Here is a 71,632-nt window from a genome sequence, read left to right as displayed (position 1 = left end):
AGGCAGGCCCAGCCACCACCATGGGAGAGGAGAAGAAGGCCGCCGCCAAGGACGGCGACAAGAAGAAGGAGAAGGACGCCGGGGCGGCCGCGCCGGCGGGGCCGCAGCCCATCGTGCTCAAGGTCGACTTGCATTGCGCCGGGTGCGCGGACAAGGTCCGCAAGGCCATCAAGCGCGCCCCAGGTGCGTCGGCGGCGCGAGATCGTCGCGGGTTGCCGTTGTCCTCCTCTTGCGGGCGTTGGGTTTTGTTTCTGACCGTTGCGGGCGGCGCGTGCGTGCAGGGGTGGAGTCCGTGACGGCGGACATGGCGGCGGGCAAGGTGGTGGTCACCGGTCCCGCGGACGCGACGGAGCTCAAGGAGCGCATCGAGGCCAGGGCCAAGAAGCCCGTGCAGATCGTCTCCGCCGGCACCGGCCCGCCCAAGAAGGACAAGGAGAAGAAGGCGGACGGCGGCGGCGAGAAGAAGCCGGACAAGGAGAAGGCTGCCGGCGGCGGAGACAAGAAGGGCGACAAGGAGAAGGGCGGCGGCGGCGAGAAGAAGGCCGACAAAGACAAGGGTGGCGACAAGCCAAAGGAGGAGAAGAAGGCCAAGGAACCCAAGGAGGTCAGTTACTTGCCGATGATTCCAATCCCGTGCCGCTGCTGCATGCTTGCTCTCGTCAGCCTTCGAGGTCCGCAACTCAAATTCCTCTGCTCTTTTCTCCCCAGGAGACGGTGACGCTCAAGATCCGGCTCCACTGCGACGGCTGCATCGACCGCATCAAGCGCCGCATCTACAAGATCAAAGGTGCGGTTTTTTCCCCTCGGATTCCCCGCACGAACCGTCAGAAAATGCCGGCCGTCCAGATCGATCGAACATTTGAATTGACTGTTTCCATCCGTTGGTTCCAGGTGTGAAGGACGTGGCGATCGACGCCGGCAAGGACCTGGTGAAGGTGACCGGCACCATGGACGCCGCCGCGCTGCCGGGCTACCTCCGGGACAAGCTCAGCCGGGCCGTGGACGTCGTCGCGCCGGGCAAGAAGGACGGCGGCGGCGGCGACAAGAAGGACAAGGGCGACAAGAAGGACGGCGGCGAGGAGAAGAAGGACAAGTCCGCCGCCTCCGCGGCGGTGGCGCCGATGCCCATGGCCGAGGCCGGCATGTACCAGATGCCGCCGCACTACGGGTACGCGCCGTACCCCCCGGCACCCGGCGGCTACTACGGCGGCGCCCCGGCACCCCACCCCGCCGGCGGCTTCTACCACCCCAGCGCCGGCGGCCAGTACCCGCCCCCGCCCACGCCCGCCTACCCGTACGGCGCCTCCCACCTCCACGCGCCCCAGATGTTCAGCGACGAGAACCCGAACGCCTGCTCCGTCATGTGAGCGGTGAACCCCGCCGGCCGTCGGCGACGCGCCGCGTCGAACTCCGCTGTGTCATACCAGAAGCAAAGCTATGGCTTGGGTCTTTTAGCAGCTTAGTTAATCATCAGCGGTTAGCTAGTAGTTTAATCGTCGCCCCCCAGTGAGAGTTCCCGTACTACCAGCAGTGTTCTAGCAGCAGGCCTGTAAATGACAGCAGCAGCGACGTACTCTCGCCATGGTGTGTAATGCAGCGTCATGTATAATCCACCCGCCGCCGATGGAAATTTTGCCCTTCTGCCACCGCTAATCGCCGTTACCGCGTCGCTGGTGGAGTGGTGGTGGTGCTCGCGTAACGGCTGAGCGCGATGGTGCCGCGTCGCCGTCGCCGGTGAGGTCATCGACGCCGCCGGCGACGGGTGGGGTCTTTTCGCACCCAGGGAGGGAGGGTTCCAGATGCCCCCGCCTTGGCGCTGCGTCGGCGCGGGGAGCGTCAGATTAACGGTTCCTCTAATCCAGACGGTTAAGTCCAAAGGTTGGGCGACTTGCGTTGATGGGTTTTCTGCCTGTGCACGGTAGTATGCTAGTGTGTTCGTTGTCTTGTGGTTTCGGCACATGTTTGGATACAAAGTATTTTTAAAGTATTAGTAGAATATCATGGTTTTAGAAAATACCATAGTTTTGATAAATAAGGGGGTGTTTGGATGTTCTCAATTTTACAGTTTTGAAAACTACGTTATTCTCAAAACCATAGTTTTTTTGGAGTTTTAGAAACTCCACCTCCGACCTCTTTTTTTTTCAACCGAGAAACAACGCGCGATGTGCCCCCTCCGTTTTCTCTCTCGCGCGCCAGAACTCAGGCCTTCGCGCCGTATTTTTTATTTCGCCCACTCCCCCACCGCTCGTGAGAACTGAGAAACAAGTCGTTCGTGACCTAGGTTCGATCTGTTCATGTTCCATGGAGTCCTGGGATCCCGATGCTCCCATGAATAAAACAGCTCTCGATGCTTCCATGGCTGCTAAGGGCGGCAAAAAAGAAAGAGGTATCTCCCGTATCCCCTTTCTGCCCGGTGCTTTAGTTGCCCACTAATCTTGGTTTATGTCAAAACTGAAAAAAAAAACTGCAATACCCAAACAGATCACGGTTTATGTCAAAACCACTAAAAACTCTGGTTTCAAAATACCACAGTATTATCTGCATCTAGTTTTTAAAACCATGGTTTCTCAATACCACAGTTTTGGAAAACTTTGACACCCAAACAGGGCCTAAAGCATATCGCCTACCGTAGTTTAATCAATGCTAATGGAGTGATGGTTTGTCTTTTTCCTTGACGGATAATTCCACCGCAGCGTTCTCTCTTGTTCTCGACGGAGTTCTCTAGGGGGTTTTAGCTCCGGCGACGGCCGTGGTTTTTCTTCGATCCGACGTGGATGAGCGGCGGGCCTCGAATATTCTGGGTGGCGTTTCTTTATTAGTGTGTGTGGGTCATGGTGTTTTTCTAATTTTCTGTGTGCCGATGCGACTATGCGAGTATGCGAAGCCAACTTGTCCTTCGGTCCGAGACTTCCAAAACGGAGCACTCGCTCGCTCGGTGGTGGTTGATTGTCGGAGACGGCTATGCTGGGCGCGCGGCGAGCGTGCGTGTCAGCTGGTCTACCTCTAGCGCGGACGCTTTGGCAACGCATAGTTTACTAATTAAATACTCCGCCTGCGTGTGCATATTTGAACATAAAAAAGATGTCCATATATAATAATATCTATTCTATTATGTCACTCTCTTATCGTCCTAGGTGATCGATAAGGATGTTAATGTGTCCGGAAACTTGAATTGATTCTTCTTCCTGCTCAAACGGTTCTCTTTTCACACCTTGTTCCATCCCCACTCACTCCCTAGAGTATTATTGTTCATCCTTGCAAGGGTGAGTGTGTTTATATAAATGTCTTTTACAGGGGTGGATCATCTGCATGCAGCTATCGCCGGATCCTGATAAATTTACTGAAATTAATGAACAATTACTGTTTAGCACTATTCATTCATGTGGCCGATTCTTAGCGTTTAATGCTTCCGATCCCGATGACTTTTTCGTCTGGCTTCGCCCCTGCTCTTACTGTGAAGTTGTAAGGGCACCCGCAGAGTTGCTCTCGTAGAACGTGCCACCTCAGCTTGTACTCCCTCCTTCCTCGTTTATAAGGCACGGTGGAATATGGCACGGTCTTCCAAACAATACTTTGACCATTTATTTGTCATATATTATATCACTTATGATTATAAATTTATAATCATTGTAAACTATATTTGATGACGAATCCAATCATATAAAATTTACATTATAAAAATTAAAAATTAATAGTTAAATTATTAGTCAAAGATATAAATGTTTGAATTTTGATATGCGTGTGCGCCTTGTAAACGAGGAAGGAGGGAATAGCACAGAGGACGATGCATCTAATGGTTTAATCTTTAGCACAGACAACAGTGGAGCCCGCAAGTTAAATTATCACCACCGCCCGCAGTATCTGACCACTCACCAGCGACCATCCATCGTCCGCCTCGCCTCGCCTGGTCCACATCCAAATGTTGGGCCCACTCTGCTTTGGGACATGAGGTAGCGGCTCTCGCCAGGGGTAGCGACACTCCGTTCTCTCTCCTCAATTCTCTTTCCTATGTGGAGGTTTTGTAGAGACCATAACGGCACCATTGCGGCTGTCCTAAAACAAAAGTGCACATATAATAAACGTGAACGATAAGGAGACGTAGGTCTCCTGATGTCCTATTAAGAGTATGACACGACTCAACCTAGACCTCATGCATTCTAGCTAGTGTCGCGTTAAGAGTATGCCGCAATTAGACCTAAGGTTGGCTTATAGTGAAACCGCTTCCTTTGACGTGCTTGGCTTACCGTTGGAAATCATACACCGCATCGTCTGCATTGCTAGTGGCACAGGAGTCAGGAGATAAATACATAGCTAGTGTATCTATTCGGCCACCATCGGAAGGATGTCAAGAGCAAGGACGATCATATTGCCTGCATTAATTCTATTATTGGTGATCACGTATCGTCCTGTCAGCTTATTTCACCGTACCGTAATGGGTGTAACTTCTTTTTTTTTCAAAAGTTCTATTAAAATACAGTTATAAGGAACAAATTTATCGGAAGATATTTCCTTGACTATGAGCAACATATCACGTATCAAATCCGCCGCCGTTGTTGGGTGCTTCTTTTTTCCTTGCATATGCTATTACTAAGCGGATGATTGGCTCCAATGGAGTGCGGATGAGGAGCCTGTCGATCTTTACCTCTTGCATTGTTGCTATCATCAACCCAGCCAAACCTACGATCACCACGGATCTCATCACGGAGAGGCGTCCAAAACTCCCAGCCCCATGATTGCGTCGTCTCATGCATCACCTTGCGATTGCGAGCAAACCCCGCCGCCGTCTCATCTGAAGCAAGCCAATTCAACAACCATGCATGACAACGCTCGCGCTCTCTCGTCCCGGGCGGCCGGCCCCTCTTGGACGACGCCAAGGAATAATCCATTCCGGGCGGGCTGACGGGGACGCGGCGCGGCTGGCGCGTCCTACGTACCTGTCGCCGCCCGGCCCGGCCGCCGGCCAGCTGGCTTCCGGCGGGTACGTAGCTGATTATTCAACTGGCTTTTGCTCTTGTTCCGGAGCGTGGCGCGGCATCACATCGCATCGGCCTGACGCCCCGGCGGCTGATGCCTGGCAGCAATGAACTAATCGATCGGCTAATCATCATCCACCGCGCGACTGCGCCCCGTGATGATCACGCACGGCACGGCCCGCAATAATCAACAAATCAAAGGATCATCAAGCAAATCAACGTGCCATGCCGTGCCCGGGGGCGAGACGAGAATGAGACGGCACCGCATGACGCAGCACTGTGGCAGTGGCAGCTTATTAGTATTCAAACGTGTTGGGTTAGGTCGACTAGCTACATACCCCGGCGGGCCTGTCAGGCTGCTGCGCACGAATGGGCGCTTCCGCGTGTCCTGATACCTCCCACGGCTGATGAACTGTCAGGGGAAGCCAGGACGAGCATTTTGTTGCGTTTTATTTTCTTTTCTTTCTTTTAGATTTGGACGGCCAACTGGCCGGGGCGCCGAGGGGAGCGCGAGGAGCGTAGCGGGGGCGGGACAGACTCCTTGGATGATGAGTGCGCGAGGGTGGGGGCTGCCAGCCAGACTGCGCGCGCGGCGGCCGCGAGAGACAAGCGCAAGGCGCTGGGCGCAAGTTCCAACCGCGAACCACCCGTTTTGGCTGCGGGGCGCGTGACGCGGGTGACGTCGCCGCCGCGCTCTGCGCTGCGCCCGCACGGCGGCGCGGCGTGCCGGAGCAGCGAGGCGAGGGAGGGACGCTCCGCGCTCGCCTTCGCCAGCCTCGAGCTCCGCGCACTGTGAGATCGCACCTTGCCTCACCTCGTGAACGCACCTGCGTCGCTGCTGCCTGCTGCGACCCTGCGAATTCGCAAGTGCTCCGCGGCGTCGATGCGGAAACTCTTGCCAAAAGGAGGCGAAAGGCGACCATCCTTTTGCGCGAAAACACTGCTCTCGCCTCCGTTTTCTTTTCGAGATCCTCTTTTAAATCCTGCCGGCCGGCCGGCCGGCCGGCTTTTCTTCACTCCTCAGTCCTCACCTTCACCGACTGACCTGCGGCACCGCTGCCCAAAAGCCAAATGCATCAATGCATCAGCATGGCACGGGACCGCTGCCACTGACCGGCCGGGGGGAGGAGGGAAGGGAGGGAATCTGCCGGCCCGGACACGGAGGAAGCAGACGGCGCCGCTTCCATCCCGCGCCGATCATTGCTGGCTGCTCATCATGCGGAACGCGACGCCGTCGTACAGCGCACAGTGCGTGCCGTGCATGCCGCGGCGCCACCACACGGCGGCACGGCCACGGCCCACGGCACCTCCTTTTTCCTCACATGCCCGTCCTGGCTCGCCCCCGGCGCCGCTTTAGTTGTTGCCACTTCGAGGAAAGCCCCCGGCCAGGTGAGACGGGCCAGGGGCATGGGGACAACCGGATCGGCCTTTCCCATTTCCCATCTTTGCTTGCTGCTACTCTGGCCGCCGGTCAGGGAAGGACGACTGACTGCGAGTGAATGTGCTCCTCCTCCCTTCCCCTCCGTGCGTGTGTAGGTGTGTAGCTGATGAGAGAATCTGGGTGGGATGTGAGGAGAAGAGGAGGGCAATGCATGCATGTGCCGGGCCTGAGCTGCCATGCCGGCGGCCCTCTCCTTTCCTCTCCTCCTGTCCTGAGACTGGCAGGGGTTCCTTTTCGCTCGGCACTGTGCAGGTGCAGGGGTTCGGTCACGGCTTTCAATTCGGGCCATATGCGCCTGTCGCGGCGGTGGTCAGGGGCGCTCGCCACCGGAATGATGACGATGGATGGCAGCGGCGGGCGGCCGTCCTTCGGTCAGCCAGGCAGTGATTCTGCTACGCACGCGGCACCACTGCGCTGCCACCACTGGATCTCAATAAACCAAATCCAACGCTCTCAATAAACCAGGTGCGCGCATCAGAAAAACATGCGCAGCAGCTTTCTTGTGGGAGATCTCTTGTGAGATGGTCTACGCCGTGTTTAGTTGCAAAAATTTTAGGATATAAAACACTATAGTATTTTTGTTTGTATTTGATAATTATTGTCTCGTCATAGATTAATTAGGCTCATTAGATTCGTCTCGTGATTTACAAGCAAACTATGCAATTAATTTTTTATTTCGTGTAGATTTAATACTTTATGCATGCGTTGAAAAATTCGATGTGACGGAAAATTTTGTAAAATTTTGGAATTTTGGATGCAGCTAAACAGGGCCCTAGATGATGGCCATCACCATCAGTGGGTGTGTGGAGCGAGCCGCAGGAACGGAGCAGCCGAGCAGCGATGGATGTTGGAACTGTTGGGCAAGATCGAGGGCAGGCGCTGCTGCCGCTCTGGTGCCGGAAGACATCCAACCAGTCCGGTACTTTTACCTGCTCTGCTCCCACCCGGCTGCACGGCCCCGCACTGTGCGTGCTTGCCGTCGTCAGAATATATAGGACGACCCCGTCCGACCCACTGCTAATGTTGACGGGAGTTTACCCGTGCTCTTTTTGGCGATCCGGCACTGTTGGCGCCCCCACGCGCGTTGTTGCTCTCGAAGGAACTACTAGTAGCATGCGACTTTTCCCTTTTGTAGCGTACCACACAGCGCATACATGTAGTAGGTCGCGCAGCAATGGGTGGAGGCTCCTTTTGGGGATCAGTAGCTAACGAAGGCCCGTGCCCGTGCCGTGCATGCGTTTTCTCTAGTGTGTACGTGCGTACGAGCAGCTTCACGCGTCGAAAAAGGGGCAAAGGTACATCTATGCGTGCACCCATCGAGTAGCACGTACGTACTGTGTGGCAAGTTGGCAACTTACCGGACGGCTCTGCACCTAGCTACGCTATCACATTCACACCGACGAGACGTACGGCGCGGCGTCGACGATCACGAATGGATGATGATATGTGATGGTACCCTAGCGCATGGCTTTAATAAAGAGCCAGCCTTTGTGACAGCAGCTACGGGGCTCCCGGGCACGCTCTCGCGGAGAAAGCGACGAGAGGCCAGGGGCCGAGCGCAACGGCGGCGCGCGCAAGGACCCTCCCGAGAAGCCAACAAGGGCAAACGGGGCGGGCATTGTACCCGTACGTGGATGAACCGACGAGAGCCGCGGTTGCGGCGTCGCGCTCCGATCCGCCGGCCCGGCGGGCCTCTGCTTCTTGTGCAGTGCAGGTCAGGTCAGGTGCGCTGCGCTGGGGGGCGAGGGCGACGCGGGTGCCGCCGTCGGCGTCAGGCGGCTTAACTAGCGACACCAGGAGATGCTCTGCTCGACTGCTCCTGCTCTCGGGAGCATCGGCCAGCGGCGATTTTCATTTGGTTGCTTGCTTGCTGGTGCTTTTGCAGCCTGCACCGGATCATCATCCCTGACGACGACTACGACTACGACTTCGAGCATGCTTCTTCAGAGATGTAGTACGCAGTAGTAGGTCGGTGTTGCCTGAGGCCCCGACGAATGTTCACAGTCGGCAGGCATTTTCCACCCAAGAGGCAAACGCACAATGAGCCCACGTTTTTTCTTTCTTCCAACGCGAGCTTGCAGCGCGCCTGGTGCACGGCGTCAGGGGCCTTCACGGTTTCTTGTATGCATGCCGGTGCCCGCTGCGCTGCAATGTAACATCCCAGTTTTCATCACGATTAAGGGGGAGTATTGAAAAATATAATGTAAATTTCTAGAGGGTTCTATAAAAATAAGGATAAACCATGGCATAATTTTGTTCACCATGACAAGGTTCTAAAATGTTCCACAAGACTCATAAGAAGACATGAAGTTTGGATATTTTTTTGTCATGGTAAAATTTAGAATTTTCTAGAAATAGATATTTGTAGGGAACTTATATTTGTAGCGAACTTCCTAGAGTGTGACATGTGTCACTCATCCAAGGGGGTATGAGTGCCTATATAAGGAGGGTGCCACCCCTTGCCATGCCATACTACTCCACCCCATCCCACACACATCCAAGGGCATGGTAGAAGTGAGCATAGGTAGAGTGTGCTAGGTGTGTGTTCCTTTGTTGCTCCAATAAGGTAAGCGTCTTTATAAGTGCTAGTCTTCCAGTTAAGCTTAATACTTAGTGTATAAGTTGTGATCCATCAAAGGTTGGCTCTGCCATCCGGAAGCCAGCTTCATCTATTGGTAGGCTCTGCCTCCCGGAAGCAAAAGACGGCTCTGCCGTCAAAAGGACTCGGTACACTAAGTAACTAGAAGCTGACCGACTCTGAATTGAGTTGGTGTAGATCCTCAACTTAGTAGGGCCACCTCAATTTCCAACAATCACTAAAATAAAACTTATGTTGCAATTAAACTAGTAACGTAAAATAATACTAACATTATACGAGGTATTACATAACTACTAGGTAAACTATTTTATACTCTTGCCTTGTGTTAGTACATTCGTTCCCTCCAATAACTAGCATACGCATGATTGCACCTACGACAAAATTCATCTCGTCTCTTTCCATAAAAGCCTCTCGAGTCACCGTACCATGCCATAATTCCCAGACAATCATGACAGCGCCTACCTCCTTTACCATAACTTCATCATTCCCTGAAAGCCACAGAGTACCCACACCATTGACCTTGAAAAGACCCGTCATGGCAGCACCCACCTCGCTAAAAATCGGGGTCGCCACGCACAGTGCGGGCCGAGATTTTTTCCGCCGAACCACCTCACCCGCTCGGTCTCGCTCGCGCACGCGCGACACGCCGGCCCCACGACGGGACCGCGCACTGCCGCCGGCACCACGCCGTGCCGCCCACCCCCACGTCCCCACCTCGCCCACACCGCTGCAGCGCCCTCGCCGGCTTTACCGCCTCGGTGCTAGCGCCTTCAGTGCTGCCACTATTCGCGTTGACAACGAACTGCTACAGCCCACGCCGTCGCCGTCCCTGCGCGACGCCGCTGCTGCTCTCCTCGCCTATAAAAGGAGCAAGGCCGTGACGAGCCCCGTCACCGACCCAAGCACACCGAGCCGCTTCGCTCCGCTAGCTGAACCACTCCTCCCAAGCCCAGCTCACTCACGAGACAAAGCTCCAACAATTGGCCCTCTTCCTCGAGCTGTTCCGCGCCAAGGTGAGATGGCAGGCAGCTCCCCCGACCATTAACTCCACAACAAAAGCCCAAAACACCCACAAGGCCGTGAGCACTTAATCCAAATCATTCTACCAATCAACACTGTAAACTCAATATCTCCTTCATATCAACTCCTTTTCCCGTAACTCTTTTTTTCTAAACTCTCCTCAAATCATATACTATATATTCCTCCTATTTTCATCTCCATTTGAGCTTATTTTATTGCTTGCTTGTGTTTGTTTGCCGGTTGTGCCATTTTCGCCCGTAGATCACGGAGTGACCGAAGAGGAGCCTGCCAAGGAGCTAGAAGACCCGTACCACGAGCAGGAAGCCGCCGCCGCCGACGCGTACGCAAGCGAAGACAAGTTTCATCGACCCCTACGTGAGCGGTTGCATCCATGTGAGGGCGTTTAGCTGTAGCCTGTGTCTAGGATCGATTACTCATACCAGTACTTGAGTGATTGAGTGTACTTATGCATGCATCTGAGTAGTCATGCATATCCAGAGCTGAGAATAGGATACGAAGGTGAAACGAACATGGCACCATTTATGCCATTTCGAGTGATTTTGGTGATCGAATGACAACACAACACTTAGACTAATATGATTGTTAAGATGATCATTCTCAGGCTTTTAGGTTCAAGTGATGACAAAAAGAAAGAGAAGATAGGCGTAGCAAGGCTCGAAGAGCAGCCCCTACGGGGGTTCCGCTACCCGGTTAGCGGACGGGGGTCGAGGGGGAGCCGCCCCTCGCAGGTCTCAGGGCAGCGCCCTGAAAGCTCTTCGGTTAGTAGCACCGGAAGAACCGACGCCAGGAGCATCGGTGCATCCGACGCTTGTCGGAAGAACCGACGCTATGATGTTTGGTGTAGAAGGGAATCGAAGCCAAGTCAGCCTATAGACACCGGTTGAACCGACGATCCAAGAAAGGGCATCGGTGCATTGGGCGTACTGTGTACCAGAGATGATGTCAAGTGCCCAGGAGAAGTTTCTTCAGCACCGGTTCAACCGACGGTGCATCGGAGTATTGCGTCGGTGCAATGACGTCAGCGCCCTGGAGAAGATTCTTAAGCACCGGATGAACCGGTAATGCATCGGTACAAAGCATCGGTTCAACCGGTGATCACTGCGTCAGCTGTCAGGAGTTCAACGGCTACTTCGGGTTATGAGTGACCGGAAGAACCGACGCTACCTCAGCCAGAGGCATCGGTTCTTCCGGTGATACGCAGATTTTCTGCTGACCGTTGGAGCAACGGCTACAAGACTTGGTGGCCTATTTATACGCCTCACCCCGGCCATTTGAAGTTTGCTGGAGTTGCTGGACATCTCACACACACCCAAGAACATCTCCAACCACCATAGAGCTTCATTGTACATCATATAGGCTTAAGCACACTTGTGAGAATGCTTAGTGCTTGTAATAGGGATTAGTTCTTGCGAGAGCTCCCTTGAGAGAAGTCTTGCTGCGGCAAGCAATCCTTGTGATCCGTCGTGTGACCCTTCGGCTTGGTGTGGAGTGGCAACGACACTTTGTGCGGGGGAAGAGGAGGCCCCCTCCTTGGTGGAGAAGTTCCGTAGTGGATTTCGGCCGGGTGACCGAGAGAGATGGTGGCGGTGCACGAGACTCAGTGTCTTGTGGGCACTTGCCTTTGCTTGCCGGCATCGCCTTGGTGGCGTAGTGCAAGACGGTGATCGGAAGAGCCTCGGTGTCCCGTGGACGTAGGCGTTTGTGCCGAACCACGTTACATGACCGTGTCTACTCGGGAGTTTGCATCCCTCTTGCACTTACCTCTTTACTTACCATATTACGTTTCCGCATTTACTCTTTCTTGTGTGCCTTTACTTTCCTAGTTAGTTTGATTAGGATTGGCTATAGGTTGCAAGTTTTTAGGGGTAAGTAGAGAGTTGCATAGATAAACCTTAGTCATAACTAGCATGTATAGGACGTGTTAGGTTTATCTTATGCAAGTAGTTTGAGCCCTAGGTTAAAAAGCGATTAGCGACCCTATTCACCCCCTCCCCCTCTAGGGTCGGACACCCCGGTGATCCTTACAGAAGGGATCTGGCTGAGACTAGAACAGCTGGGTATGCTGGAGCCGGCGCTACCGTGGTGGTAGAATGGCAGGTGAGTGCTACCGTGGTGGTAGGCTCGAGTTGACATGTTGAGGGATGGTTGCTGCCCTGGTGAACCATAAGGACCGAGTTGTTTTGACATCTCACCTAGCTTACTTTCAGTACGACCACATGAGTTTGTATGGGCAAACCTTAGCCTAACCGAGTTGTTTTGACATCTCACCTAGCTTACTTTCAGTACGACCACATGAGTTTGTATGGGCAAACCTTAGCCTAATCCCACTGGCTAACCTGGTAGTCGTCCGAGGTGGATATGTTTTGGGGTGAGACCTGGATTGGTCCAGACCCAAGGGTTTGGGGGCGACTAGTCGGGGTTGAGCCACGGCTGGGTGTCGGCTATGACTGAGCCGTCTCTGGACGGTGAAGTGCGTGTGGGTAAAGCGTACAACCTCTGCTGAGTGTATAATCCATTCGAATGGTCCGTGTCCACGGTATGGACAGGCTACGGTGTGGTCCTGACAACTAGTGAGCTACCTACTGGGGGTTGTGTCGGGAAGAGTTGCATACCATTAGTTGCATTGCTAATGCATTGTGCTCAATGTGCGTCGTGCATGTCATTCCCCTCCCGTAGGGCGAGGTGGAGCTTGCTGAGTACTTTTGTACTCACCCCTGTTGTTTTTTCTCCAGAGGATCATGACTTTGTGCCAGAAGACTACGAGTATGTCGTGTCCGCACCCAAGCTGATCGAGTGGAGCCGTGATGGATGAAGAGCTAGTCCTGCATGTCGCTATGCTAGTTGTTATCATATGGTTGTTCTGTGTAGCTATGTGTTGTCACTTTACTCCTCATGTATGTGTTAAATAAAGCTCTGTATGACTTTGGACTTCACTTGATATAACATGTATTATGCCGAAGATCTTATTCGGTAATTAATACATGATTTAGCCTTGATCTTCGGATCGGGGTGCTTCATACAAGGAAGAAGGGACCCCGTTGCATCGCCACCATGCCATCTGGTGGACCAGATCACCGGAGCACTTGGCCTGGGCGTGCGCGTGACGATGTCACCCAGTTAAATCCACTGCTTGTTGGCCTATCTTTTCTGCTAAGGCGAGCTAAAAGTGCCTTTTGTTACTGGGGACGTGGGCGTGCGGTTTGCAGGAGAGGAGAACGACCTCTCTATGCCTTTTATCAGCCTCACCGGAATGCCAGGTGGTCTTGGATTTCAGGGGCCTCGAAGCTTCATCAAGTTTTGAAGCAGGCAAGCAGCTAAAATAGTAGTTCCTTTTTTCATGGGGGGAAGGACAAAAGGTGGCGAGCCTACAGATGTTAAGTCCTAAAAAGAAAAAAGAAAAAGAAAAGGAAAAGAAATGTTGGCACTGTCAGTTTCTTCGTGCTGCATACCAAAAGTACCGGTCTGTTACTTCTGAGAAGCTTCTTTCTTTGTTTGTTTTCCCTGCATATAGCTTGAGCGACAAACTTGGCCTTGATCAACAAATTGCTTCCCAAGCCAAAACTCTATCCTGTCACTGCACCACCGATAGCGTCAACAGGGGCGCATCACCTTCAGTCTTGTTTAATCAAGCAGTATTACCCGCATATATTTTCTCTGTCCGTTTTGGTTTCGCCCCAAGAAGTCAGTTTGACTTTTCACGGATGAGTGTGCATTGCATTTGCACCGAACGGACCCGCAGAAAGAGATGTGGTTACTGGTTAGTTAGGGCCGTGGTTTTACTTTTACACCCAGAGCCCGAAACATCTTCTTTCTTCTATCCAAATGGAACTGCAAGTGTGCCCATGTATGTATACTGTATACAGAGGGGAGGCAGGCAGCAACGGAGCTTCACTCCACTAGCAGCGCGAGGCAACGGCGAGCAGGCACTCGTTGCATCCTGGGACTCCCAGGCATCAAACGAAAACTAACTGCCCGCCGTTGATCCACTGACGTCGATCGGCCGAGCTAGCGAAGGATCAGAGAACCTGGGTCGTCGGTTGCGGCGTCGCGCTCCGGCGATGGCACTGCCGCGCCAGCACCCCACCCCCACGCGGCTAGCTAGCCCGGCCGTGTTCGCGGCGGGTGCGGCGTCGGCGTCCACCCACCGGGCGAACCGGAACGGCCGCGGCGGATGGATGCATGCGAGGCCCCTGCTAGCGACCGGAGATGCTCTGCAGTCTGCCGTGCCCTCGGGAGCACCAGCCAGCCGCGAAAGTCACATATCCGATCCGTCCGTCTGATTGCTGTGCTGGTAGTGGTAGGTTCTCAGCTCGGTGTTGCCGAGTTGTAGCTAGCCCGAGCGATGCGGCGAAACACGCGGAGGTGCAGGCGGCCAGGTAGCCCGGAGCGTGCGTGGGCATGGATGGTGTCACGCACGCAAATCCACTTGGTACTAGTATTTAGTTGCCAATCTTTCTGTCTTTTTTGTTTTTGCTAACAAGTCGAGCTAAAAGCGCCTTTTGGTAGTGGGGGCTGGGGACGGATTTGATCATCAGAAGTGATGTTCCGATGAGAGGAGAACGACGTCCGCGTTCCTGTTCTGGACTGCCCCAGATCAACCTGGAACCGGGCCCGAAGACGACGGCACTTTCTAAACTCGCTTGATTTGATCGCGCGCGCGCACGCACCGACGGCCACGTTCCGTTTGCACGTAGTAAGGCTGCCCGCAGTGAGTTCTCTAAGCCGTTCTCTATGCCATATAGAGAGTGAAGATAGAGAAGAAAACGCCGCAGTGGCGTTCTCTATGTCGTACTCAAAGCTAGCGCACGGCTCGGCACGCGCCATTCCCAGCGCATGTAGCGCTCGCGCGCTACGGGTGGGCCCGGCATCGATGCCGCGCCCCCCAACCGCTCGGAAGCCGCCTCCGCCGCCGGGAGGGAGGAGCTCGCCCGCCGCCCGCCATGTCCCCGCTCGCCCTGCTCGCCGGCCGCGGTCCCATGCGCTCGCCGCCACCATCGAGAGGCCCCTGCTCGATTCCCCGTGCGGGCCGCCGCCGTCCGCACCGCTCCGCCGTGCCGCGGGCGGGCCACCCCGCTGCGCCGCCGCGAGGCCCGGAGCTGGGGACGGGGCCCCTGCTTGCGGCTGGAGGGAAGAGGGCGCTGGGGAGGGGGCGGCGTGCCTGCGGGAGGGAGCAGGGGAGGGACATCCGTAGGGGAGGGGAGGGAGAGAGAACGGGGAGGGAGAGAGAGGGTGCCGAGCTCGAGCTCTCGCCGACCATGCGCGCTCCTGCAGGCGCACTGCGCGCCCGGCCGGCGCGGCCTCCGCCCGACCGAGCAGGAGAGGAGGGGTGCCGGGGCCGCCGCGGCCTCCTCCCGGCCCTCGCTCGCAAGCTCCGCCGCGGCAGCGCCCATGGCCGGCGTGGGGAGGGAGCAGGGGGAGGGAGGAGGGGCGCGCCCATGGAGGGGTGGAGGAGCGCCGCGCGGGGAGATTGGGGAAAGAGAGACGGGGAGTGGGGGAGGGAAGGGGACAGAGAGGATTGGGGAGCTCCGCCGCCGCCTCCGCCGTGGATCCGCTACTGTGGCTGGCGCGCATGGACCGGGGCAGGGGGAGGAGGCCACCGCCGCGCGCATGCCAGGGAGGGGGAGGAGGCCGGAGGCTGGAAGGAGGCGCGAGGAGGGAGGACGGGTCCCTAGCTCCGCCGCACCGCCGGAGGAGATGGTGGCCGGCGGCGGAGGTCGGGGGAGGAGGGGCGCGGTGGCGGAGGGAGAGAGGAGGGAGGGAGGGACAGAGAGAGGGCGGGGGAGAGGGGACCCGTGCTCGCGCTCGAGGAGCAGAGCAGAGGAGGGCTGCCCCCGCCGCTGCTGCCTCGCCGCGCGCCGCGGTCCGGGCGCCCCGCCATGGCCGCCGGGGAGGGCGGACTAATCGAGCCGCGGCGGAGGGGAGCTCGGCCACGGCCTCTGCCGCGCGCGGATCCGCGCCACGGGCCGGTGGCGGAGGCCGCCCCGCCGCGCCTCGCCATGGCCCGCTCCCGCGTCGAGGTAGGGAGGGGGGAGGGCACGCGCACGCCATGGCCGCGCCGCCGCTCCGCCCGCCCGCCGCGGCCTCTGCTCCGGTCGAGCTCGGCGCGCCTCCTTGGGAGGAGGGAGGACGACCGCCGGGAGCCAGGACGCGCGGCAGGGGGGCCGCGGCGAGGCCTCGCGCGGAGGGAAGAGGGAGGTGGAGCTCCATGGGCGGACGGAGCTCGCGCGCGGGGGTGGGGCCCCTGCCCCGGCGGAGAGAGAGAAGGGAGGGAGGGCGGGGGTAAAAAAGAATTCTGACACGGGGTCCCACGAGTGGGTAGTTGGGATAGAGTAGAGATATAGAGAGTGAACGAGCACAGCGAAACTGAATATAGAGAGGAGAATCTCGATGACTAGGCAGGAATATTTTTTTTAGAAAGTGAATTTAGAGAGTGACGAGTGCGGAGAGCCTAATGCAGATCGAGAGATCAGGGCACTCTCGAGTTGAGGGCAATGCAGCGCATTCATCCATTGGCGAAAGACCTGAGGGGCTCCGAGTTCCGACAAAAGTTGGCACTGTCCACGAGCGCGTACGCCGGGGGGAGTCTATGCGTCGCATTCAGCGATTTGAAAACGAGTCATCGCAGAAGCAGCCTGCCGCGCGCCAGGCTGGCGGGCGCGGGCGCGACGCGCGGGCGCTGGAGCAGTGAATGAACCGGAGGCCGGCCCATTAAGCTTACGCGCAAACATTTCAGGGAACGACGGGCTGGAACGTTTCATTTTTTTCCTTTGATTTATTCTTGTTCAAACAGACTTTCATTTCATGGGTTTTAATTTTCTAAACGTTAATTTGTTTGAAAATATTTGAAGAAAGTGTTACGGAACATTTCAAAAGTTTTCCGTAACATTTGTTCAGAGACAATTTAAAAAAAATGTTCTCGAACATTTCAAAAGTGTTATGGAACAATTCAAAAAAAGTATTCCGGAACATTTCAAAAGTGTTTTCTAATAATAAAAAAAGTGTTCAAGAACAATTTAAAAATGTGTTCCCTAACATTTCAAAAGTTTTTCTTCAAAAGTGCTTCGGAACATTTAAAAAAATTTCTGGGAACATCTCAAAAGTGTTCCGGAACATTTCAAAAGTTTTTTGGTAACATCTCAAAAGTGTTCCGGAACAATTCAAAAAAGTGTTTCGGAACATTTCAAAAAAGTGTTCCGGAACAATTCAAAAGTGTTTCGGAAAGTGTTTCAGAATATTTTCAAAAGTGTTCAGAAACATTTTAAAGGTTTCTGGGAACATCTCAAAAAGTGTTCTGGAACATTTTCAAAAGTGTTCTGGAACAATTCAAAAAAAGTGTTCCGGAACATTTCAAATGTCTACTGGAACAATTCAAAAAAGTGTTCAGGAATAATTTAAAAAAGTGTTCCCTAAAATTTCAAAAGTGTTTCGGAATATTTTCAAAAAAGTGTTCCGGAGCAATTCAAAAAAGTGTTTCGGAACATTTCAAAAGTGTTTTCTAATAATAAAAAAAGTGTTCAAGAACAATTTAAAAAAGTGTTTCGGAATATTTTCAAAAATATTTCGGAACATTTAAAAAAATTTCTGGGAACATCTCAAAAGTGTTCCAGAACATTTCAAAAATTTTCCGGGAACATCTCAAAAATGTTCTGGAACATTTTTCAAAAGTGTTCCGGAACAATTCAAAAAAGTGTTCCGGAATATTTCAAAAAAGTGTTCTGGAACAATTCAAAAGTGTTTCGGAAAAGTGTTTCAGAATATTTTCAAAAGTGTTCAGGAACATTTCAAAAGGTTTTCCGGGAACATCTCAAAAGTGTCCTTGAACATTTTTCAAAAGTGTTCCAGAACATTTTCAAAAGTGTTCCGGAACATTTCAAAAGTGTCCTGGAACAATTCAAAAAAGTGTTCAGGAACAATTTTAAAAAGTGTTCCCTAACATTTCAATATTTTAGTAATATATGTTAACAAACCAAGTAATCTAATAGTAGCAAATAAGATTAGTATCCAACATGAGAGAGCAAGAGATTAGAAAAAGGTTGTCCGCTCTCAACAGGAATAGAAACAGAAGGTTTCGGTTACGAATGCGCAAAATTAGTTAGCAGAATAGAAGAATGACGAAACACAAAAGAGAGATCAAAGGGAACGAACCATCCACTGCACAGAAATGGAGTCGCTAACAGCATCAAGTGCGCCCCCCCTCGTGAATCGCAAATCCGAATCAGAAAAGGAAAAGAAGAGACGCTGGTATAAAATGGACTGGAAACTTAATGGGCCTACCGAGGGAAATGCGGACAGTGTACGAAAAGCCCAGCGCACGAACTGAAGATCCCCTTCTGCGATAGCTCTGTTTCCAGCAGCGCGCGCGATAAATAACCTACGCGGTACGCCGCGCGAGCGCCCACGCGTCCGTCGATTCCTACTCGCTTCGTACCAAAGCAACGCAAACACTGTGGAAGCCGATTATTTTGTGCCTTCTTGTCAAATCCATTTTGTACTATAGGGTCCCTTTGGTTTTTTCTAGAATATCCTCAAAAACACTTTAACCGCAAATTAGATGTACTATTAAATAAAAGCGGTTTACAAAACCAACTTCAAAATCACTGCGTTAGGAATCCTGAAGAATCTAATGAGGTCTTTGATTATGCGATTATAGGATGGTTACTATAGCAACACTGTAGTCAATCGTTAATTATTTACCGTCATTAGATTCATCACGAGAAGTTACACCATCCGTGAAAAAATTTTGAAAATAGATTTCAATTAGTGATTCATGCATATAAGATTTCCTGCTAGAAAAACCCTAAAACAGGGAAACCAAACATGACCATAGTCGATAACTTGCTTGGGAGATAGTACGTAAAAACCTTCCCTCTGAATCTGATCGACAGTCCTCCTGCCTCAGCATCGTCGATAACGCCAATACTCATAATCTGATACAGTACGTCAGGTTCAAATCGGTCAAGGAAATCTAATCCGGATACTTTTTCTTTGGGGCGTGTTTAGGCCGCCAAAATTTTTATGTTGGCTACTGTAGCAATTTCGTTTTTAATTAGTAATTAGTGTCCAATTATGTACTAATTAGGCTCAAAAGATTCATCTCATCATTTCCAGCTAACTGTACAATTAATTATTTTTTAAACTATATTTAATGCTTCATACATGTGTCCAAAAATTTGATGTGACGAGTAATTTTGAAAATTTTTGAGAACTAAACATGGCCATGTTTTCTATCCAGTTTCTTCCCGAGGAACAGGAGCCAAGAGCAGCTGCGCGTCAGAGCCCCAGGGTCCGATCTATCGCGATCCATTTATTAAGCCTTTCCTGACTTTTTTTCGCCGGTCGTCCATGTACCCTGCGATGCACGGCACCGAACCAACTTCCCGAGTCACCAAAGAAAGGGATGTGGTGTGGCCATGTGGTTTTTGACCCGAAAAACAAAAGATTTTTTTCTTCTCCTTTTGCCTCCAATAGAAACTCCCAAGTGCTCAAACGGAGAAGCAGGAAGCAGCCAAGTCTACGACAAATAAGAAAGAGCAGCAGAGATGCGCTACCTTGCGATCCGAACGGCGCCTGATGTTCCCTTTATTTTTTGGGCTCTTTTGGCCTCGCTAAGTTGTGTAAAGCTTAGCAGCCTGTGAGCGCTCCATGCATGTTATACTAAAATTCTCTCTACTTAATAAAGATACGTAGCTCTCCTGCGTATTAAAAAAAAAGGAAACGGCGCCTGGTGCAAACAAGCTGACGTTGAGGAAGAAACGAAGAACCCGTCGTCCGGCGGCTGGCCAACGCCGGTAGTGTGGCGCCGTGCATCCTACCCGCCGCGGAGTGCGAAGAGGAGAGGCGCGCGCGGACCCAAACAACGATCCCCGGCTCGCCGGCTCTGTGGGCTCGTCCATCGTTGTCGTTTGGCCTGGCCCGCCGCGCGTCGTGTTCCGGGGGATTCCGACGTGCCCGAGGCGGGCCGAGGAGGCGGGGACGTCACCGCGATCTCTCGGAACGCCGCACCGGGTGCGAATTCTGGGAGCGGGTGGTGGATGCACCGGCTGGTGTTGGCTCGCCCGTTCGCCGGAGAGCCGGACAAGGAATGGCCCGTCGTGCCGGGCTGCTGGCCGCGTAGGCGTAGCTCTGCCGGCTGCCGCCGGTCGGCTCGGACTGGTCCGGCGGCTGCTTCGACGAACGGTGACAGATCATGGGCGGGTGACGTCTGACGCGAAGGGTTGATGCCGACATGCCGTGGCCTGGGGACTTGGGGGGATCCGGGCATCTGGCAATGAATGATGCCATTGAGCATGGGCCATGCCGAGCTGGCCGAGCCGCGGATCAGCGGATGCGATAGGTCTCGCAGGAAAATTTCGACGCCTTCCTCGCGGGGCCGCCGGCGACCGTGCATGCGCCGCACGTGGCGGGGGGCGCAGGGGCATCCGTGGAGCACGTTGTGTCCGAGAAGAGTTCGCCGAAGAAAGAGATCGCGGACGCTGGAATGATTTTTTCTCGAGGGAAGGAATGAAATTTCTGGATGAACGGGGAGCTACTACGGTCACGACCGGCCCATCTAGCTTCACGTCTCTCATGATCGGCCTATTGGGCGCTGATGGGAGTAGCGTGGGTGACTAGGGTCTTTTAATTTCTGTCGCAGAAACACCAACTTCGGGCCTGTTTAGGAAGTGGGATCTTAAGCTACTAATAACCACCCTTCCATGATGGGTTTAAAATAGAATAAGATAGACCATCCAACTATCGAAAATGAGCAAATTTGACTTTTTAGATGGTTTTGAAGATGTTTTTCCATTTCATAAAAATTAAAAATATTTAAATTTAAACTAAAAAATTTATAAGTAATTCATTTTAAATCAAAATGCGAAATGGGTATCAAAATTTTTCTAAAAATGTAACCTACCTAGTTGCACTGTACTTGTCATTTATTTGAATCCATTTTTTAAATGTTCATAGTATTTGGTTGCGTGTAGTTAAGGCTATTATTTTTGAATAAATAAGATTAAAAAAGAGCAATAGATAGATTACATTTTAGAAAAAATTTGATACTAGTTTCATATTTCTCTATTTTAAAATGAATTGGTTTTGATTTTATAGATCTTATTAGAATTTTTAATTTTTCTTAAAAATACAAAACCACCTTCAACACCACCCTAAGGGCCAAATTTGTCCAGTTTCGATAATTGAATGATCTATCTTATCCGGTTTTATAGTTTAAAGTTAAAAATCAGACTTTTGCGATAGTTCAAAGGTGTAAACCGGACTTTTCTCTTTAAAATAAGCTTGAGATCTATTTGGATAATAAGTAAATATGCACAATAAACACATAGAAAAGGAGGTGGGTGTGAATATCTGGTGAACCCCACCAGCAAATAAGCACAATAAGCATACTTTAGAGGTGTTTATGGGCTTATTGGGTGCTTAAAATAAGCTCCTTCAACTCAATAAACCTTGGTATTTGAAGGCCAAAAGGTTTATTAGGAGGAGTTTATAATAAGTACCCACGAACCAAACAAAATCTTCATGAGAGGCACTAATTAGCGTCTAGTAGGCTATCGCAACACCTTTCCCCGCCTCCCTATGACATACGCATGGACACAGGATCCACAAGATACAACAGCTCGCATGCTGCAATCTAAATTTAAAACACTGTAATTTATAACCAAGAGTTCAAATTAAATACTAATTGCATCACGACATCTTCTACCACCATGTCTTCGAAATAAGGTTACTTTCTTAAATATATTTGAATGGTTATTATAGCTGGAAGAATTTTTTTATACTGAGTTAGAACTTTCATTGGAAAGGTAGAACAGCCGTTCCAACTTCAGAATTAGAAATGTTGTCCTAGAACAATGTTCTAATAAAAATGTTATAAAAAAGAAATACAAATGTTCCATTAGAAAAATAGAGATTATTTCGTAATGGAAAAATGTTCCTAAAAATTGTTATGGAACAAAATAGAATTGTTTGAAAAGACACATCATCCAAACATATTCAAGTGTGGTCTAGTTTCAATGATGTCATCGTAGAAAATATAATGATATAAAGGGAACCTGATTTGAATGTAATCAGTTAGCAAACCATAGTTTTTTTTGTATATAATTTTGAAAGAAGTTCGGTTTTGCTACATGCGACACAGCCCTGCATGTGCGTCAGCCTCGGGCCGCGCATCAGGCTTGCACTGGGCCTTCTACGACAGATCAATAGCAAGTCACGCGCGCAAGCGCGTTTTTTTATTTTTGTATTTTTCAAAAAAAATTTACAGAAATATATTTTTGGTTTCAAGTTTTACAGTTCTGTACCCCTACCGCCCGGCAGGGAGGCGGTAGAGGCCTATATGTAAATAAAAATAAATTTATTTTGCGCAGAGGTCCTTGGAGGGAGCCTGCCGCCCCCCTGTCGGGCGGCAGGCCCCTGCCGCCCCACCAGCTGGCGGCAGGGGGCCTGCCGCCCTGCAGGGGGGGCGGCAGGCTCCCTCTTTAAATATAAAACTCCGTCCCTTCCCTCTACGCCCTCATTTTGTGCCCACGAGATCCAGAGAGGGGAGAGGGAGAAAGGAAGGGTGAGAGAGGTAAAAAAACCGTGATCCCCGTGCTGAGCAGTGGCAACCTGTGATCTCGTACTCGCAGCTAGATACACTATGGTTCCTATTTTGAGCTATTCGAGCGTGTAGTCATCATCATCGTCGGCAGGATCTCGGCCGCTAACTCCTACCGCACCTAACTTGTCCTTCATTAAACCACATAACATATTACATTGAAGGTTTCATTCGTTACAACCAAATTCGAGACAAATACATAATATACTTAGTTTCATACACACAAATACATTGCAAGCTGTTACGTGCACAACTAGATGCGGCGAATTTTTGTAGGTGGAGCCAATCCATCCATCGGATTCCCGGAAGGTCCAGCCTTGGCAGCAGCAGTGGGTACTGAAAGCTGTGGGCACTTCTTGTAAGTGTGACCGTCCGCTCCACACAAGTTGCAACGTTTTTTCTTCTTTCCAGCCTCGGACTCGTCCATTCCGTTCCGGATCCGACGTGTCTGCCGTTGGCCTATGCCCCGCTTCGTAGCTGCATCAGGGATGAGCATTGGATGTGGATTTTTTTGAGTGAATGGGCCTAGAATACCGATGCCGTATATCTCATGACACCAAGTCTGTGCTGTGGCTTCTTTTGTGAAATATTGAGAAACATAGGATGCAGCATCTAACCCGGATACAGAACAAGCCGCGATGACATGGGAGCATGGTAAGTGATGCACCTTTGACTTCTGACATCGGCAGAATACCCTTCCGTCAATGGTTATCAAAACTTCTTGAATTACCCTTTGTCTGTGGACACCCTGTCCGGTCCTGTCCCTGCATGATACCTCAAATCTTTGCTCCTTTATGCCCATCGATATGACTGAGTGAAATCGAGCCTTTTCAATTTTTCTCTCCATGTACTCATTGACCCTTCTACAAAAATGCACTCCTGAATCATTAAGTAAGGGAGCGGCTGATGCGTATCGCTCCCAAAAATACCTTATACATCCATACATGATGAACTCAACAATGCCAACAAGAGGAAATCCACGAACACGACGCATTACCATATTGTAACATTCAGCATGGTTGGTCGTCTCGATCCCATAACGTCTCCCATTTGTGTCATACAGAAGTGACCACTTCTCTTTAGGCGCACCACCAATCCACTGTGAAAATGGCTTAGCATGTCCAACTAATGAATCTGTAGAACGTCTCCTGCTAAATGATGAGACCTGGCTCTTAAATAATTCAGCACTCATGTCATCAATTATACCCCACAAAGCATCAAATTTTCTCTGCTGATTCTGAGTGCACAATCGCTTGAACAAATTCATCAGATCCTTATTCTTGAACCGCTCATAAAAGTTAGCAGCAATATGCCTCACACACCACCTATTGACAACATCTGGCCATATAGGAGGTGAAGATTGACTACCTTCTTGGAGCTGCCTTATAGCTGCAAGTAGACCTGCATACCTATCATTGATAAGGCAAACATTAGGCCTTCCAGCAACAACGTGAATCTTCAGACGTTCAAGAAACCAGTACCAGCTTTCTGTGTTCTCATTCTCAACAAAGGCAAAGGCGATGAGAACTATCTGCTTGTTGCAATCAATTCCGATTGCCGTCAATATTGTTCCCTTATATTTCCCTGTCAGGAAAGTGCCGTCAATACACAGAACAGGAAGAGAGTAAATGAATGCCCTCACACATGCTCCAATGCAGAAGAAAGCTCGTAGCAGAATGCTTGGCCCCCTGACAAGCTCGGTACACTGTATGTATCAAAAGCACTTCCAGGATTTCTGTGCACAATAGCTTCAAGCATACGAGGTAGGTTGTCATATGATGCTTCATAAGTGCCAAACCTCATCTCAAATACTTTTTGTTTAGCCCGCCAAGCTTTTGCATAGCTGATCATATACTGGAAATTCTGTTCAATGTCCCTAATTATCAATGCAGGCTCATAATCCATTTTGTCAAGAATCACCCCATACATCTTCTTAGCCACGAAAGTTGATGTGATATTACGATGATGTCCCATAACACCTGTCAATCTACAAGTATGTGGTGTAATAATTGAACATTCCCAGTGTGTCTTGAACTTTCCCTTGTATGCATGCACTCGCCATGTACAGTCTCTATCTGCACACCTCACCTCGTATTCTTTGCTGCTAGACTTTAGTACTCTGAATTCCTTCTTCAGAGATACAGCCCAGAGCTTCACAGTATCCTTCACATCCTCAATGGTACGATACTTTGCCCCTTGTATGACCTCATTCACTCTGTATTCAAACTCCGGACATTTAATATCTTGTACCACTGGATTACCAAAACCCTCTTTACGCCATTCACCTAACACTGGGAAGCGCTCATCGTCCTCATTGCCCGATGAGTCCCCACATTGCTCTATTATTTGTGCATCCTGGTCTTTTTTCTCCATGTCCTCCACAATTCCAGGTATCCGCTCGCCTTCATCTGCTAAACCTTGTGGTTCTGGTTCTGGTTCTGGAGCTTGCATGTTCTCTTCTTTTTTATCCTCTTCCATCTCTTCATTGCAGTCAGATGTTGTGTGTGTTGACCCTTCACCTAAATCAGCAGTCTTCTGGTGAATCTGAATTACCATTGCGAGAGGCCACCCACTTTCAAGAGCTGCGTGCATGTAATGTTGCCATTCTTCTGTACTACTTATATGCGTCAACTCCCAGAAATCCCCATTAGCTTCCCAGGAAGTCAAAGTATGAACCGTAAGCAAATGTGTCTTTGGATTCACATTGAACATCTTGTGAAGACATTTCCGTATGGACTCTAAACTCCTCTCTAGGGGTTTATCTAGACTGCACTGTTTTCTTTCCAATGCTGATAGATTTACTCCATAGGAATCATGAGTAATTCTATAGAAGTCACCGTAATGAACTTGAAATGCCACTTTGCTCGACATATCTGGCCATGAAAAGACTTTATTTTAATTAATCTAATATCTACAAATATACTATGCCTTCAATTATAACCACTAATCCGAACCCTAAGTGCTTACAATAATAAAAAATACTAATCATAAAATTAAACATACAAAAAAATCTGAAATGACAAAGTTGAGAAATATTGGTTACCTGCGGTTCGGATCCAAAATCCTGCAGAGTTTCGCCGGTTTTTTTACCTCTCTCACCCCTCCTCTCTCCCTCTCCCCTCTCTGGATCTCGTGGGCAGAAAATGAAGGCGCAGAGGGAAGGGGCGGAGTTTTATATTTGAGGAGGGAGCCTGCCGCCCCCCGGCCGGACGGCAGGTCACCTGCCGCCAACTGGTGGGGCGGCAGGGGGACTGCCGCCCGGCGGGGGGCGGCAGGCTCCCTCCAAGGACCTCTACGTAAAATAAATTTATTTTTATTTATATATAGGTCCCTACTGCCTTCCTGCCGGGCGGTAGGGGTATAGAACTGTAAATCCTGAAACAAAAAATATATTTCTGTAATTTTTTTTTGAAAAATACAAAAATAAAAAAAACGCCGCGCAAGCTGTAATATTTCCGGAAAAGCGGGATGAACATAGGAGCGGAACACACGAATAGAAAAGTGGACCTCCATCTCGTTTCAGCCCACGAAGGATCCGGGCCACCCGCTTGTGGGCTTGCGACACGTCCGCCCTAGCAATAGACGGCGCAGCCTATTGACCTACGGCAAAACTAAGGTCATGCTTAGTTTGGTGAAAAATTTTCGACACACTTTCGTGTCGAATCTTCGGACACATGTATATAGTATTAAATATAATTTAAAAAATAACTAATTATACAGTTTAACTGTTCATACGAGATGATTTTTTAAGTCTAATTAGTCTATAATTAGACATTAATTGCCAAATAAAAACGAAATGTGCTACAGTACCAAAACTCAAACTTTTTCATCAACTAAACACACCCTAAGTCCCGTTTGGATCTGTTTGAATTTTAAGAATCCAAAATGTAAAAGTTAGAGTACTTCCAAACGGGTTAGATTTTGGTGAAGATTTTAGAATCCTTATAAAATCCTAAAAGCTGCATAAGGGTAGATTCTAGCAACTATTGGATGATGAAATTACCATTTTATCCGTAATCATATGTAAGCAATAATTTAAAATATTAGCAAGGGTAAAAAAGCGATGTATGCAATTGCATCAAACATAGGGGGTGCAAATTGGTGATCCTCAGATGCACCTCCAACCCTTTTTAACTTAAAATTTATACTAATTTTTCAAAATGAGATCTGATTTTGGAAAAATAGTATAAAATTTTGTACTAAAAAGAGTTGAAGGTGCACCTACAGATCACTAATTGACACCTCTAATCAAACATCCATAAAAATCAGCTACTATAATTCAAAGATCCAAAAGGCACCATGCAAAATTTATCCACAATCGAGATTTTGAAAATTTATTCAAAATTTATATTTTTAAAATCCACAATCTCATCCAAACGCGAAAATAGAGCATGAATTCCACCGCATACGACGTGCATTCCATTGGCCATTACTACCCACCAGCCACGTTCCTATTGCGCAACTGCTACGTGTCCCCGACACGACCGGCCGCCACCACGACTTTGTCACTGGCATGCGGGCCCCTAGGTTACGGAGCCCACTTGTCAGTAAGAAGTCACCATTTGCAGAGCAGCCAACGCCCAAGCCAGGAAGAATTGGCGAGCCAACCAAAAACCACCCGCCGTCGGCAAACGCCGGCCTCCACCGCCTGCGCCACCACCCGCCTCAGTCCGTTCGTCCGGCAACCACCCGCGCGCCGCCCATGGGCTGCTCCTCCTCCCTACCAGGTAGCTCCTACCCGCCTCGCCAACTGCCAAAAAGAAAAAAAAATCGCTCCCCTTTTCTCCCCCTCATATCTGTGGATCTTTCTGTTCATTCGCGTTGTGCTGCTTGGGCGATATGGCCTCGGAAGCTCGGAGTTGAGCAGGGTGGGCGCTGCTGTAGGCACGGTGTGATTCGGGCTCCCGATTGGGACTTAAGGGGTTGTGGGGTGGAAGGTCAATGCTGCTTCAGTTTGGGGGAAAGTTTGCGCTGCGACGGTGGCTGGGTTTGCAGCTTGATCGATTCGTGGAGTTTTGATATGTCTTTCGTATAAATTCTGTCTAGGAATCGATGGAGCTGAATTATTTGGTCTGTGGAACTGAAGGGGCTATGAAATTCGTGCGACTGTGAAGGTTGTTGTTGTTGGGATGTAAAAATGGGGAAAATTTGGTCTTTACAGCTTGTTTGGATAAATCCATTCCCCATGTGGATTGGAGGGGATCCAGGGGGGGGGGGGGGGGGGCTTAGTTAATTTATTTGGTTTCATTTGCAAGCTCTGTACACTAGCATTGACTCAAGCCTGAAGCTAGTTGTGTGAATCAATCAGTCAGCAGCTCATATACTTTGAGAGTAGACTATTATTGCTCTATTCTCAAAACTGCTTCTATCATGGCAATAGCATTAGTGGGACAATCAAATGAGCAACCACAAACAAGGGATAAAAGTTGGAATTTCTGTGTATTGACATCTAAAATAAGAGGGCTTTTATATTAAGGCGCTGTACTGAGTTCATATCATAGTTCATGCACTCGCCCAACAAGCACCCTTAAGGTTGAGAGGCGCTCTAAGACACACCAATTGGCATTTGTCAAGTGCACTATTTACTTCACTGTGTACATCATGAATTGTTGGTAGCAAAGAACAGCACCTGATAGAAAGGAAGGAAGCTAACCAAAGCTCTTCTGTTTAAGCTAGAGAAAGCCAGAATAAGAAAGAAGGGTACAGTAGGCTGGTGACCCTGACGATAGCACTAAGAGTGGTGAAGAGTGCCTTGGGAAATAGAATGTGAGTGATGCTTCTGATTTAGGAAGTGCTATAAATGGATCAGCGTATCTAACCCCCCTCCCCCCTAGTTAACCTGCAGCTATTTTATAGCAAGACCGATCATTCTTAATTCCATCGATATTCCCTAAAACCTTGATGTTTTGCTTTATAACTACTGCACATTTATGTTGGGACTCAAAATAATCTGCTGTTTAAAAAAGAGCTATTATAGTCTTGCAAGGTATGTAGGCCTGCTTACTAGTCATAAAAATAGAAATTGCAACTATGTCAACAAAAATCTAATAAAGGTAATGGCAAAATAGATCATTCTTAATTCCATTATATCCCTGAACCACTGTTGGAACCTTAATATTTCGTTATTACTATTATGGATTTATGTTGGGATGCAAAATAGTCAACTGTTTAAACTAGAGCTATTATAGCCTTGCAAGGAATGTAGGCCTGCTTACCAGTCATAAAAATAAACCGCGAAAGAAAATTATCTAGATTCTATCCTCTCAAACCTATGATCACTCAAAACTGCCCATAGTTGAATATCCAAAATTGAAATTTTACTAAAATAGTTGTAATCATATGGATATCCTTAAATCTTATGTTCTTCAGCTCATAACAGGACCTATATAATATTCACTGCAGCTTCTTGTAAACCTCGTTTAAATCATGTTTTTCCCTGAGTACACCTCTTAAAAATTTCTTGTGGCTGCTGGGTTGGCAAATATACTTTAAAAGGATCCATGCAAAACTTCTAAAATGGAATTATAATTGCTTGGTATTTAATTTTCTCCAGTTAGTCACTCTTGTGTTTTTTTTTCAAATCAACATTATTATAATGTGAAGCTGCTAGGTAGCAAACAATTGTGCTATGCACTGATGCATCATTTTTTCCCTCATTTAGCCACTAATGCTGGAAGTGGAGGGTTGAACAATGTCAGCAGTGGGAGTTCTGATATCGATTCAAAGAACTTCCGAGTGAAGGTTTGCTAATAGCAATCTTATGTGGGTCATTTATTTAAATTTCTCCTTGGATATGTTTATTCGCAAATTAAACTGTAATTCTGTCATTATGATTCTCCTTGTTCTTGTATCTATCTGGCTAGCGTTTTATCAGCATATCGACGTCATATCTCAGTCCAATTATTGCCTTGGTGTAATGCTTGTAGTTTTTTTAAATGTTGGCATCAAATTGAATCGAATTTGCACATTGTTCCCAGTTTCTCTTATTTGTTCCCTTTGCAGTTGGTATTGCTTGGAGACTGGTGTTGGGAAGAGCTGCATTGTTCTTCGCTTTGTCCGTGGTCAATTTGACCCTACTTCCAAGGTTAAACTAGCAACTAACGGTTTTCAGTTTCATGAACTGTATGTACATTGTACTTTAACCTTTTCACATGTGCTATTTCGCTTCACCTTCTTCCATTTAATGAATTTAGGTAACTGTTGGTGCATCATTTTTGTCACAAACATTGGCATTAGAGGACTCCACAACAGTGAAGTTTGAAATATGGGATACTGCTGGCCAAGAGAGGTACATATTAGGGGCTTGGCTTTAATTTTAAGTTATGACACGTAGGGCATTAGGAATGCAGGTGGGTGTCTTCGTGAACCCGCATATAGTTCATTTTTAGTTGGCTTTATTGGAAACCCATCTAAAAATGACCTGTATGGGGGTTCATGGACAAACCACTTGCATCCCTAGGTCATATTGCATTGATCTGCCTAAAGAAATTTCATCAGAAAAGTACCCACTTATGCACTCATGTTTAAGTTCAGTTAACTTAAGTTGTATTCAAGCACAATAATGATTTTCTTGCAAAATTCATGAAAGATAGTCAATTTTCAGGTATGCTGCCTTGGCGCCTCTTTACTACCGGGGAGCTGGTGCTGCAATTGTTGTCTATGACATAACCAGTCCAGAATCATTTAACAAAGCACAATACTGGGTGAAGGTACTGCATCTATTCCCTTCTATGAAGTCATATGTTGATTAATCTTGTCTATGAAATCTCCTTAAGATGTATGGATGGTCAAGTTCAATTAATTCACTCCAAACTTTAAAACGTTGGTCACAAGTTCTCTGGGATTTGTGTTTCTGCTTTTGAGTTACCATATCATGTTTGTGTTATACTCCGGAGATATTTCTGGTCAGTCTACTACATTGACAGTATAATTGGAGAGGCCATCTTACTGTATTGAAGTCTCATATTGTACTACAGTACTGAGAGGTTTTCGTAACTACTTCAAATGGTGTGATCATGATTGTTCCAAAGTATTAGAGTATATTTGGTAGTTGTAGATATACGTATCGTAAACTGCCATATGTATCCCGAGGAGCCTTGCCCCCAAGTCTTGTACTCTTATATATACCGGCTGAGGCCTCAATGCAATCTATCCATCAATTACACCAATCCTATTATTCTACTTGGTATCACGAGTTTAGGGTTTGAGATCCTAGGCAACCTTCCGCTGCCCTAACCCTAGCGCCGCCGGCGCCCCTCCTCTCGCGCCGCTGCCTTCCCCCTGTTTCCCACGGCGCCCCTCCAGGGCGCCCCCTCGCCGGCCTTCTAGTGCGCCCCCAGGGAGGTCGCCCATGACCTCCGCCGGGGGCAGCGCCCTTCATCGCGGCGGATCGAGTTAATTCGCCGCCTTTAGAGTCTCCGGCAGCAACACATCGTCACGTACCTCGCCACCCGCCGTGGAAACCGTCGACGGCGACCTCGACCAGCGCTGCTGTGGTGGTAGCTGCGGTCAACCGCGGCGCACGCGTCCTTCCCTGCACTGTCGTGGTGGCAGATCGGGCTTCCGCGCGCCCCCTCCACCAGTCGTCGACAGGTCCCGTGGCGGCGCTGACCCTCCATCCCGTCGATCCCGGCGGGGATCCGCCCGCCTCGGCATCCGCGGCCCCTCCGGGCGTGGAGCCACCCGGCACCAACCTGGCGGACTCCGCTTGCGCCCGTCGGGCACCGCGTCGCCCGCCACCGTCGCCGGCCAGAACCCGCGACCCCGACCGCCTCCGCCGCTTCGGTGCAGATCCCCGCCGCCCAATCCATCGCCGTTGCTGGGCGCCTACCCATCGAGCCTCTGACTTCTCTCTGTTTCGGTCCCTCTGACCGACGGGTGAGAGAAGAACATAGATAGGAGGGGTGAGGTGCCTGTGCTACGCGCACCCGGAGGTCCTACACGAGATGCTGCTGCTGATTTCTTTTTGGTAATTTCTCTGAATTTTTACTCGATCACTGATCGAGATTGCGTCGCCCACCGCCCGTCGACCGCATGCCTCTTCTTCGACATCGTCACCGGCCGTTCTTCTTCAACACCCGTGTCGCCCGGGCTGGCGTGCGGTGCGCGTCGGTGCACCACCCGCAGCGCCGCCAGGCCCCTCCGCGACACGGTCTCCAAGCCGATCGTCCCCGACTTCTCCGCCATGTTTCTGATCTGCGCGGCATCGTCGTCCGTCGTCTCGTGTGTGCACCCTCGGTCTGATCAGCCGATCAGCATACACGCACGGATCTAGGACGGGTGTTCTCAGTACGCGTGCATCTTCCCCGTGCATGGAGGGCTGCCGCTGTGTCGTCTCTTCGAGCAGCAGCGGTTCCACACATGGTCTCCTCCGCCTTTGCATCTACACCGCCGCCGACCACGTCCACGACCTCATCGTCGACTCGTCGTTGCGCGCTTCGCGCATGGTCTTCGTCAAGCTGCACGAGTTCTTGGCCATCTCCTTCGAGCACCGCCGCCGCGTCATCCGGATCACTCGGCCTTGTGCTAGAAAGTCTGGATTCCCCTCCTCGCTTCGTTTAGCACAACCACGTTGCCAGCGTCGCCATCTCGTCCCCGACTACTTCGTCTACTCCAGCAACAGCAGGCGTTGGCACCTCCTACCTTGCCTTCTTCTGCGCCTGCGACCGCCATGGAGGCCTTCTCTGCTGGTCCCCCCGGCGATGGCGTCTGGTTGTGCATCCTCTCTTGCACGTCCGGTATTGGCAACACCGGTGCGTGCCCATCGTCCCCGATGCGTTTCCGAGCCTGGCAAACTCGGGCATGTGTCGCCCGATGGCCTGACTGCATTGACTTCGGCATCGCTCCCTCTACGACTGCCTCGATGCGTCGCCATCTTCGTCTCCGGCGTTTTCTCCATTACGCCACCACCATGGTGCCTCCTTGTGCGCCCGCGGCTTCATGTGCGGCTACCTCGTCTTCGGTAACCTCGACTGCTCTACGTCGACCACGGCTATCCTATGCACGGCATCTTCAACCATGGCTCCTCGCCCTCCAGTTCGGCTACCTCGACATCGGCACAAAGGGCTACCATCCGCATGAGTTATTCGCCGGTTTTCTCTCCAGTCGCAGCATCCGCACCACACCGACGTTATGACTACGGGGGGATGTTAGTCCGTTGGCTACTGCTTTCGGCTTCTTCTCCAGTCTCACCATTTGCGGTACTCCCGCTGTGACTGCAGGGGAGTATTAGAGTATATTTGGTAGTTGTAGATATACGTATCGTAAACTGCCATATGATTATACCGGCCGAGGCCTCAATGCAATCCATCCATCAATTACACCAATCCTATTATTCTACACAAAGGATCTGCTAGCAACAGTGTAGCAAATGCCCTAACTTATTGTTATTTAGCTATGCATGTATTCTGTAGCTTTTGTCTATTCTGTTTTGACTGCGAGCAACATTTATATTTGTTAGCATAATGAAATCCATGATGATACCCTCTTTTGTTTTGGCACCAGCCTGAACTTTTCATCACTTTCTTTTCCACTCAGGAACTTCAAAAACATGGTGGTCCTGATATGATTATGGCTTTGGTTGGAAATAAGGCTGATCTACATGAAAATCGTAGTGTATCTTCTCAGGTATGAAAGAAAGGTTATGCCAATTTGTCTATTTGAATGGTAATGTTAAAGGTTTTGACACTATGCTTTGATTTCTTAAGGAAGCACAAGAGTATGCAGAAAAGAACAGTATGTTTTTCATCGAGACGTCAGCAAAAACAGCCGATAACATAAATCAATTATTTGAGGTATGTAACTATGTATCAGGGAGCATAGTGAGAATTGATTTTTATATGCTCCCTCCGTTTTTAAGTATGACGTACTAATTAGCTTGTCCTAAAAGTTCTGCATTAAAAAATGTGAAGTAAGATGTGACAACATGAAAAGCATATAGGCTCGTGAGTTTATTCTAAATGTTGAAAAGGTATTGGCCTACACAATGAAGGCTGGTAGCAGAAGTAAGATGAGAGCAAAGCCTTTTGGCTTCATGCTGACTAGTTCGTTTAAAATCAGAAACTCCTCGTTCCAAGCAGGACCAAGAAATATGCTAGTCAAATCTTCCATCAGTTGGCATTTCCAATCTGTTGCCACGTGTCTTTCGGGGGAAAAATAAGATATGTTGCCCACTTGATTGATGATCTGAAATTTTGTGATGTGGCTGTTGGAATCTGGCCTGTCCAAAAGGGACTACCAGAACTTATGAATTTGATTGGGGTCATTCTGTCTCTTGCGTGCTACTTGTCTTGTCCTTGGAATAAAACAGCTTTACATGTGAAATCATTGATAGGAAGAAGGGGAGTAGGGCCAAATCAGCAAAACATAGCATTTTTTTTATAGGAAACGTGAAGCAAGCCTGAACTTTTGTGCTCTAATCACCACACAAGAAAGTAACCTTTCTGTGTGGATATTTTGACCAACACACTGAAATGATAAATACATTTGCTCCCACATTTAGTCATCCTGCCCCAGTTTGTTCATATGCTGTTGCAGTCTTTGGCACGATCATACTAACATATTGAATATATATTTGGCAGGAAATCGCCAAGAGGTTGCCCAGGCCAACATCATCTTGATGACACTTGATCAGTGTAGTAGGTTTTAAAAAGCCTGGTCAAGGAGTACTGTGTAATATACAGTAGCAATTAAAACGCAAACCTTGCCTGTACAATGTAACATGGTGTCAGGTCAAGCACTCCAGCCATCTGTATGCACGTTGTTTGCATATGTAACTTCCATGTAATGCTTGCCCGGTGTGTTGGTTGTGTTGGGACCAGGAAATACACGTTTCCAGTTTGGTCCAAGTTAACTCGTCGTGACATGATCTGTACTGTGCACTGGCAATCAACAAGTGACTGAACTGATACGCAGGCGCAAGTTGCGACTCCTGTTTTCTGATGCGAAATCAAATGTACCATATTATGTAACTTTGCTGTTTACGGTTGGATCGGAGATGCCTTTGGTCCCATAATAAAAGCTGAAAACATTAGGAGCTATTCTTTGATCAATCTCGGCCAAAAACTGACCAGCTAACTTCACACTAACATTAGGAGCTGAAAACTGACCAGCTAACATTAGGAGCTGAAAACATTAGGAGCTATTCTTTGAAATCTCTTGTACTAGAAACTTTCATGAACTAACTTTACACTTCGCATTTGAATTCTACGATCATTACGTTGATCCATTTGGTAAGAACCACGCTGTTTCTTATTGAGAATATACTGACGATCTGCAAATCTTTTTATATGAAGGCGACAAAGAAGTTCAGAACCCAACAAATTATTTACATATAAAAAGCTAACCTCAATATTCCATATCCAAGCTCTTTTCACTAAACTTGAACCTGTACTGCTGCAGCCCTGAAGGCTGAAGCTTCAAATTCAAAACATGTTTTTTTAGGAATACTACGGCAACCCGGGGGTTGCGGGTTGCCTGAACTTTATTACCAAGGGAACAAATTTACAATTGGTGAGTAATTATAAAGGAGAAGATCCATAAAAAGACTTAACTTTTCACTTATCTTGGCCTTGTCAGCTGGTCTGTTGCATCTATTGGTCCAGAGAGGAGGTCATCGTGACATCGCCTGGAGATTTGAAGGTTGGACTCAAATTCGTGCCTCTCTAGGGTGTGTTTAGTTGCTGAAAAAGTTTGTATTTTGGTACCGTAGCACATTTCGTTGTTACTTGACAAATAATGTCTAATTATAGACTAATTAGACTTAAAAGATTCAGCTCGTGCTACTCAGTTAGAATGTGTAATTAGTTATTTTTTCAACAATATTTAATGCTCTATGTATGTATCCGAAGATTTGAGGTGATGAGTAGTGTGCAAATTTTTTTGGGAACTAAACAGGGTCTAAATTACTATCATTTTTCAGCTTTGACTTGACTGTTGAATCAGAAAAAACTGTACTAACATCTGCATCAACAATTAATTCAGCTCCAAATGAAGAAATCGTGATGGTTAGGTCAGTCTCAGTGCAAGTTTCATAGAGGTTTCATGCATATTAAATGAGGTGTCACATAGGCAAAAATAATGACATGACAAGAAATTTATGAAGAGAGAAGAAATGAGTTTCATCTAGATAAAACTTGTGTTACACTGTTTCCAAGACTATGAAACTTGACGAAACTAGTATGGCGCCGGCGCAGCGGCCGAGGCCCAAGAGGCCGCTCCTGTCCACGAAAGTCAACCTCTCGGCGGTCATCACCGGCACGGCGTACGTCGGCTTCTCGTCGGCGTCCAGCATCGTGCTGGTCAAGCACTACGTGCTCGGCTGGAGCTTCAGCCTCGACGGCGACGCTCCGGCTCTCGACTACGCCAAGCTGCCCAAGCTGCCGCGCATCGGCCCGAAGCCCCGGTCCAAGGCGCTGACCGTCGCGCTGCCGATTGCCACCACGGCGACCGTCCTCGCGGCGGTCGCCGTCGGGTTCTTGCTCCTCCGGCGGCGGCACAGGTACGCCGAGCTGCGCGAGGATTGGGAGATGGAGTTCGGGCCGCACCGGTTCGCGTACAGGGACCTGTACGACGCCACCGATGGCTTCAAGGACAAGCGACTCCTCGGAGCAGGAGGATTTGGCAGGGTGTACAGGCGCGTGCTCCCGGGGTCCAGGACCGAGGTCGCCGTGAAGAAGGTGTCCCACGAATCACGGCAAGGGATGAAGGAGTTCGTCGCCGAGGTTGTCAGCATCGGCCGGCTCCGGCACCGCAACCTTGTGCAGCTGCTCGGCTACTGCCCGGCGCAGAGGGGAGCTCCTGCTGGTCTACGATTACATGCCCAATGGCAGCCTCGACAAGCACCTGCACTACCACGGCGACAAGCCCGTCTTGGACTGGGCTCAGAGGCTTGGCATCAGGGGCGGATTTACAGGGGGGGGCTATGGGGCTCTAGCCCCCCCTACTGCCCAAACAACCATTGAAATCAAAGGAGAAATATGAGAGAAAAAGAGAAAAAAAGGTGAAGAAATGAGTGGAGATAGAGAGGAGGAAGAACCAAGCCCCCCCTAAGTTGAAAATCTGCTTCCGCCCCTAAGTTGAAAATCTGCTTCCGCCACTGCTTGGCATCATCAGAGGCGTCGCCGCCGGGCTGCTCTACATGCACGAGGACTGGGAGAAGGTGGTCATCCACCGGGACATCAAAACAAGCAACGTGCTCCTTGACGGGGAGATGAACGGGCGGCTGGGTGACTTCGGCCTTGCGAGGCTGTACGACCATGGCGCGGACCCGCACACCACGTGTGTGGTCGGCACCATGGGCTACATGGCGCCGGAGCTGGTGCGCACCGGCAGGGCGACCACTCGCTCCGACGTGTTCGCCTTCGGCGCGTTCGTCCTGGAGGTTGCCTGCGGCCGGAGGCCCATCGAGGAGGAGGAGGAAGATGCCGACGCCGCCGCCACCGCTGGCGACCGGTTCGTGCTCGCGGAGTGGGTGCTCGGGCACTGGCGCAAGGGCTCCATCGCCGGTGCGGTGGACGCCAGGCTCGGCTCGGAGTTCGACGCCGCGGAGGCGGACCTCGTGCTGCGGCTGGGGCTGGCGTGCCTGCAGCCGTCGCCGGCGGCGCGGCCGAGCATGCGGCAGGTGACGCAGTACCTCGACGGCAGCGCGCCGTTGCCGGAGCTGCCCGCGACGTACGTCACGTTCGAGGGCGGGGAGAAGCACCAGCAGGCGCTCTTCGACTCGTGGTCCGTCTGGCGGCCGACCTCGACGGCGGCGATGAGCTTCGCCACCATGTCTGACACTTGGACCACCCCTCTAGCCACTCCGACTCTAAACCCAGGTGTTAGAGTGGGGGAGAGAGGGGTTTTATCACTGGACCAACATTTCCCCTAGTCGAGCGAGCCGCGCCGCGCCTGTGGCTGCTGGTCTCAGCGAACCCCGCAGGAGAAATCGCGGAGCAGAAGAAATGCGTGGCCGGTGGATTTCGAACCCGGGACCTAGCTCTGGTACCAATTTAGACCACCCTTTCTAGCCACTCCGACCATAAAACCCAGGTGTTAGAGTGGGGGGAGAGAGGATTTATCACTAGAAGAACACTGACATCGGCCTATCCGGCGGCAGATGACACGGCCGTAGGACATAAGTATCCTTTGAGAAAATTCCAGCCCGTAGGACATAGGTGCCGACCATAAATGCAAGTATATTTATGGAAAAGAAAAGTCATGGGAAGAGCCAATAAGATCAATTATAATGGGAATATTATAAATATTAAATTTGCTGACATGACAGAAGAGAGAAAGAGAAAATGTTATGTGACGTGAGAGGAGTGTCATCACCGTGACACTCTTCCGGCTCGATTACTTAGTTCGCAGCGATGACACTCCCTACTGAGACTGGTCTAAGAGTAAGTATTATAATTGGCGAAAGGCTGACTAAAAAGAGAAAGTAGAAAAAAATAAAAAATAGACGAGTTGCTAGACGCCGGCTCAAACGGGCGATCTCCAATGTGCTGCAGCTGCCCCCACCGTTTGCCGGATTCTTATTAGCTCCTGTTCACGCAGAGCAGTAAAGGATAGCGGGCCCTACCACCACTGCTCCTCCTGTTCGCGTGACATGGCATTTTCTTATCGCCGGCGGCCGCCGAAACCATAAACCTTGTTCGAGTTCCGCGGGAAACCACCGAAATTTATATTGTTCTAAGGAGTTCCGCGGGAGCTGTCAGATGATTAGGTCAAAGCTAACGTGGATCTAGTTGAAGGTGACGGGAGTTACAATATAAATTGGAATGGGATGATGATATCAGTAGAAGATTTACGAGAGTCCGATTTCCTTTAAAAAACGTTCTAAATATAGCAGTACTTCTTTCTTTTTAGTCTCGTATTCGACTAATAATCTTTATAGGTTTATATGTATAAAAAGAAGCAGTCAGCAACGTTGTAAGAGATCCATCAATTAATACCACTTTTCTTGGCATAATCGCCAAAATCCTAGGAGCAACAGTGGTACTTTTCGATGAATTATTCAGTGAATAGGGCTGCATCGACTCTCCGGTTTCCTGGTAAGTTCACTTTTATCAGATGTTTTAGACTTTAATTACGAGCGCATCCCATAGTTTCGTCTAGTTTATATACCAATTTATCGAATTTTTGTAAACTTGCAAGGTTGCATCGTCTGATCTCTTGTTTGTTTATAAACCTTATAATTTACCAATTTCTATCAAGTGTTTGTAAGGTTGCTAGTTCTTAATAGATTTCACAATTTACCCTATTTCGATCAAACTTCTATCGGCTCAGTTTATTGGAGTTTTATTTGCTTATCTTATGGCCGACATGATCATGATCTAGATACTTATAACAAATTTTGATAAGAATATTGCCATCGTAATTAGTTTCATCGGCTATTTTGGTTTAATCCATCGCCCTGCTGTCAGTGCTATCTCAGTTAGGTCCGATCCGACTGATGGTAACCATCATATTACATTTTATCGGTCAGATGCGTTTCCTTACAATGATGTTTGTCCTTATCACCATTTGTTAATAACGAATCGGTTTTTCACCAATGACTCGTTTTTCGTATTAGACTTCATGACTGATGCGCTTAAACTCTTCAGAATCCCCACCGTTGTTTACTGATTAAATTTTATCCCCTTATTAATTACAGGTCAATTTGACCACCGAATCTTGAAAGCAGGACCTGCACTAAATATAAAGCAGAGCTCCCACATCTCAGCGTGTCGTGCTCCGTAAGGATCGTCCATCCATTTTCACGGCAACAATAGGTCAACCACCTAGAATATATAGGCATCATCAAATAAGCATATTATAGGTTTACTCGTCTACAGAGCAAAACATAATTAAGGTATAATATGATCGTAAGTTCTTCAATGAGAATGCTACCCGTAGAAAAGGCGTGGATGATCTATGTTGTCAGAAATAGTGTAGCCATTACGCTTTAATTGTGGTATTTGAGTTGCTTTTAATGGTCTATGCAGGCCTATAAATAATGAGAGATTTCAATGTATCATCACGAATTATATAACCATAAACATGGCTTAAGAACCAGTTACAAATTGACTTGATATGCTGATTGAGTAAGGAGTCATAGGATTTGCAAAGCTCAATGATAACAGCATTGAACAGACACAAAATATAATACAAAACATAAAACAGTAGCATCTCCTAGGAAAGCAAGAGATTTTAGCATACCTACAGCTTTCTTTGGAGGGCAGAAGAAAGAAAATTATTTATTTGCCGAGTGCTAAGAAAACACTCGGTAAAATATTAATTTTACCGAGTGCTATGTCAAACAACTCGGTAAAGTGTTAATTTTACCGAGTTCTACCTTAAAACACTCAGCAAAATTTTAACGGCTGGCGCTGTGCTCAACGGAGCTCGCACGTGGCGGTCATGTGGCAGTATTCGCCGAGTGATTCATGGTTGCTAAGTGTCCTGCCGTTGTTTGCCGAGTGTTTTGTTGTCGGCACTCGGCAAATAGACATATCTGCTGACTGTTTTGATTTTGCCAAGTGTTTTTCTAGTGACACTAGCTTGTTTGCCTAGTGCCCGACGAAATACACTTGATAAAGTAGAAGGCACTCGGCAAACATATGTAAACATGCGTTTTCTGGTAGTGATGTAGGTATCCGTTCGTAGTATGCTTTCAGATAGCACTTGTCTGGATGACCATGTCTGGATTGGTTCGATTTGGCCACAGAAATTGGTGGTCAACTGGTCATGTCTGCTTGTCTAGGATTTGTTGGAGTGGACCGAATTAACTTACGTTTCTGGCCGTGAACATTGTTCGGTAACGCTTTCCATGTTTGAAGCAGCCATGGTGACAAAACAAATGCAATGCTCAGACTTCAGAGACAGAGGATGGAATCACACTTTCCTTAGCATCGTTCTGTACATGGGAGCTCCACGAGCGAGGACATGGCGCTCCCAGTCGGACACCACGCCGAATGGGTTCTCCATCCGGTGGCCACCATCATCACTGTCCACCACAAGCTGGCCCTTGCTGTAGGAGAGGAACTGCTCTTTCATTCCGAGCAGAACAGATTCCACATCAGACTGCAGATAAACCTGAAGTGGTAATTGCAGTATCTCTGTTAGGATCAGTGTCTCTTCAACATGAACCATGCTTCATTGATCAGCAGAATTTTGGGTCTATCCTAGATTCAGAGACGATAAACATAACATACCTGGCCATTGGTCTGAAGAAGATCGATGATAGCTTCAACGAGCATTCTTCTCACCATCCTCCACCTATTTTGCTCTTTGTTGAAGTCAGGATTCGGGCACTGAAGAAGTGAGACAATAATCAACAAACAAGATGACCGCATAGACCATGGAATAGGATAAAAGGTTTAAGTGCTAGGGTGGTGCATCTGAGCTAATGTGGGAAAGTGAAGCCACAGAACTAATGTTTCCATGAAGCATACGAACTAACATCCCAGATAACATTCAAGTCTCATGAGTGTGGCATTGCTTTCATCCCTTTCTATATAGAGGTCATGATACTAATGTCATAGAGCATATGGACCGTAAGAAATGATAGGATTTCAACAATGCTGATCCAACAATCCAAAAATACAGATCAAGATTTTTGCAGGAGTTTGCCCTGGTTTCTACATTGGGAGAGCAAGTTATTTCCCTCAAATAACAGAATGGCTACACTCTATCACTTAAAACTGGCTTCTTTCTTTTTTCTTCACTTCGTACCTTCTGTGTACTCTTCTTTAATTTACTAATGTATAATAATAAGTAGGGGCACAACCCCTCCTGTTCCCTAAAAAAAACATATGAACCATAGGAGTAGAAGGAAACCTGTATTGTGACAAGAGTCAACCGTCCAGGATAACTTGAAACTATGGAATGGAATGTGGACGTTGCATTCGTTGATACAAAATATCTGTCAGAAAAATAAACAGCAGCAATATTGATGATGAAACATAGAAGGTAACACAAAAATAGAACAAAGGAAAATGATAACATTAGTCTTAGACTGTCAGTTCATACAATTATTGGGAAAAATTGAAAGCACAAGTACATGCACATGAATGAATGAATCACTACAAGAACTTCATGTACAAGGACTACTAATGAGCAGCAAGTCCTTGAATCTGGGTTTTTTAGAGCTTCGTTCCAAGCGGAGAAATTCTGTCACCAAAACATGGTCATACTTGTGCATCTTGTTGATGATCTAATTTTCTAGAATGAGAATTCTGAAAATGGTTTAAAGGTCCATAACATTTTGATGGCATCTGTGCACATTGCACAGAAAGATCCATTTGATTACTCAAAAGTCAAAGAAAGCAATCCTGCTCTTTTTCCTGATTAGAACGTGATGCTTACAGGAGAGAAGTTTACATTCATAAGGATGTACAATTCAGCTCTAAATTCTCTAATCTAGGCTCCCTCGAATTCTGTGCCGAACTAATAAGCTAAACTAAAAAAAGTAATGTGTAATTCCTAAGGTGCATGAGGCTATTCTGGTATATTGTTTCATCCTTTTTATTTGTGTAACTAAAAAACATTTGCAGGAACTGAGATCAATAGCTTATACAGAGCAAGGCTGAAGAAAGACACAGGCAAGAAACACTTACAGGTTTCTTTTCTCATCTGAAGCCATGCCCTCGAGACACCGTATAACAAGCTACAGTAAATGTGAGTTACTGAAAAGGTTAAAGACAAGAATGGGATTCCATAGAGATTAAAATGCAGTACTTACCTTTTCGTTCATCTCAAGACCAAGGAAATTTGAACTTTCATAACTTTTAGCCATTTGAAAAAGAAACAAACCATTTCCTGCACTAAGAAAGAGTATTTACAGGAAAAAAGTGGACGAATCACAAAAGCAGAGATAGCCTATAATGAAGTAATATTCTAGAATTTGGTAGTTTGCACTATGACCAAATGTACAGCTACTAAATCCTATCACAAGGTACAAACTGATACTTTCTGGTCATTAGTGTGGACAAGCTGAGAACAAGACTACAAGAATAAATTTATGGAATCTATACTGGAAAAAACAATAAAGATGTGTATTAGTAAATGGTGAGTTAGTTCAACACTATCTGCTTTCTCATATCTTTCACGGATGTTGGTTAGCTAGTACATTACTAATAAAATGGAGCATATACACCATAATTCCCAAAAGAAATATACTATCCCACTTCATTTTGTACTCATTTATGAAACAAATACCCAATTTAAAATATTTAAGGAGGCATACCACTTCCAATATCAACCACTAAGGGTAGTGTAGGATCGCAGAAGACAGAGCTCCATGGAATCCGGTAGGGGTAATGCTGCAAAAAGTTTCAATATGAAGGACCAAGAGAAAATTCCCTGTGTAGCATCCAAAAAACTTGCTCTTCCCTCTAGCACCCAAACTTAAAAACTTCCCTATGAGTACACAACCGAAAATTTTGTTGTATCCTGTAGGGAACAAAATTTTCGGTGGTGTACTTATAGGGAAGTTTTTAAGTTTGGGTGCTGTAGAGGGAAGAGCAAGTTTTTTGGATGCTACATTGGGAATTTTCTCAACAACCAAATATATCTATATCACTGGAACTAAAAGATACTCCACTATATTATCAAAAATTAATAAAGAAAATGTTGTTTAGAAATGTGGGTACCCATCTCGATGAAATATTCAGCTACAAGTCCGCGACTGGGATAGGAACAGAGGATGACATTGAGACCTTTCAATCATATTTTAATACAATGATTACCGTTTCTGGAACCAAGTTATGCAGAAATAGCACATAAGATCCATCACTGTTCAGGACTTTCAGGCTGTATAAAAACCAATATGCCAATAGAAGTCCTTGAGCAATCATTAGAAATCCTTGAGCACAAAATTCAATCAATAATTTTCTTATCTTAATTGACCCACATGTCATTTATATTTGGTAGATATTCGCCATCTATAGCACTGATGCAATGTTGGAGGATTTTAATGTCATTAAATATATATATAACTCTAATTTCTTCTACTATTAGGATTATTTGTATTCTATGATGCAACATACAATGGAATTTTATATTTTGGAACATTCTTGATCCTTAATCAGACATCTAGATGGGACCACTTAGGTCTTTTGCTATCTGCAGTTCATACCAGTATATTTATGCCACCATATGATCGAATGTAAGGTCATATGAAAATAAAAGAATTGTATAGGCACACACAGATGTGCTGGCCTGCTGAGAGCATTGAGGGACAGTCTACACTTTCAACTTCACTGTGATTCAAAGTGGGCTTCATTTGTCACATATTGAATAAATAACATGGATGAATTGAAACAATACTTTGCTGATGAAAACTTTTACTGTTATACGAGCAGCACTATGACCCAACAGAATAGTTGTTCCAGAGCATGACTTACTTTATCCAATGCTGCTATGCCAGGCAATATTCTTCCTTTGAGGAATTCCCATACGACAGTGGCATTTCGAAATTCTATATATCGAGATGAGGAATCCATATTCTGTCTTAATGTGTTGCATGCTGCATTCCCTACTGCAATAACTTCACAGCTACCAAAGCTTGCTTTTTCCAGTATTTGACCCAACTGTGTTGCTCCGGCTGAGAATTCTTCTGCTAAATTGTAGTTAGTAGGTCCAATCCATAGTATCTTCTGTAAAGAAATGTCATTAGTTGGCCAGGCCCGGGATCTAAAAGAGTACCATAAGATGAATGCAACTTGATAGGAAGAAAGGAGAAATCCAATCAATGGCAGTTCACAGACAACTTAACATATCGACCAAAGCTAAGCTTTCAAACTGATCTGGATGTAATTTTATCTGTAATACTTCACTTCGACCATATAGTTCACTACGAACTAAACTAATATATAATTGACCCGAGAAGGAAAAAAGAAAGTATGAAATAATGGATTTAAGTAAACACTAATTAGTTTCATGTACTGTATTAGTAACTACGATTATTTCACAAATCCACTCAAACTAACTGAAACAATATTTCCATGAATACCATTCTTACCTTATATAGTGGTATTGTAGAAGAAAATTTCTCCAATGTTGATGGTCCTATATCAGCAGGTGTCCAGCCTAGAAAAAAGTATGAAGAAATCACAGGTATTAGAATAATTCATTACTGCTTCAAGTAATTGCTTACATGCCATTTCAATAACTTTTAACTGTTAACACGATCGCTGAATTTATTTCAGGAAATACCTATAGGCAATGAAAATGCTAGTTTTAAGAAATAGCTAAAGGGAAATCGAAATGATAGAATTTGCAGATAGCGCCAAACTCCATAAACACACCCAGTACTATAAATTGCAAAATGCAGGTTCCTTTGGAAACTGTCAGTTTAAAAATCAAGGAAAAAATAACTCGACCAACCTAGGGGGAAATAGGTGTTGAATAGAAACCCAAATTTTAATTGAAAAGGACTCGAACCTAGGTGGTGAGAGTGTACACCCACACCTCCCACCAACTGAGCTAGGCTCAGTTCCTGGCAAGTGGCAACTGGTATATAAAACAGAAATTTCATCGTTTAATTGCCATTAGCATAATATGGCTGCTAACTATCCAATTCAACATGTTTCTCCAGGATGTAATTGGCTAGCATGGACTAAAGGCCCACCATTACACTTTGACAAGTAACTTGTTAAGTGGTGAGAAACATGTTTTGCAGACAGGATGATGCTTAATCTAACCAAGGAAAGCACAATTTCATAAATGCTACCACGGAAAAAAGTTGCTCGAGAAACACACGAAGGGCATGAAAATTTCCTAGTAATACTCACCATCCAGTTGTCCAGTAGAGTTAATTACTCCCAATGTTCCACTATCGTCATTGTTCAAGCACCAGAGATCTGTTGGATAATAAATAGGAACATTCCTATCCCTAGCAACTTGTATAATCTGTAGTACTTCCATAATTGCATTTCTTTCAATGAATTGAGAGGGCACTGACATTCCAAGGCCATTCATTATTTGAAATGATAATTTTCCAACAAAGAACAACCCATCACATAGAGAGATTAACATCCGAAGAGCAGGTGCCTTTCTCAAAAAGTTACTGCCTCCAATCTGCAATAACAAGAACAAGTCATCAGAAATAAATTAACCTGGCAATAGGAAGCAGTTACACATTTTCAGCTTTGAAAGGTGTTTCGTAGTGACACATGGATCCTACTTGCATATGGTTCATATGAAATACCCATTGCTAGGACCAATGAATTTATTGTTCAATTGCCATTAATCATCTACTTTAATCAGTAATCACTATGTTTCAGGTAAATAAAATCTGTAACGTAACTGAAAGTGACAACCCATAATATTTACCGATGACCTTAAGATTACAGAAGAATAAAATTTAATCATAATATTTCGCAGTATCAGTCTTTCTAACAAAAACTCAAGAAACGAAATGCAATTATATTATCAGCATATGATCCCTGCCATAATGCCTAAACTCTTGTTCACCCACTTAATAGAAAAGAATACCAGTATACACTACTTACGGCTAGTTAGGTACTTTTGTATAGCTTCTCAGTGGCTGGGGGAATTCTGCTTTAATATGGAACATAGCAAATACTAGTAGTACTTGCCTAAGTCCATAGACTTATGTCTGTGAACAATAGGGAAACAAAATTTCGGTTGTTTGAAGTGTATTTAACAAGCCATTCATCTTTCTTTGGTGGTTCCAGAGCACAGAGGATATATTAGCATTTCATGGAGGAAGAAAACAGGTTGAACACTAGTAGTACTTGCCTAAGTCCATAGACTTATGTCTGTGAACAATAGGGAAACAAAATTTCGGTTGTTTGAAGTGTATTTAACAAGCCATTCATCTTTCTTTGGTGGTTCCAGAGCACAGAGGATATATTAGCATTTCATGGAGGAAGAAAACAGGTTGAACTAGCATACTTTACATACATTGTTTTTCCTTCACGTCAAATACAGAAAGCAAAGCTGAAACCTATTTCGTAAAAAAAAAAATAGACAACTGATATTTGAGAGCTAGATCATGGATAAAGCCTGTCAGCTACATATACAGAGAAAAAAATAGGCTAATGATTACAATTGCAATATATGGGCGCCTCGTGGTGTCCGTGATCTTTATCAATCGCTTAAGCTCCTCCTCACAATGGAAGCCAGCAAGAGATGCATAGCAGAAGCGGGTGATGCCAACAGTTGATGCAAGAATCTTATGAGACAGTGAGAAAGAGTCATTGACAAATATTGTGGCACCTGAAGCTAGCTTCCGCGAAAAATTATTGCAATTAGCAACTTCTCCTCTGAAGCTCAGAAGATTTTCAAACAAAATAATGTTGTTCTGCACCCACTTTTCCTTCTTAAATGATGTTAAACCAGGTGCACCATCTACTGGGATGACTTGTAATTGAAGAAGTGACGACAGGTACTCTGACAAAACCAGAATTTATGACGTGTCAACATAAAACGACCAGCATTTAAGGCAGATTATTTTCAAGCTATCAACTAAAGATAATGTTTTGATTTTGCAGATCCTTTGAAAATTGGTGCAGTTGTTTGTCTTATGATAATGATAGGCAAATGGCCAAATGACCAATTTATCACCGTCAACAATGGCAAAGGACTGTAATTGTGCAGATTCTCATAGTGGGACATCTTCTGTATAGGAACTCAACATCTCCCTTTTTACAAAATTCAAGATTATTTTCAAGCTATCAGCTAAAGATACTGTTTTTGATTTTGCAGCTCATTCGAAAATTGGTTCAGTTCTTTCTCTTACTAAAATGATAGGGCAATGACCTAGTGACTTATCACCATCAACAATGGCAAAGGACTGTAGTTCTGCAGATAACCCATAGTGGAACATCTGCTGCATAGGAACTCAACATCTCCCTTTTACAACATTCAAAACCATTCCTTCTTTCAGTTAAAAATATAACTCAACAAGGGCGAATGTAAAAAAAATCAGTGTAATTAAAGAAATAGGGGTGTGCAATTCAGCATTCTGCTATACTGACATAAAAAACTGGAAACAACCCTGCAAAAGAATCAATTGATTTAATCTCTAGAGATATGTAACTCAAGAAGGAAGTAACAGAAGATATGTCAAGAAATTCGTGTTGCACAATAAATAATATTATGAACATTGACTAACCTGCAAAAGAGTCAATTGATTTAATCTCTGGATTATCGGATTGAAGAACTGTATCCCAGCTGGTGACTATAACCACTTTTGCTCTTGCTTTGTACAAGTATTTGATAGTTAGCAATGCTCTTTCAAGTGAGAAAGTGCATGTTCCTAAATGTCCCAAGAGAAGTGCAGAATCAAGACGCACCACAACCACTTCTCCACGAAGTTTTTCAGTCGGAAAGTTCCCGAGTGATTGTACATGCAGATACGTTGTTGACTGATCAATACAAGAATATCTGTCCTTCTACAGTGATGTAAAAGAAAAAGGTTAGCATTCAATCTCAGAAGGAACTGAGGTGTAATATTTAAACAAGCAGGAAACATAGAAAGGAAATCACTATCTCAAAAGTATTGCAGAGTTTAAAAAGTATCCTTCTTCCATGTTTGTTTCAGCACACCATTCCCTGATCTGTTTTATATAAAAATGCAAGACAACATGATTATAGTTACGCTGAATTTTGGCTTTGTAACTTATATTCTTGTGATGTAAAAACTTAAAAGAATCAACATACAGTTCATCAAAGACCTGAATTTATCATTCCCACTAGTCCCAAAAGATCTGTCCTTAGCATCCAATTAAGATATCACGACATAAGTAAAAGAAAATTTCAAGTATGACTACTAATCATATTACACACTATTTAAATATCCAATTGTCCAGTGCACTCGAGTTACCTCTTTCTGATTATGAAGTAAACTTGTAGACTGCCACAGCAGAGAGCACTGTAATCTACATTTCAACCTGGATAGTCCTAGCCCCCCTACAATCAAGTCAACAAAATCAATATGGTATTGGAATTTCAATGCGTCCAAAGTACACAAAAACATCTAAACAACCAGAGAACACCCAACTCACCCGAAAAGCAACCACTATGTGTAGCGACCTGGAACCCAGCGGATGCCAGCCATGGCTCTAACCAAGGAGACCCTGATGAGCGTAACTGAAAGTTAGAAGCCTGCATACAGCCTTCCTTCTGAAATGCCTGGTGATGTGAATGCTCGCAAGTGAGGTTTAAATTAGGCGTAGCACGTGTGTAAGATAAATCCCAATCATTTCACAGTGATCTGTTGCAAATGCACATTGATGAGTTAGGGGCAGCAACCAGCAAGCCCGCAAAGTAGAGGTGGCCTCAGTGACGGTCGCACGGCTGGACGAGCGGCGGCTCCAGCTGCCGGCGTGGCAAGGCAAGTGCGGATCTGTTGGCCGGCGGTCGGTGGCTAGCTGCAGCTCTTGCCGGCGAGCCGAGTGGTGGCTCCGGGTCAGCGCGCCAAGGCGAGGTGCCGCTTGAAGGGCCGGCGGCCGGGGGCTAGCTGCAGGTCTGGCCGGCGAGGCGCGCGGCTCCGGAGCAGTGCGCCAAGGCGAGGTGCCGCTCGAGGGGCCGGTGGGCGGGCGAGCGACAGCTCTGGAGGCCGGCTGGTGAGGCGAGCGACGGCTACACAGCTCCGACGGGCCGGATTGGCGAGCACGAGATCAAGCAGCCAACCTCGACCTTTCCCACTCAAACCCACCCCTATCGTTGAGATAAGATCACTTGGATTACTTGGCCCTCATTTTCCATCCCGATTCTATATGAAAATTAGATATGTAATTCTGTATTATTAAAAAAATGCAAATTTAGAAAAATATCATTGAAAGTTTCAACTATAGGAGAGTATCGTCAAAAGAATTATTGATTTCTAACACTGACGTTAAATGGAAGGGTGCTCCGTTAGCTGCTGATTAAAAAAGAAAAGAAAAACTTACCCCTGACCAACTCACATAGGGATGAAAACGGTCGAAAATGATCGATGAAAAGCTCCACCACTTCCACTTTCATATTTTTCCATTGGAAACTAAAACAATGCAATATTATCAAAAAAAAGACATCAGTATTACAGTAATTTTGGAAACCAAAACATTGGTAACGATGGAAACTTATTGTAATGATATTTTAAAAAAGACAAATATGTCAAACCATAGAGCACAACACTAATCATATAACTTGACACATTTCATACACAAGTACTGATGGTTAAGATATTAATCTAAGTATCCATCGATAGCATGTATTTCATTTCATAGTACTGAAAATTGAAACATTAATCCCACCATCCATGAGACTATCTATGAGAATTCAGGTCGCTAGTTTGGGATTTAGGGTTACATGACTCTCTAAAAATATAGGTATGATATTTAAAAATATAGATAGTAGGGTGTGCTGGCATTTTACATTGATACAATATTTTTATCGGTAAAATATGGTAGAATATTTCTAGAAAATGATCAGAAGATGCTCAAATTATTTTCATTTTCACTTTCATATTATTTTAATCATTTTTTGTTTTTCTTTTTTCAATAATTTATTTCATTTTTGTTTATCCTTAAAAGTCGATAAAATTTCGAAAACAATCCTTGAAATCGAAAATTATCATTTTCATTTTCATCCGGCACCCCTGATCAAAAGCAAACATACGCACGCCCCTGGTTGCATGCACACACGCATCCAGACCACACGCACGCGCACAACGATGAGGGAGTGACGAGCCGACGCGGCGGCGGCATGCCTCCTGGCGGCGTGTCCCTCGACAACGGCAGCTCTGCAGGCTTTCCCTTCATGGTGCGCACTTCTCCCTCCCCTCTTGTTTTGTGTTGTTTATCTCCTTCTCGTGCTCTCGTTTAATAGTCTAAACCCTTGTATTTGGGGATTCTATAGTGCTAGAATAAGGAATCGTGGATTTGAATAGGGATGGATGCTACTGAAGTTTCAGAAGAGTAATCCTCTCACCCGCTTTGTATTCTCCCAATTTACAATTCTATTAAAAGATGCAATCTTTAGAAAAAATACTACTAGAAGTTTGAACTATAGGAAAGTACCATCAAAAGAATGCTCTGTTATTGATTTCTAGCATGTCTGTTAACTCCACATTACTTGAATTCCAGCAACAAAATAGCTCCGCCCACCCAAACAAACGAAACAATACTGCTCCACCGGAGCTCATCTCCAGCAACTCTTACCCCATGTTTGCAGCACCACGGTAGGATGTAACAAGACATATAAAATAAAATTTGAGTAAGATATAATACACCTTCATAGCAGGTATATATCACAACTTTTAGCATAATATTTACACAAATTTCAGCGATACATAATAGAGTTCACACACTCTTCGCAGTATAGCATAACAAAAGTACCAGCAATCATACTAATTATTCACAAAAGAATATAGTTTACATATCTAAGATTGCTAATTTATCTACTCAATTGTGAGCCTACGATTGATCCCTCCAGGTGAGATACCAGCCATTTTTCATATTGTTACACCAAGACCAGTTGGCGAGAGAGAATCCATCCTCCTAGTTGTTACGCCGGAGCTTGAATGAGGCATTGGAGAGGATTCAGCAACTATTTTGGATGTCTCTAGTTCCGTTGTGGAGGTTTCAATACTTCAGATTAGTTAGTGAAGGAACATATTGCAGCATATATAGGGAAGAAAAATATACATTATCTTGGCTTTTCCCCCTTTTTTGGACGAGGTGCTGGAAGCTCTTGCTCTAATTCAGCTTGAGTAGCATTACAATTTTTCTCTATATGTTCAGGCATTCTTGAAAAATGCATTTTTTTTACATTGATCTTCTTGCAATCAATCTCAACACTGCTTCCTGGTTAAGTTTCTTCTAGAGTTACTTTGAATCTCCATAACATTGTGAAGCACTCCTCCCAAGTACTATGAAGATCATCCATTGCAGATTTCTTTCCAGACCACACTTCAAAATATGATAATTCAATATTGTAATGTTTCTCCAATCTCTTTTGTAACTTTTTGGCACTTAAAGTTGGATCCTCTTTTACAATATCTTTCACCCTTTGATATATCCAAGCCATGGATGCTTGATGACCCTTCGTCCTTGTTGAACTAGAACAAGTGTGATAAGCCAATTTTGAGAGGTTGACCACCTACAAAAATAAATATAAGCTACAAAGGAAGAACAATAACCACGTATGATTTATAAGCTATAAAGGAAGAATCAAAACCATAAATGTGTTGCCACCTTGAAGTTTCTTTGCAAAAACTCTCCAATCGCAGTTTTCATCTCCATACCTTGCCATGTATCTATCTCTGTCACTATGTTCAACACTAGTCCCAAACTCTAATATATCCTCATAGTTAAGACAAACTCATTAAAAGGGCGGCTTGGTGCAAGTGGTAGTGCTTGCTGCCTGTGAACCGAGAGGTCACAGGTTCGAGGGTGGCCTCTACACATTGCACGATGTGTGGGAAAGACCTCCCGCTAATAACCTCCCCCAGACCCCGCACAGTGCTGGAGCCTACGGCACTGGGTACGTCCTTTTTAGTTAAGACAAACTCATTCTTATTTCTAAATGTGTCTCCTTCCTTAATGAATGAATTCTTTTTATCATGAATTGTGTGAGGAACAATATAATCATCTACCATAGTAGCCTCATCATCATGAACACACTCAGTATCAAGTTTTGGAATAGGCCTTGCCCTCTTCCTTTAGTTGCCTGCTATTGGTCCTTGATTCACATATGTCAAGATTTTAGTTGTGCATTGTTCCAGTAGTATTGTCTGACAATAGAATGGTTCCACCACCAGTGTTGTCTCCTTCAATTGTAAATATTTGCAGATCACTGCATGCTGTAGCTGCTGTTCTGATCATTTGTGTTTTTTCATTTTGCACCCTATGAAAGAACAAATTGTTGAATGCACAACTGAGCTATCACATTAACTCCTTGTGTCATTTTCTCATTAGGATATCTCCGTGACACTAAAATGCTTAATTATTACGATGATGATGAAGAAGATGCCGGCTATGAACTAGAAGAAGAGGAAGATGATGAGGATGAGGTAAAAGAATTAGAAGGACTTCATATGGTTGAGGTTGACATGGGCTCATTTTTTGAACCAGGGTGAAAGTTTCTATCCAAGGTATTGAAGGAATATGAGCCTATCTATGTTGATGTAGTAGTGGTCGCCACTGAGTGTAAACATTGTGCAAGGCATATATGTGCTGAGTGTAAGCATGGAACAATCATTTCGCAAGCACTTGAAGAGATGCAATGAAAGGAAGAAAGCTCTTAGAGTTGCTGGTTAGTTAAATGCCTTTATCATGACCCCTGATGGAGTTGCATTAGGGCCTTGGACATTTAATCAGGTAGTGTCTTGCAAAGAGCTTATGAGGATGATTGTGTTGCATGAGTTGTCTTTCTCACTTGTGGAATATGATGGCTTCAGAAGGTTTGTCTCCAGTCTAAACCCAAGATTTAAGATGATATGCAGAAAAATAGCGCATAGTGAATATTTCAAAGCATTTGTGAACAGAAGCAATGTCTGCAAGGATTGTTCAAAAATTCTACATCCAAGATTTCTTTGACTATGGACCTGCGGACTTCTAACCGAATGGTGGAGTACATATGCATTACAGCTCATTTTATTGATGAGGAGTGGCAGCCACAAAAGAGAATAGTGAAATTCACAACTACAGAGTCTCCCCACACCGGCATTGCAATGTTCAACACCGTGATGAAGTCATAAGAGAGTGGAAGATAGAAGACAAATTATTTGCTCTAAGTCTCGACAATACATCAAACAATGGTGCAATGATAAAGTTATTGAAGACCCATTTGCTAAATAAGAAAATGATATTTTGTGGTGGTAGGCCGTTAGGGCAACATTGCGCTGCTTACGTCATCAACTTGATATGCCAAGCAGGACTGAATTATCTTAGCCCAACGATAAGCAAGATTTGTGATACTGTAAAGTACATTCAGAGCTCTCATACCATACTTGGCACTATGGAGCCGCACACGTAGCGCTGCTTAAAATTTAGAGGCCCCTTTGTAATGCTCCTTCACAGATGCTAGGTACTTCTTTGCATTCTCATTATTGGGTTGCTCCCCTGATGCCCTTAGAAATAGATATCTTCATGATTTTGGCGGGAGAGGCGGTTAGACTGTTCCCACTTCTCAGTGTTTACAAGGTATTCTACCCTCAATGCCTCATAACCTTCTGCCCGAGCCACAGGTGCTTTGGGTTCATCAACCCGTAGCACATAATCGATGTCACTAAAGCTGAGTATAATCATCAGTTGACTCTTCCAGACTGGAAAGTTACTCCCCGTCAGTGGTTCCATAAAACCAATTTGAGCAGTAATCGTGCTCGCTGAAAATTATATATTATTTCATCCGTAAATAAAAAGCATAATCTTCATGAAATTAACATACGTTTCTACGAATAATAACACATAATCCTAAAATATATCGGTGTTGGGCAGAAATGAGTTAGAATACATGCGAAATAAACAACACATATGTGAATATAACACAACTTTGGCTACAACTATATATATGAATTGCACATAATTACAGAACTTAATTGCATACGCGGAAGAATAAAACATTACCTAGAAACATTATTATAATCTAGTAATTAAAATTTCACATTGGTTCGATTTTAATTAGCAATACTACATACACAGCAGAATAAAACTCATAATTATTCAAACATTACCTAGCAACGCTATTATAATTTTAGTGGCATAAGTAAATCATGAAATATATCATAATACATTAAATACAATATAAATACATGAATTATATCACAAATATGAAGCTAAGTTAGAAAAACAAAAATGGAAAACGCTAAACGTAAATGGAAAAGTTTAGTATGGCTGCAGGCCAGCCAACTTCAATTCCGACTGCAGCCGCTTTCTGCCCAAATAGTCCCCTGCAGGCCCATCACCTGCACCCCCGGTACTGCAGCGATCTGAGCTGTGCATCCGATTAGATGGCTCACGATTGCCCTGGCTGAAAAATCCTAAGTACAAAAACATTTTAGCCGGCTGCCCCTCCACTCTACAAAAACATATAAACCATTTCCCCTTCTTTTTTTAGAGAGAGTTTGTCGGCGGTTGGTGCTCCTACACACGAGCTGAGAGAAGAGCGAGACCGGTGGCGGCCAGGGCACCAAGGCCATGATGCCCACAGGGCCATTCACCAGCGCTCGCGTGCAACCATGGCCATGTGCGTCTTGAGGGCCACTACTTCACATGAAGGCTGCAGTGACAACTTGCAGGAGGTAAGGCGACAATGGCACATCTTAAGATCATAGTTTTTCTTAATCTAATCTGATTCCTGTCCTCTATTCTATTCATGATGTCATGGCGACATGATTTGTTTTTTGCCATTTGTTCATTAGATCTAGTGAACAGAGATGAAATGAACCCTAACCGAGACATGAATCTATTAATCTTAAGTCTACCCAGGCACTAAGATCTTTCCAAAGCATTAAAACATGATTAAAAATTTAATCTTAGGGTTCTAGGCAAAGCTAATCGGCTTTGGGTACAAATTGTTAGATTTACAAGAATGTAAAACATGAATAACGAGTAGCCTTGCACTAAGAACACCTAGATCTATTAAGAACATGAATGAAATGAGTAGATCTTCACCGAGCATGTTGGCGGCGCTTGACGACGACATGATGGAGGCAGTGAAGTGCACGCTGAGGCTTGTAGTGGCTCGGTCTTCCCATCACCGTCAGCGCAATCTAGATCGGAAGTTGAGGAATGTAGGGCTAGTGTGAGTCTCCACAAAAATGTTGGTTTCATTGGAATGTCGTACAACCCCTTTTATTGTGCGCTGCACGACGGGGGACCTGAACCATCGGTTGGTTTGGGCGCCTCGATCAGGGCGTGTTTGTTGAAGACAGGGTGTTGGCCCCCTTTAAGACTCGGTCCCAAATTATTGACCGAGATCATTGACCAATAAAATGGTCATAATGGCAGCTCTGTGAAACCACTATAGCACCGCTATTTAAAACACTGTCGCTATTAATTGGAGGTGTAAAAACGTAAGAGATTCACAATGGACAGTGGTTAACTGAACTCAAGTGCAATATAAGAGAAATAGAAATCCAGAAGAGTTCTTATAATTGTGTTACTCCATATTGTATGAAGTTCGACAGGTTTAATGGGCCAAAGCATCCAAGATATCTAACTATCGAGTGGCTGAACAAAACTTATGCATGCAGCCTGTAAACATGCATGAAAGCATGCTACCACATAATGCCTTGCCAATTTAGGACAAGTTAATTTTGACGTCGTCAAATAGTAGGTGCATGTAGAAGCCTTTGGAAATTCATAGCATATACTGAAAAACTCCACCTTGAGATGAATTCCCTACAATCAAATGAAGAATCAATGAATCATAGATAAAATAAATTTATCATCAACAATTACCCATGCACCAAAAAATTCAATGGTCTAATCAGTAACACTAATTAAGTTCTAGCAAAGCTTAAACTTAGAACCAGGAACTGACTTTGTCATCATGTATCTACTGAATTGTCAAGAGTACTAATATTGCATACTTTGATCTAAGAGCACATCAAATATAATGATATCTAACATTCTCTCATGGAACAATTGATCCATTGTAAGTCATATAGCACTTTAAACTTCCCCCGAGGTGATATAATAAAAGAATTTTATATAGGCTAGATTAAGAGCAACTCCAAGAGTCTAGGTATACTGATTTGGATCGGTAAAGTTGGAAAACACTGGTAAAAAACTCATCCAACAGCATCTCCTTCTTCCTTTCTTCTCTATCTCGCTCGGCATCCCCTCCTCTCCGCTAGCCTTTTTCCCGAGCGCCATCGCCTCACCATCTCCCTCCTTCCCTGCTCGCCGTTGCGCCCTCGCCCCCTCGCGCCGGTCCTCGTCCTCTTGCTTCTCTCACACTCGCCCTCCCCTACCACCGGCACCTGTTCCTCCCCCGGGGCCCATCCTAGAACTACAATGCTCCTCCACCGTCTCGCCGCCTCCGATGCCGGCGGGGACTAGGTCATCCTGGCCGAGGCGTCCATGGTGCTCGCCACCGTCTCGGTGACAACCTCCTCCCCCAACATTGGCAACCGCTACTGCCTCGGTGAGGCGCGAGCGGAGTGGGAAGGAGAGGGGAGGCTGGGGAGGGAGGATTTTGATTTTTTTCTCCATATATGATTTATGTCATGATTTGCTTGTAACTCTGTTGCCAACATTAATCATATAAATTAGGATGTATATTAGAGTATTTTTCTGCAAGCCTATGAAATACCCTATTTTTTAATGAAGAAAAACGGGTGTTTGCTTGCAGAAAACACTTTGAGTGCTGGACCCATGTGAAACACCCGAGTTGCATAAAGAAAAATCCAAAGTCTCGTGTGTCCTTTTTTATTCCGTCCTTCCCCCATATTATAAATGGAAGTTTGGTGCGTCCTGACTATCCATCTTGACATGGTACAGTTTTTCACTTCCAAACCCACCTGACCAATATAAAGAATAAGAATTCTAACTTAAACTCCTATTTCAATTCATATCTCAAAAGATCCAACTTGCATCTAAATTCCCTCAGTGAACTCTTACCTCCAATCCCATGCATGTGATTCGCTATCTAGGGTAATGGAGCCACAAACCTTTCTCTCTAGTTCATGGAAACAGCTATCAAATTGAATCATGGATTTTAAGACCAGCTAGATAACAGGTGAGTTTGAGGTGGATTGTGCATGTTCATGCAATTTTTTTTTTCTTCGAGATGGTTCTTGCAATATTTGAGGAGGCTCAAGTTTTTGAACTTTTGTGTAAGTATACAATTTGAAAGGTAGTTAGGCAACGCCGAGCAACTTTTTCAACAACATAGCCTTTTTTCCCAAGCAAGTTGGGGTAGGCTAGAGATAAACACAAAAGAAACAAAGGTCACGGTTCAGGCACATTGATAGCGAGTTTCCAAGTGCTCATATCCAAAGCTATCTCTTTAGAGATATTCCAATTCTTAACGTATCACTTAACCGACTCAACCCAAGTCCGTTTAGGTTTACTTCTACCCCTCTTTACATTATTGACCCACTCTAGAACCTCACTATGCACCGGCGCCTTAGGAGACCTCCGTTGGACATGTCCAAACCATCCCAACCGATATTGGGTAAGTTTCTCCTCAATTGGTGCCGTCCCGACCTTATCCTGAATAGCTTTGTTCCGGAGTCTATCCCTCCTTGTGTGCTCGCAAAACCACCGCAATAGCTGCATCACTGCTACACTCAATTGTTGAACATGTCACCTTTTTGTAGGCCAACATTCAGCACCGTATAACATCGCTGGGCGAATCGCTATCCTATAGAACTTGTCTTTTAGCTTTTGTGGCACCCTCCTGTCACAAAGGACGCTAGAAGCTTGACGCCATTTCAACCAGCCAGCTGAAATTCTATGCCTAACATCTTCATCAATGTTGCCATTTTTTAGCACCGATCCTAAGTACTGAAAAGTATCATTCTGGGCCACAACTTGCTCTTGGTCCTACTAAGTCTGAACCCTTTCAACTCTAACGTGCGTCTCCACAAATCTAACATCCTATTAACCCCTTCCCTACTCTTGTCAACTAGCACCACATCATCAGCAAAGAGCATACACCAAGGGATATCACTTTGTATGTCCCTTTTGACCTCATCCATCACCAAAGCAAATAAATAAGGGCTCAATACTGACCTCTGGTGTAGGCCTATGTTAATAGGGAAGTCAGTGGTGTCACCATCACATATCCGGACAAACGTCGTCGCATCCTTGTACATATCCTTGATGAGGGTAATGTACTTAGTTGGGACTTTGTGCTTCTCCAAGACCCACCACATGAAATTTTTCGGTACTTTGTCATATGCCTTCTCGAGGTCAATAAAGACCATGTACAAGTCCTTCTTCTGCTCCCTATATCTCTCCATCAATTGTCGTATTAAGAAAATCGACTCCATGGTCGACCTTCCAGGCATGAACCCATACTGGTTTTGGGTCACACTTGTCACTCTTCTTAGGCGATGCTCGATAACACTCTCCCAGAGCTTCATCGTATGGCTTATCATCTTAATTCCACAATAGTTAGTACAACTTTGAACATCGCTCTTGTTTTTGAAGATATGTACTAATATACTTCTCCACTAGTACAAAAAATGATTCACTGCAACCTTTTTTTAGCACCTCTAATGTTAGCATAAAACATAACCACCTCTGTTAGTGACCAACATTAACCGAGGCGGTCATTTCTTATTAACCGAGGCGGTTAAAGAAACCGCCTAGCAAAATATATTAATAGAGGCAGTCACCATTACAATGACCGCATCTTTTAATACTTCTATTTCCAGATGCGGGCAACTTATAAAAGCCCGCCTCGGTTAATAGACCGAGTCCAATAAAAGCCCATATGAGTCCGATTGCTGATCAGAGTATATAAATGAAACAAACCCTAACCCACTCCACACACACTCTCTCTCCCCTTCCCTCCTTTCTCTACTAATACATCAAGTGGAGTCCAGAGTCATACAGAGCTTTATTCAACACGTACACGAGGGGTGAAGTGACAACACAACGCTACACAGAACAACCATATAATAACGACTAGCATGACGGCATGGAGGACTAGCTCTTCATCCATCACGGCTCCACTCGATCAGCTTGGGTGCGGACACGATCTACTCGTAGTCTTCTGGCACAAAGTCAGGATCCTCTGGAGAAAAATTAACAGGGGTGAGTACAAAAGTACTCAGCAAGCTCCACCTCGCCCTACGGGAGGGGAAATGACATGCACGACGCACATTGAGCACAATGCATTAGCAATGCAACTAATGGTATACAACCCCTTCCCGACACAACCCACAATAGGTAGCTCACTAGTTGTCAGGACCACACCGTAGCCTGCCCATACTATGGGCACGGACCATTCGAATGGATTATACACTCTGCAGAGGTCGTACACTGTACCCACACGCTCGGCTGCCCGAACGGACAACCGACATAGCCGACACCCAGCCGTGGTCACGCCCTAGCCCGGCCGCACAAACCCTCGGGTCCTGACCCCAATGGTCCATACCCGTAAACCATCCCTACGACCGTCAGGCTAACCAGTGGGATTAGGCTAAGTCCGGCCCATACCGGAACCTGTGGTCGTACTAAAGTACGCTAGGTGAGATGTCAAAACAACTCGGTCCTTATGGTTCACCAGGGCAGCAACCATCCCTCAACATGTCAATTCGAGCCTACCACCACGGTAGCACTCACCTGCCAGTCTACCACCACGGTAGAGCCGGCTCCAGCATACCCAGCTGCCCTGGTCTCAGCCAAATCCCTATGTATCCTAGTCTCAGCTCTGGATATGCATGACTACTCAGATGCATGCATAAGCACACTCAATCACTCAAGTACTGGTATATGTAATCGATCCTAGACCCAGGCTACAGCTAAACGTCCTCACATGGATGCAACCGCTCACGTAGGGGTCGATGAAACTTGCCTTCGCTTTCGTACGCGTCGGCGGTGGCGGCTTCCTGCTCGTGGTACGGGTCTTCTGGCTCCTTGACAGGCTCCTCCTCGGTCACTCCGTGATCTACGGGCGAAAACGGCACAACCGGCAAACAAACACAAGCAAGCAATAAAATAAGCTCAAATGGAGATGAAAATAGGAGGAATAGATAGTATATGATTTGAGGAGAGTTTAGGAAAAATAGTTACGTGAAAAGGAGTTGATATGAAGGAGATATTGAGTTTACAGTATTGGTCTGTATTCAATTCTGAAAATAGAATGATTTGGATTATGTGCTCACAGCCTGATGGGTCTTTTGGGCCTTTATTAGTATTGCGGAGTTAATGGTCGGGGAGCTGCCTGCCATCTCACCTTGGCGCGGAACAGCTCGAGGAAGAGGGCCAATTGTTGGAGCTTCGTCTCGTGAGTGAGCTGGGCTCGGGAGGAGTGGTTCAGCTGGCGGAGCAAAGCGGCTCGGTGTGCTTGGGCTGGTGACGGGGCTCGTCACGGCCTCGCTCCTTTTATAGGAGAGGAGAGCAGCAGCGGCGTTGTGCAAGGACGGGCGGCGGCGTGGGCTGCGGCAGCTCGTCGTCAACGCGAACAGTGGCAGCGCTGAAGGCGCGAGCGTCGAGGCGGCAAAGGCGGCGAGGACGCTGCAGAGGCATGGGTGAGGTGGGGACGCGGAGGTGGGCGGCACGGTGTGGTGCCGGCGGCAGTGTGCGGTCCCATCGTGGGGCCGGCGTGTCGCGCGTGCGTGAGGCGGTTCGGCGGAAAAAATCTCGGCCGGCACTGTGCGTGGCGACCCCGATTTATAGCAAGGTGGGTGCTGCCATGACGGGTCATTTCAAGGTCAATGGTGTGGGTACTCTGTGGCTTCCAGGGAATGATGAAGTTATGGCAAAGGAGGTAGGCACTGTCATGATTGTCTGGGAATTATGGCATGGTACGGTGACTCGAGAGGCTTTTATGGAAAGAGACGAGATGATTTTTGTCGTAGGTGCAAGCATGCGTATGCTGGTTACTGGAGGGAACAAATGTACTAACGCAAGGCAAGAGTATAAAATAGTTTGCCTAGTAATTATGTAATACCTCATATGACGTTAGTATTATTTTACGTTACTAGTTTAATTGCAACATAAGTTTTATTTTAGTGATTGTTGGAAATTGAGGTGGCCCTACTAAGTTGAGGATCTATACCAACTCACTTCAGAGTCGGTCAGCTTCTAGTTACTTAGTGTACCGGGTCCTTTTGACGGCAGAGCCGCCTTTTGCTTCCGGGAGGCAGAGCCTACCAACAGATGAAGCTGGCTTCCGGGTGGTAGAGCCAACCTTCGATGAAGCCCAGACCCTTTTGTGATCCCGGGTGACAGAGCCAACCTTCGATGGATCACAACTTATACACTAAGGGCTAAGCTTAACCGGGAGACTAACACTTATAAAGATGCTTACCTTATTGGAGCAACAAAGGAAGACACACCTAGCACACTCTACATATGCTCACTTCTACCATGCCCTTGGATGTGTATGGGATGGAGTGGAGTAGTATGGCATGGCAAGGGGTGCCACCCTCCTTATATAGGCACCCATACCCTCTTGGATGAGTGACACATGTCACACTCTAGGAAGTTCCCTACAAATATCTAAGTTCCCTACAAATATCTATTTATAGAAAATTCTAAATTTTACCATGACAAGAAAATATCCAAGCTTCATGTCTTCTTATGATTCTTGTGGAACATTCCAGAACCTTGTCATGGTGAACAAAATTATGCCATGGTTTATCCTTATTTTTATAGAACCTTCTAGGAGTTTGCATTATATATTTCAACACTCCCCCTTAATCGTGATGAAAACTGGGATGTTACAAACCTACCCCACTTAGGTTGAATCTCGTCCCCGAGATTCAGCTTCACCACTAAGGAGACTGGGAAACTCGGCTCGGAGCGCGTCTTCTCTCTCCCAAGTTGCTTCTGCTTCCGAATGCCTTCTCCACTGAACTCAGCAAATCCTGACTTCTGAGTTGCGGGTTCTTTGCGTCACAGTGTCCAGAATTTTTACTGGTACCTCTTGATATCTGAGATCATCCTGCAGGTCGATTGTCTCTGGGCCACTTGTTCTTCTGGTACTCGCAGACACTTTCTGAGTTGGGACACATGGAATACATCGTGTACATCTGACATCTCTGCTAGCAACTGAAGCTTATAGGCTACCGCTCCCACTTTCTTGATAATTGGGAAAGGTCCAATGTAACGTGGAGCCAACTTTCCTCGTACCTGGAATCTGCGTGTGTCGCGAATTGGGGAAACTTTAAGGTACACATAGTCTCCAACTTCGAAGCTGAGAGTACGTCTTCTTTTATCGGTATAACTTTTCTGGCGGGATTGAGCTGCCTTTAGATTCTCTCTGATTTCTGCTATCTTGTCTTCTGCTTCTTTAATAAAATCTGGGCCCTCAATAATACGGTCACCGACTTCGGTCCACATGAGAGGTGTGCGACACTTCCTCCCGTAGAGGGCTTCAAACGGCGACATCTTTAAGCTTGACTGGTAGCTGTTGTTGTAAGAGAACTCTGCATATGGCATACTGTCTTCCCAATTTTTGCCATAAGTAAGAACACAGGCTCTTAGCATGTCTTCAAGGATCTGATTAACTCTTTCGGTCTGGCCATCAGTCTGAGGATGATAGGCTGAACTGAAGTCCAACTTTGTACCAAGTGCTTCATGTAACCTGCTCCAGAATCTCGAAGTGAACTGGGTGCCTCTCCTCTTAGGTACTCCATGCAACTTCACAATACGCTCAATATATAATTTGGCTAATCTATCACCTCCATAAGTGGTACGCACTGGGATGAAGTGTGCCACTTTAGTGAGTCGGTCAACAATCACCCAAACTGAGTCATGACCGCTCTGGGTTCTTGTTAGACCGGTGATAAAATCCATACTAACTTCATCCCACTTCCATACTGGGATCGGCAATGGCTAGAGTAATCCAGTGGGCTTCTGATGCTCTGCCTTAACCCTTTTGCACACATCACAATGAGCGACGAATCGAGCGATATCCCCCTTCATACCATTCCACCAATACTTCTCCTTAAGGTCCAGGTACATTTTCGTAGTGCCAGGGTGAATGGAATAGGCTGAGTTATGGGCTTCATCCAAGATGGTCCTGCGGAAATGACCTTTCTTAGGCACACATAATCTCTTCTTGAACCACAAGACTCCATCTTTATCTACTCTGAAATCTGGGGCTTTGCCTTCACTATTGCGACCTTTAATCCATACCAATCTTTTATCCTCCATTTGAGCTTCCTTTATCTGGTCATCCAGGACGGGATGGACACTAAGATTATAATTGCAAGAGTGGCGTACAACCCTTAGGTTCAACTTCCTCATTTCTTCACTCAGCTCTGGGGCTTGTGTGACTAAGTGATGGCAATATGCTTTACGACTGAGCGCATCAGCCACCACATTAGCCTTTCCAGGGTGGTAATGAATTTCCAAATCATAGTCTTTGATCAACTCCAACCATCTTCTCTGTCTATGGTTGAGGTCTGACTGGGTGAAAATGTACTTCAGGCTCTTGTGATCCGTGTAGATTTCACACTTATTTCCAATCAGATAATGTCTCCAAATCTTGAGGGCATGCACCACTGCAGCTAACTCCAAGTCATGGGTGGGGTGGTTCTGCTCATGTGCTCTCAACTGTCTTGAGGCATGAGCTACAACTCTTCCTTCTTGCATAAGCACACAACCCAATCCTTGTCGGGATGCGTCGCAATAAACGACAAAGCTCTTTTGATTATCTGGCAAGACTAGCACTAGGGCAGAAGTTAGTCGCCTCTTCAACTCTTGAAAGCTTCTCTCGCAAGCTTTAGACCAGACAAACTTCGTGTCCTTCCGGAGCAACTCAGTCATAGGCCGGGCTATCTTAGAGAAACCTTCGATGAATCTCCGGTAATAGCCGGCTAATCCCAAGAAACTCCTGATCTCTGAGGCTGAGGTTGGTTGCTTCCATTCTGATACTGTCTTGACCTTTTCTAGGTCCACTTCAACACCTTCAGTTGTTAAGACATGACCCAGAAAACTGACTCTCTGCAACCAGAATTCACACTTGCTAAACTTGGCATACAACTGGTGTTTTCTGAGCTTTCCCAGCACATTTCTGAGATGTTGTCCATGCTCCTCAGTACTCTTAGAGTAGACCAGTATGTCATCTATGAATACCACGACAAACCGATCTAACTCTTCCATAAACACCTTATTCATGAGGGTCATGAAAAAGGCAGGGGCATTAGTCAGACCAAAAGGCATCACTGTGAACTCATACTGGCCATAACAGGTCCTGAAGGCTGTCTTGGAGATGTCCTCTTGTCGCACTGTGAGCTGATGATAACCTGACCTTAGATCTATCTTGGAGAAGAACTTAGCTCCCTTCAACTGATCAAACAGGTCATCAATCCGAGGCAGAGGGTACTTGTTCTTGATGGTGACTGCATTCAGATCACGGTAGTCCACACAAAGTCTCATGCTTCCGTCTTTATTCTTCACAAAGAGCACTGGGGCTCCCCACGGAGAAGCAGTAGGTCTAATAAATCCCTTTTGTTGAAGCTCTTCAAGCTGCTTATTCAACTCGGCAAGCTCTGGGGCTGCTAACCGATAGGCATTCTTTGCTATAGGCTTAGTTCTAGGGACTAAGTTAATAGTGAACTCTACATCTCTTTCTGGAGGCATACTAGGTAATTCATCTGGAAACACATCTGCGAACTCCCGAACTACTGGCACATCTTCTGGAGATTCTGCTTGGATGTGGTTCACCATGGAGTCTGACAGGCTAGGCTGGATTTGGCATGTGACTGTTAACCCTTGGTGGTTGGTGACTGTCACTGCTCTCTAAGCACAGGCTATGTTTCCACGGTGCTTGGTGAGCCAGTCCATACCGAGTATGACATCTATCCCTTTGGAAGTAAGGATTGCTAGGTCGGCAAGGAATACTACCCCACTTAGGTTTATAGGGATATCTAAGACACCTAAGTGGCAGGGTATATGACCTCCAGGGGAACGGGTCATTAGTGGCCTCTTAAGGGATATAGTAGGTATATCATGCTTTTCCACAAAGTGGGAGGATATAAAGGAATGCGATGCTCCAGAATCAAAAAGCACTGAGGCTAGAGCTGATTGGACCAGAAACTAACCGAGAATCACTCCTGGTGCATCCTCTGCTTCTTTAGCATTCACATGATTCACTTTTGCCTTGCCGAAGGACTGTTATTGGCTATTAGCTGGTGTTGCATGGTTGGCTCTAGTCGGCTGCTTTGGTCCTTGAACAGAGTTGGAGAAAATAGAAGGGGCGGGCTGATTGAGATACGGACAGTTAGCCTTGTAGTGTCCGGCTTCGCGGCAGTGGAAACAGGTCTTCTCATTGGTCACTTGACTTCCACCCGACGGTTGGGTTCGTAAGGTATTCTGGGTCTTCATAACATGAGCTGATTGGGCTGGCTTCTGAAAAGAACCGGGGTGCGCTTTGAGTGAAAAGGCACTCTGGCTCCTCGGGCCTGAGTGAGCTGGATACTGAGTCCTCTGAAACTTCTCCAACTGCTGGGGTTTCTTGCTTTCAAACCGATGTTTGCACTCACTGAGTTCTGCCTTCCTATTTCTCTCAGTGGTGATAGCCCTGTTGACCATAGCATTAAAATCACTGTGGGTGGTGACTTCAACCAATGTCCTGATTTCAGGGTTAAGCCCACCAAGAAAAGCTTCTTGCTTCTTCTCGTCATCATTGATATCTTCTAGTGCATAACGAGACAGCTCTGTGAACTTATGAAGATACTCTGTCACAGTCATACCACCTTGACGAAGCTTTCTGAACTCATCCCTCTTGAGCTTCATAACACTGCTGGGAATGTGATGTTCTCTGAAGATCTTGACAAAGTCAGCCCGTACCATCTCATTAGCGTTTTCATTTATTTCCTGGTAACTCTGCCACCAAGCAAGGGCTGGTCCCCTTAACTGCTGTACTGCGAGCAAAACCTTGTCTCTGTCATCTTCATGGACCACTTTGAGCTTCATTTCAATCTCTCGCAGCCAATCATCTGCCTCAATAGGGTTATCAGATCCTCCAAACTTAGGTGGCTGCAAGCGGTTGAAATCTGCAATTCTGCTGCCATTGCCATTTGTGATGCATTGCAGGTCTATTGTTGCCAAGATTGCCTTGAGCTTGAGCTGTGAGAGTGGTCACAAGAACTTGAAGGAGTTGGTTCTGCTGCTGCAGTATGGCTGCCAGATCAATGGGTGCTGGGGCACGGGGAGGTGGCGGCGGTAGGTGTCCATTTTCTAGCGCTTCTGGGGCTACATTCAGAGGGGCTTGGTTTCTCGGGTTGACCTCGTCACCGTCTTCCTGAGCATGGAGTCCTTGGACTCGGCTCGAACGACGGGACATCTGCGGTCAAGGAGGGATAAGGTAAGATTAGGTGGCTCTCCTAATTTATTACTGGGGTAGATTTGTATATATATAATAGCACATAACACAAACGAATCATTCAAGCACCACACAAGCATTCATTCAAACAAGCAGGGATACATGCCACGATGGATTACAATAACGCAGCTCGACTTTTAAGGGTCGGCCGGGACGACTCGACTACTGAACCCTACAACACGGTCTTCGGGGTCTCGGTCTTCAACTTCACGGGGTGACGCGGGAGGTGTGGGTGGCACTGATTCACCATTCCTCTTACGTGGTTGGGACAAGGGATATAGCGGAATTCCCTCTAGGATTGGCGGCTCCGCGGCAGTCCTGGGATGGCGTTCCTTGCGCTTGGCACGGTCCACTAGGTAGACACCCCTAAGGAGCTGACTGTGGCGATCTGCCTGCTCCCTAAGGTTCTCTTCGGCCACGGCAAGGCAGCTTTCAGCTTCAGCTGCTCGGGCTTCTGCCTGGGCTACGACCAGTTTAGCCCTATGCCAACGGGACTCCACTCCGTCAGCACGCTGGATTAAATCTCTCACACGCTGATGCAATTGGTCGCACAAATTGTCGAGGCTAAGCAAATAGCCAGACATAGCGATAACTGTGGGGTTCTTCTCTGTCCCTGCGGGGCTTTCCAGGCTGCGGATCCTCGCCTCCCAAGCAGGACGGTTATGATCCAGCGGGGGAAAGTACTTCATGGGAGTGGAACCCAAGTGCCATTCAAACATCTAGCACAGGTACCGCAGTGCCTTGCGAGCTGCAAGTTGAATGGTGTCAGGCATACGGGCTCCAGTGGCAGTGACGCTCCAGGGTTGCATCTCCAAGTACTTATCACTGGCGCCAATATGGATAGTGACCTCACAGCTTTCGGTGCCATGCTCCATGAACTCGCGACCCACGTACTCCGGACGTTACGGAATACCAAGTCGCACCGTGGCGGCATAAAGCACTCTGGGGAATCCATCTTCGTTGATGCAGTAGGTGGTGGTCCAGTCATCAGCCATCTGATTTTCAAGGGTAGGGTTAGCATAACAATGATAAAGTTTAAGGTGTAATATATTTTCAAGGGTTGACCATCCTAGGGCTCTTACAGTCATTGTTTACTACCGGTTCGCATCCTACAGCAAAGCATGGCTCTGATACCACTTGAAGCGCCCCAACCCGAAGATCATGGCTAAACCATGTATTAATTACCGAATAAGGTCTCCGGCATAATACATGTTACATCAAGTGGAGTCCAGAGTCATACAAAGCTTTATTCAACACGTACACGAGGGGTGAAGTGACAACACAACGCTACATAGAACAACCATAGAATAACGACTAGCATGATGGCATGGAGGACTAGCTCTTCATCCATCACGGCTCCACTCGATCAGCTTGGGTGCGGACACGATCTACTCGTAGTCTTCTGGCACAAAGTCAGGATCCTCTGGAGAAAAATCAACAGGGGTGAGTACAAAAGTACTCAGCAAGCTCCACCTCGCCCTACGGGAGGGGAAATGACATGCACGACGCACATTGAGCACAATGCATTAGCAATGCAACTAATGGTATGCAACCCCTTCCCGACACAACCCACAATAGGTAGCTCACAAGTTGTCAGGACCACACCGTAGCCTGCCCATACCGTGGGCACGGACCATTCGAATGGATTATACACTCTACAGAGGTCATACACTGTACCCACACGCTCGGCTGCCCAAACGGACAACCGACATAGCCGACACCCAGCCGTGGTCACGCCCCAGCCCGGTCGCACAAACCCTCGGGCCCTGACTCCAATGGTCCATACCCGTAAACCATCCCTACGACCGTCAGGCTAACCAGTGGGATTAGGCTAAGTCCGGCCCATACCGGAACCTGTGGTCGTACTAAAGTACGCTAGGTGAGATGTCAAAACAACTCGGTCCTTATGGTTCACCAGGGCAGCAACCATCCCTCAACATGTCAATTCGAGCCTACCACCACGGTAGCACTCACCTGCCAGTCTACCACCACGGTAGCGCTGGCTCCAGCATACCCAGCGGCCCTAGTCTCAGCCAGATCCCTATGTATCCTAGTCTCAGCTCTGGATATGCATGACTACTCAGATGCATGCATGAGCACACTCAATCACTCAAGTACTGGTATATGTAATCGATCCTAGACCCAGGCTACAGCTAAACGTCCTCACATGGATGCAACCACTCACGTAGGGGTCGATGAAACTTGCCTTCGCTTTCGTACGCGTCGGCGATGGCGGCTTCCTGCTCGTGGTACGGGTCTTCTGGCTCCTTGGCAGGCTCCTCCTCGGTCACTACGTGATCTACGGGCAAAAACGGCACAACCGGCAAACAAACACAAGCAAGCAATAAAATAAGCTCAAATAGAGATGAAAATAGGAGGAATAGATAGTATATGATTTGAGGAGAGTTTAGGAAAAATAGTTACGTGAAAAGGAGTTGATATGAAGGAGATATTGAGTTTACAGTATTGGTCGGTATTCAATTCTGAAAATAGAATGATTTGGATTAAGTGCTCACGGCCTGATGGGTGTTTTGGGCCTTTATTAGTATTGCGGAGTTAATGGTCGGGAGAGCTGCCTACCATCTCACCTTGGAGCGGAACAGCTCGAGGAAGAGGGCCAATTGTTGGAGCTTCATCTCGTGAGTGAGCTGGGCTCGGGAGGAGTGGTTCAGCTGGCGGAGCAAAGCGGCTCGGTGTGCTTGGGCTGGTGACGGGGCTCGTCACGGCCTCGCTCCTTTTATAGGCGAGGAGAGCAGCAGCAGCGTAGCGCAAGGACAGGCGACGGCGTGGGCTGCGGCAGCTCGTCGTCAACGCGAACAGTGGCAGCGCTGAAGGCGCGAGCGTCGAGGCGGCAAAGGCGGCGAGGACGCTGCAGTGGCATGGGTGAGGTGGGGACGCGGAGGTGGGCGGCACGGTGTGGTGCCGGCGGCAGTGTGCGGTCCCATCGTGGGGCCGGCGTGTCGCGCGTGCGTGAGGCGGTTCGGCGGAAAAAATCTCGGCCGGCACTGTGCGTGGCGACCCCGATTTATAGCGAGGTGGGTGCTGCCATGACGGGTCATTTCAAGGTCAATGGTGTGGGTACTCTGTGGCTTCCAGGGAATGATGAAGTTATGGCAAAGGAGGTAGGCACTGTCATGATTGTCTGGGAATTATGGCATGGTACGGTGACTCGAGAGGTTTTTATGGAAAGAGACGAGATGATTTTTGTCTTAGGTGCAAGCATGCGTATGCTGGTTACTGGAGGGAACAAATGTACTAACGCAAGGCAAGAGTATAAAATAGTTTGCCTAGTAATTATGTAATACCTCATATGACGTTAGTATTATTTTACGTTACTAGTTTAATTGCAACATAAGTTTTATTTTAGTGATTGTTGGAAATTGAGGTGGCCCTACTAAGTTGAGGATCTATACCAACTCACTTCAGAGTCGGTCAGCTTCTAGTTACTTAGTGTACCGGGTCCTTTTGATGGCAGAGCCGCCTTTTGCTTCCGGGAGGCAGAGCCTACCAACAGATGAAGCTGGCTTCCGGGTGGTAGAGCCAACCTTCGATGAAGCCCAGACCCTTTTGTGATCCCGGGTGACAGAGCCAACCTTCGATGGATCACAACTTATACACTAAGGGCTAAGCTTAACCGGGAGACTAACACTTATAAAGATGCTTACCTTATTGGAGCAACAAAGGAAGACACACCTAGCACACTCTACATATGCTCACTTCTACCATGCCCTTGGATGTGTATGGGATGGAATGGAGTAGTATGGCATGGCAAGGGGTGCCACCCTCCTTATATAGGCACCCATACCCTCTTGGATGAGTGACACATGTCACACTCTAGGAAGTTCCCTACAAATATCTAAGTTCCCTACAAATATCTATTTATAGAAAATTCTAAATTTTACCATGACAAGAAAATATCCAAGCTTCATGTCTTCTTATGATTCTTGTGGAACATTCCAGAACCTTGTCATGGTGAACAAAATTATGCCATGGTTTATCCTTATTTTTATAGAACCTTCTAGGAGTTTGCATTATATATTTCAACACTCCCCCTTAATCGTGATGAAAACTGGGATGTTACAAACCTACCCCACTTAGGTTGAATCTCGTCCCCGAGATTCAGCTTCACCACTAAGGAGACTGGGAAACTCGGCTCGGAGCGCGTCTTCTCTCTCCCAAGTTGCTTCTGCTTCCGAATGCCTTCTCCACTGAACTCAGCAAATCCTGACTTCTGAGTTGCGGGTTCTTTGCGTCACAGTGTCCAGAATTTTTACTGGTACCTCTTGATATCTGAGATCATCCTGCAGGTCGATTGTCTCTGGGCCACTTGTTCTTCTGGTACTCGCAGACACTTTCTGAGTTGGGACACATGGAATACATCGTGTACATCTGACATCTCTGCTGGCAACTGAAGCTTATAGGCTACCGCTCCCACTTTCTTGATAATTGGGAAAGGTCCAATGTAATGTGGAGCCAACTTTCCTCGTACCTGGAATCTGCGTGTGCTGTGAATTGGGGAAACTTTAAGGTACACATAGTCTCCAACTTCGAAGCTGAGTGTACGTCTTCTTTTATTGGCATAACTTTTCTGGCGGGATTGAGCTGCCTTTAGATTCTCTCAGATTTCTGCTATCTTGTCTTCTGCTTCTTTAATAAAATCTGGGCCCTCAATAATGCGGTCACCGACTTCGGTCCACATGAGAGGTGTGCGACACTTCCTCCTATAGAGGGCTTCAAACGGCGACATCTTTAAGCTTGACTGGTAGCTGTTGTTGTAAGAGAACTCTGCATATGGCAAACTATCTTCCCAATTTTTGCCATAAGTAAGAACACAGGCTCTTAGCATGTCTTCAAGGATCTGATTAACTCTTTCGGTCTGGCCATCAGTCTGAGGATGATAGGCTGAACTGAAGTCCAACTTTGTACCAAGTGCTTCATGTAACCTGCTCCAGAATCTCGAAGTGAACTGGGTGCCTCTCCTCTTAGGTACTCCTTGCAACTTCACAATACGCTCCATATATAATTTGGCTAATCTATCACCTCCATAA

The 71,632-nt window shown here is 46.6% G+C and overlaps 2 protein-coding genes, 1 long non-coding RNA gene and 2 pseudogenes across 6 annotated transcripts in view; 4 read left to right on the top strand and 1 right to left on the bottom strand.

Moving 5' to 3' along the window:
• LOC120691264 (heavy metal-associated isoprenylated plant protein 6-like) overlaps positions 1-1,669 on the top strand; it is a 1,794-nt gene extending 125 nt beyond the window's left edge. Inside the window, exons 1-4 of the mRNA XM_039974303.1 lie at positions 1-183; positions 282-604; positions 709-787; positions 892-1,669. The exon at positions 1-183 is cut by the window's left edge and continues 125 nt beyond it. Coding sequence (XP_039830237.1) covers positions 21-183; positions 282-604; positions 709-787; positions 892-1,367 — 1,041 coding nt within the window. The 5' untranslated portion in view covers positions 1-20 and the 3' untranslated portion in view covers positions 1,368-1,669. The remainder of the gene's footprint in view (positions 184-281; positions 605-708; positions 788-891) is intronic.
• A 25,536-nt stretch (positions 1,670-27,205) lies between these two features.
• Positions 27,206-34,615, top strand: LOC120691004 (annotated as a pseudogene). Its single transcript, XR_005682068.1, has 8 exons — positions 27,206-27,373; positions 29,308-29,387; positions 29,649-29,730; positions 29,840-29,934; positions 30,250-30,355; positions 33,183-33,272; positions 33,353-33,439; positions 34,226-34,615. The product of XR_005682068.1 is annotated as a ras-related protein RABF1-like (transcript).
• On the top strand, positions 34,366-37,518 carry LOC120688908 (annotated as a pseudogene).
• Positions 37,519-39,655: 2,137 nt separating this feature from the next.
• LOC120693532 (phosphoglycerate kinase-like) lies at positions 39,656-49,303 on the bottom strand. Of its 3 annotated transcripts, XM_039976986.1 has the most exons (14): positions 48,894-49,299; positions 48,647-48,773; positions 48,466-48,551; positions 47,755-48,034; positions 46,687-47,030; positions 45,407-45,692; positions 44,635-44,702; positions 44,018-44,269; positions 42,859-42,934; positions 42,355-42,431; positions 42,230-42,279; positions 41,451-41,535; positions 40,826-40,924; positions 39,656-40,706 (listed from the first exon to the last, which is right to left on the bottom strand). In XM_039976986.1, the coding sequence occupies exons 2-14, from the start codon at positions 48,750-48,752 to the stop codon at positions 40,506-40,508; spliced, it is 2,010 nt and encodes a 669-aa protein (XP_039832920.1). In that variant the 5' UTR covers positions 48,753-48,773; positions 48,894-49,299; the 3' UTR covers positions 39,656-40,505. The 3 variants fall into 3 exon arrangements, 2 of the variants coding, with proteins under 2 accessions (XP_039832920.1, XP_039832919.1); XM_039976985.1 differs by having other exon boundaries at positions 48,647-49,299; XR_005683011.1 differs by having other exon boundaries at positions 40,501-40,706; positions 42,355-42,934; positions 46,857-47,030; positions 48,894-49,303.
• LOC120693533 lies at positions 46,172-46,916 on the top strand. Its single transcript, XR_005683012.1, has 2 exons — positions 46,172-46,354; positions 46,518-46,916. It is a non-coding gene; the product is annotated as an uncharacterized LOC120693533 (long non-coding RNA).
• Positions 49,304-71,632: the final 22,329 nt, after the last annotated feature.

Source organism: Panicum virgatum, chromosome 9N (genome assembly GCF_016808335.1).
Source record: "Panicum virgatum strain AP13 chromosome 9N, P.virgatum_v5, whole genome shotgun sequence".
NCBI lineage: Eukaryota > Viridiplantae > Streptophyta > Magnoliopsida > Poales > Poaceae > Panicum > Panicum virgatum.
Note: the sequence above shows the minus strand (reverse complement) of the source record. Positions and strands in the feature narration are given on the sequence as shown.

Coding starts and splice junctions, on each gene's coding strand:
- LOC120693532 (XM_039976985.1), bottom strand. CDS start 48,752: ATGCAGGCTTCTAACTTTCAGTTACGCTCATCAGGGTCTCCTTGGTTA. Junction 42,432..42,858: donor AGTGGTTGATATTGGAAGTG/GTATGCCTCCTT, acceptor TTCTTAGTGCAG/GAAATGGTTTGTTTCTTTTT. Junction 41,536..42,229: donor TCAGATGAGAAAAGAAACCT/GTAAGTGTTTCT, acceptor TTTTTCTGACAG/ATATTTTGTATCAACGAATG.